This window comes from Xenopus tropicalis, chromosome 7, assembly GCF_000004195.4.
Source record: "Xenopus tropicalis strain Nigerian chromosome 7, UCB_Xtro_10.0, whole genome shotgun sequence".
Lineage (NCBI taxonomy): Eukaryota > Metazoa > Chordata > Amphibia > Anura > Pipidae > Xenopus > Xenopus tropicalis.
Genome location: NC_030683.2, coordinates 39,841,830 through 39,904,555, shown reverse-complemented (window position 1 = coordinate 39,904,555; position 62,726 = coordinate 39,841,830). Strand labels below are relative to the sequence as shown.

The window sequence follows — 62,726 nt, the reverse complement described above, 5'->3', positions numbered from 1 at the left end:
AACTTTAAAATCAGTTTTCTGGCCAGAAATGGCTTTTCTAGGTTTTAAAGTTCGCCTTCCCATTGAAGTCTATGGGGTTCGCAAAGTTCGCGAATAATCGCGAGTTTTGGCGAAAGTCCGTGAACGGGTTCGCGGACATTTTCGGCAATGTTCGCTACATCACTAGACTTAAGGTATGAAGGTTCAAATTACGGAAAGACCTCTTAACCGGAATACCCTTGGTCCCGAGCATTCTGGACAATGTGTCCTATACCTGTATTTAAGTCAAATTTTGACAAATAACTTATTATCAAATAGTTCAAATAGAATTACATAGTTACATAGGGTTGAAAAAAGACCAGAAGAGTCCATCAAGTTCAACCCATCCAAGTGAACCCAGCACACACAAACCCATGCTGACCTATCTATACACTCACATACAGACCCATACTGACCTATCTATACACTCACATACAGACCCATACTGACCTATCTATCCACTCACATACAGACCCATACTGACCTATCTATACACTCACAAACAGACCCATACTGACCTATCTATACACTCACATACAGACCCATACTGACCTACCTATACACTCACATACAGACCCATACTGACCTATCTATACACTCACATACAGACCCATACTGACCTATCTATCCACTCACATACAGACCCATACTGACCTACCTATACACTCACATACAGACCCATACTGACCTATCAATACACTCACATACAGACCCATACTGACCTATCTATACACTCACATACAGACCCATACTGACCTATCTATCCACTCACATACAGACCCATACTGACCTATCTATCCACTCACATACAGACCCATACTGATCTATCTATACACTCACATACAGACCCATACTGACCTATCTATCCACTCACATACAGACCCATACTGACCTATCTATACACTCACATACAGACCCATACTGACATATCTATACACTCACATACAGACCCATACTGACCTATCTATCCACTCACATACAGACCCATACTGACCTATCTATACACTCACATACAGACCCATACTGACCTATCTATACACTCACATACAGACCCATACTGACCTATCTATCCACTCACATACAGACCCATACTGACCTATCTATACACTCACATACAGACCATACAGACCCATACCGACCTATCTATCCACTCACATACAGACCCATACTGACCTATCTATACACTCACATACAGACCCATACTGACCTATCTATACACTCACATACAGACCCATACTGACCTATCTATACACTCACATACAGACCCATACTGACCTATCTATCCACTCACATACAGACCCATACTGACCTATCTATACACTCACATACAGACCATACAGACCCATACCGACCTATCTATCCACTCACATACAGACCCATACTGACCTATCTATACACTCACATACAGACCCATACTGACCTATCTATACACTCACATACAGACCCATACTGACCTATCTATACACTCACATACAGACCCATACTGACCTATCTATACACTCACATACAGACCCATACTGACCTATCTATACACTCACATACAGACCCATACTGACCTATCTATCCACTCACATACAGACCCATACTGACCTATCTATACACTCACATACAGACCTATACTGACCTATCTATACGCTCTCATACAGACCCATACTGACCTATCTATACACTCACATACAGACCCACACTGACCTATCTATCCACTCACATACAGACCCATACTGACCTATCTATACACTCACATACAGACCCATACTGACCTATCTATCCACTCACATACAGACCCATACTGACCTATCTATACACTCACATACAGACCATACAGACCCATACCGACCTATCTATCCACTCACATACAGACCCATACTGACCTATCTATACACTCACATACAGACCCCTACTGACCTATCTATCCACTCACATACAGACCCATACTGACCCATCTATACACTCACATACAGACCCATACTGACCTATCTATACACTCACATACAGACCCATACTGACCTATCTATACACTCACATACAGACCCATACTGACCTATCTATACACTCACATACAGACCCATACTGACCTATCTATACACTCACATACAGACCCATACTGACCCATCTATACACTCACATACAGACCCATACTGACCTATCTATACACTCACATACAGACCCATACTGACCTATCTATCCACTCACATACAGACCCATACTGACCTATCTATACACTCACATACAGACCCATACTGACCTATCTATCCACTCACATACAGACCCATACTGACCTATCTATACACTCACATACAGACCCATACTGACCTACTGTATCTATACACTCACATACAGACCCATACTGACCTATCTATACACTCACATACAGACCATACAGACCCATACCGACCTATCTATCCACTCACATACAGACCCATACTGACCTATCTATACACTCACATACAGACCCATACTGACCTATCTATACACTCACATACAGACCCATACTGACCTATCTATACACTCACATACAGACCCATACTGACCTATCTATACACTCACATACAGACCCATACTGACCTATCTATACACTCACATACAGACCCATACTGACCTATCTATACACTCACATACAGACCCATACTGACCTATCTATACACTCACATACAGACCCATACTGACCTATCTATACACTCACATACAGACCCATACTGACCTATCTATACGCTCTCATACAGACCCATACTGACCTATCTATACACTCACATACAGACCCACACTGACCTATCTATCCACTCACATACAGACCCAGTATAGTATGAGTGTATCTATCCACTCACATACAGACCCATACTGACCTATCTATACACTCACATACAGACCCACACTGACCTATCTATCCACTCACATACAGACCCATACTGACCTATCTATACACTCACATACAGACCATACAGACCCATACCGACCTATCTATCCACTCACATACAGACCCATACTGACCTATCTATACACTCACATACAGACCCATACTGACCTATCTATACACTCACATACAGACCCATACTGACCTATCTATCCACTCACATACAGACCCATACTGACCTATCTATACACTCACATACAGACCCATACTGACCTATCTATACACTCACATACAGACCCATACTGACCTATCTATACACTCACATACAGACCCATACTGACCTATCTATACACTCACATACAGACCCATACTGACCTATCTATACACTCACATACAGACCCATACTGACCTATCTATCCACTCACATACAGAACCATACTGACCTATCTATCCACTCACATACAGACCCATACCGACCTATCTATACACTCACATACAGACCCATACTGACCTATCTATCCACTCACATACAGACCCATACTGACCTATCTATACACTCACATACAGACCCATACTGACCTATCTATACACTCACATACAGACCCATACTGACCTATCTATACACTCACATACAGACCCATACTGACTTATCTATACACTCACATACAGACCATACAGACCCATACCGACCTATCTATCCACTCACATACAGACCCATACTGACCTATCTATACACTCACATACAGACCCATACTGACCTATCTATACACTCACATACAGACCCATACTGACCTATCTATCCACTCACATACAGACCCATACTGACCTATCTATACACTCACAAACAGACCCATACTGACCTATCTATACACTCACATACAGACCCATACTGACCTATCTATACACTCACATACAGACCCATACTGACCTATCTATCCACTCACATACAGACCCATACTGACCTATCTATCCACTCACAAACAGACCCATACTGACCTATCTATACACTCACATACAGACCCCTACTGACCTATCTATCCACTCACATACAGACCCATACTGACCCATCTATACACTCACATACAGACCCATACTGACCTATCTATACACTCACATACAGACCCATACTGACCTATCTATCCACTCACATACAGACCCATACTGACCTATCTATACACTCACATACAGACCCATACTGACCTATCTATACACTCACATACAGACCCATACTGACCTATCTATACACTCACATACAGACCCATACTGACCTATCTATACACTCACATACAGACCCATACTGACCTATCTATACACTCACATACAGACCCATACTGACCTATCTATACACTCACATACAGACCCATACTGACCTATCTATACACTCACATACAGACCCATACTGACCTATCTATACACTCACATACAGACCCATACTGACCTATCTATCCACTCACATACAGACCCATACTGACCTATCTATACACTCACATACAGACCCATACTGACCTATCTATCCACTCACATACAGACCCATACTGACCTATCTATACACTCACATACAGACCCATACTGACCTATCTATACACTCACATACAGACCCATACTGACCTATCTATACCACTCACCATACAGACCCATACAGACCCATACTGACCTATCTATACACTCACATACAGACCCATACTGACCTATCTATACACTCACATACAGACCCATACTGACCTATCTATACACTCACATACAGACCCATACTGACCTATCTATACACTCACATACAGACCCATACTGACCTATCTATACACTCACATACAGACCCATACTGACCTATCTATACACTCACATACAGACCCATACTGACCTATCTATACACTCACATACAGACCCATACTGACCTATCTATACACTCACATACAGACCCATACTGACCTATCTATACACTCACATACAGACCCATACTGACCTATCTATACGCTCTCATACAGACCCATACTGACCTATCTATACACTCACATACAGACCCACACTGACCTATCTATCCACTCACATACAGACCCAGTATAGTATGAGTGTATCTATCCACTCACATACAGACCCATACTGACCTATCTATACACTCACATACAGACCCACACTGACCTATCTATCCACTCACATACAGACCCATACTGACCTATCTATACACTCACATACAGACCATACAGACCCATACCGACCTATCTATCCACTCACATACAGACCCATACTGACCTATCTATACACTCACATACAGACCCATACTGACCTATCTATACACTCACATACAGACCCATACTGACCTATCTATCCACTCACATACAGACCCATACTGACCTATCTATACACTCACATACAGACCCATACTGACCTATCTATACACTCACATACAGACCCATACTGACCTATCTATCCACTCACATACAGACCCATACTGACCTATCTATACACTCACATACAGACCCATACTGACCTATCTATACACTCACATACAGACCCATACTGACCTATCTATCCACTCACATACAGACCCATACTGACCTATCTATCCACTCACATACAGACCCATACCGACCTATCTATACACTCACATACAGACCCATACTGACCTATCTATACACTCACATACAGACCCATACTGACCTATCTATCCACTCACATACAGACCCATACTGACCTATCTATACACTCACATACAGACCCATACTGACCTATCTATCCACTCACATACAGACCCATACTGACCTATCTATACACTCACATACAGACCCATACTGACCTATCTATACACTCACATACAGACCATACAGACCCATACCGACCTATCTATCCACTCACATACAGACCCATACTGACCTATCTATACACTCACATACAGACCCATACTGACCTATCTATACACTCACATACAGACCCATACTGACCTATCTATACACTCACATACAGACCCATACTGACCTATCTATACACTCACATACAGACCCATACTGACCTATCTATACACTCACATACAGACCCATACTGACCTATCTATCCACTCACATACAGACCCATACTGACCTATCTATCCACTCACATACAGACCCATACTGACCTATCTATACACTCACATACAGACCCATACTGACCTATCTATCCACTCACATACAGACCCATACTGACCTATCTATACACTCACATACAGACCCATACTGACCTATCTATACACTCACATACAGACCCATACTGACCTATCTATACACTCACATACAGACCCATACTGACCTATCTATACACTCACATACAGACCATACAGACCCATACCGACCTATCTATCCACTCACATACAGACCCATACTGACCTATCTATACACTCACATACAGACCCATACTGACCTATCTATACACTCACATACAGACCCATACTGACCTATCTATCCACTCACATACAGACCCATACTGACCTATCTATACACTCACATACAGACCCATACTGACCTATCTATACACTCACATACAGACCCATACTGACCTATCTATACACTCACATACAGACCCATACTGACCTATCTATCCACTCACATACAGACCCATACTGACCTATCTATCCACTCACATACAGACCCATACTGACCTATCTATACACTCACATACAGACCCACACTGACCTATCTATACACTCACATACAGACCCACACTGACCTATCTATCCACTCACATACAGACCCATACTGACCTATCTATACACTCACATACAGACCCATACTGACCTATCTATACACTCACATACAGACCCATACTGACCTATCTATACACTCACATACAGACCCATACTGACCTATCTATACACTCACATACAGACCCATACTGACCTATCTATACACTCACATACAGACCATACAGACCCATACCGACCTATCTATCCACTCACATACAGACCCATACTGACCTATCTATACACTCACATACAGACCCATACTGACCTATCTATACACTCACATACAGACCCATACTGACCTATCTATACACTCACATACAGACCCATACTGACCTATCTATACACTCACATACAGACCCATACTGACCTATCTATACACTCACATACAGACCCATACTGACCTATCTATACACTCACATACAGACCCATACTGACCTATCTATACACTCACATACAGACCCATACTGACCTATCTATACACTCACATACAGACCCATACTGACCTATCTATACGCTCTCATACAGACCCATACTGACCTATCTATACACTCACATACAGACCCACACTGACCTATCTATCCACTCACATACAGACCCAGTATAGTATGAGTGTATCTATCCACTCACATACAGACCCATACTGACCTATCTATACACTCACATACAGACCCACACTGACCTATCTATCCACTCACATACAGACCCATACTGACCTATCTATACACTCACATACAGACCATACAGACCCATACCGACCTATCTATCCACTCACATACAGACCCATACTGACCTATCTATACACTCACATACAGACCCATACTGACCTATCTATACACTCACATACAGACCCATACTGACCTATCTATCCACTCACATACAGACCCATACTGATCTATCTATACACTCACATACAGACCCATACTGACCTATCTATACACTCACATACAGACCCATACTGACCTATCTATCCACTCACATACAGACCCATACTGACTTATCTATCCACTCACATACAGACCCATACTGACCTATCTATACACTCACATACAGACCCATACTGACCTATCTATACACTCACATACAGACCCATACTGACCTATCTATCCACTCACATACAGACCCATACTGACCTATCTATACACTCACATACAGACCCATACTGACCTATCTATACACTCACATACAGACCCATACTGACCTATCTATACACTCACATACAGACCCATACTGACCTATCTATACACTCACATACAGACCATACAGACCCATACCGACCTATCTATCCACTCACATACAGACCCATACTGACCTATCTATACACTCACATACAGACCCATACTGACCTATCTATACACTCACATACAGACCCATACTGACCTATCTATACACTCACATACAGACCCATACTGACCTATCTATACACTCACATACAGACCCATACTGACCTATCTATACACTCACATACAGACCCATACTGACCTATCTATACACTCACATACAGACCCATACTGACCTATCTATCCACTCACATACAGACCCATACTGACCTATCTATCCACTCACATACAGACCCATACTGACCTATCTATCCACTCACATACAGACCCATACTGACCTATCTATACACTCACATACAGACCCATACTGACCTATCTATCCACTCACATACAGACCCATACTGACCTATCTATACACTCACATACAGACCCATACTGACCTATCTATACACTCACATACAGACCCATACTGACCTATCTATACACTCACATACAGACCCATACTGACCTATCTATACACTCACATACAGACCATACAGACCCATACCGACCTATCTATCCACTCACATACAGACCCATACTGACCTATCTATACACTCACATACAGACCCATACTGACCTATCTATACACTCACATACAGACCCATACTGACCTATCTATCCACTCACATACAGACCCATACTGACCTATCTATACACTCACATACAGACCCATACTGACCTATCTATACACTCACATACAGACCCATATTGACCTATCTATACACTCACATACAGACCCATACTGACCTATCTATCCACTCACATACAGACCCATACTGACCTATCTATCCACTCACATACAGACCCATACTGACCTATCTATACACTCACATACAGACCCACACTGACCTATCTATACACTCACATACAGACCCATACTGACCTATCTATCCACTCACATACAGACCCATACTGACCTATCTATACACTCACATACAGACCCATACCGACCTATCTATCCACTCACATACAGACCCATACTGACCTATCTATCCACTCACATACAGACCCATACTGACCTATCTATACACTCACATACAGACCCATACTGACCTATCTATCCACTCACATACAGACCCATACTGACCTATCTATACACTCACATACAGACCCATACTGACCTATCTATACACTCACATACAGACCATACAGACCCATACCGACCTATCTATCCACTCACATACAGACCCATACTGACCTATCTATACACTCACATACAGACCCATACTGACCTATCTATACACTCACATACAGACCCACACTGACCTATCTATCCACTCACATACAGACCCATACTGACCTATCTATACACTCACATACAGACCCATACTGACCTATCTATCCACTCACATACAGACCCATACTGACCTATCTATACACTCACATACAGACCCACACTGACCTATCTATACACTCACATACAGACCCATACTGACCTATCTATACACTCACATACAGACCCATACTGACCTATCTATACTAAGATACTGTTACTGTGAAGAGTCAGGTACATATCTTAACCTGGGCACAGGTTAGAAGAGTCAGGTACATATCTCTAGAGTCATGGAGACAACCATCCATCTCTTATCTCCTTTATCCATATAAAGGATTACTGTTTCTATATTTCACACATTATATTCTCAATGATTGTTCTTAAATTGTGACAAATCTGTCTCTAGTTTTCACATAAAACACTCTGATTCTCTTGCCCGAATAAAGATTATTTTTGGTCAATTTCATATGTCCCCAAATTTTAAAAAAACTGCCCCTTAGTTGTAACGTAGAGTCTGTATTTATAATATGCATCTCCTACGCAGATGTTTTTAGTCACATTTGGCAGGGGGAGGTTTTCGGGTTAGTAGGGTTGCGGGACCACTGATACTCCTGATACAGACAGTAGGACAAATGAATAAGGCTGGATATGTTGTAAATGCAACTGCAGTTCACAGTCATGGTGCTGTCTGGGTGTGCTATTTTTAATAACACAAAGGATATGTTTTCCTCTGAACTGAGTGGACAAGGTTTTGTAAGCAAAATTACATATCTTTATGCAGAGTATGATTAGCTGTTTTGTTCTTTATGACAGCTAATTTGAAACCAGGACACCAGGACATCTAGAATGAATCCTGGCGCAGGTCTAAAGCCAATGTTTGGTCCTATCTTGGATCTATGTATTGGAAATAGTATGATATAGGCAGAAAGAGTGGAAAATAATATCACATTTCTGTATCCCTATATTTCCCCTATATACATCTCCCAGTCTGTTACACAGACCTTTGCTTGCTTTGGTTGAAGACAGCAGCACATTGGATTAGAATACCACTGTTTATATCATGCTACAAGCTGGTGGCCATTGCTCATTGTAGTTTGTGGGAAGTGCCAAACCTTTAGTGAATGCCACATGAAACCCCCGATATCCACATCCTATTGTTTCTATTTTCTTGTGTGCCATAGAGACAGCTTTGTGCAGCTGGTATCAATAGCTTTCTGGATAATGGGTTTCTAGTTAACGGATCCCATAACTGTACATTAAATCACTAAATGGATTTAATGTTTTTCATTAGTAAAATAAATTATTTAAAAATCAAACACAAATATATAGTGCAAATCTACATTATGTATATTTAACATCAGTATTATGAGTATCATAGTTTGCCTTTATTAAAGGCATTCACTTTTCAAGGGGAAGTATGTAACTGCTTTCCCAATTGCTCAATTATTATACCACAAGAAATTAAGGTTTCAAATTCTTATTTCGAATTTGTATTTACTGGTACTGCAAGGGCCAATCGATTTCAGTACTGGCCTGTGTAGCTTCATTATGGCTCTGCTAATTACAAATGTAAATTCTATCTCTCAGATTATTTTGTGGTGAAAGTACTTGTTACTGTGTTGTGAATTGGAGAAGAATATATTTGCGAGGAGCTTTGTTTCTGCTCTCTACAAGCAAATTCACTTCTGTATATTCATAACTGTTATTATACAGAGTTTATACACCCAAAAGGACACTTGTCATAATTAAGAAGCGATGTTCTTGGCAACGACATATTTTCAAGCAACGTGCTGCGTAATATGTTGTGCGCTGCGTAATATATTGCTTGAAAATATGTCGTCGCAAGATAAATAACGCCAAGAACATCGCTTCTTAATTATGACAAGTGTCCTTTTAGTGAATCAAGCGAAAAATAAGAAGTGATAAGATTTTAACGCATGCTATAAATAGCACTCCTTATTTCGGACTTTAGTGAATCGGGCCCATGGTGTGGATATTCCAACGCTATGCATGCTCACTGAGCTAGGGGCAAGCGGCTAGTGAGCATTGCTGGCACTTGGAAGGGCAGACTGGCAGAGGGCTTACCAAGGGCTACTAACTGTTATCAATTGTTGTCAATTATTACCAACCGTTACAAAGTTTTTGTACGATGTTTATCAATGATACTAACAAACAATGTTTATGAATGGTTTTTCTATGTAAACAATAAAGGTTTTCTACATGACTGTTGTACAAATAAAGCTGTGGCCATAACATCCAACAAAGGTGATGTCACGCGTGGTTATTTAGAACAGAGCAAGGGAGAAGTGAGTAATGGGCCATGCCCCTAGTCATGTACTTCCATAGCACCAGGAATGTTGGCTGTTACACTGTGCGCTGATAACAAGACAATGTGGTATCAATAAAGTCCAAAAAGAATCTTGGATTTTTTTCAGACCCCAGGATAGATTTCTACTTCACCTTAGTCCATCTTAAGTGAGCTTGTGCCCAGAGAGGTCAACAGTGGTTTTGGATCATGTTTATATTGGTTTCTTCTTTGCATGGTAGGGTTGTAACTTGCATTTGTAGTTAAAGAAACGAACTGTGTTCACAGACAATGTTTTCAGAAGTATTCCTGAACCCATGCAGTGATTTCTACTACAGAATCATGTCTGGTTTTAATTCAGTGCTGTCTGAGGGCCCAAAGAACACAGCCATTCAATTTTGGTATGCAAGGGACAGCCTTCAGCCAATATTGGATGGACAAATCATATTAGGACATCATGAAGTGTCACACTGAAAACTCTAAACAGTGATATATGTGGCACTGATACTTGATATGTAAGAATAGAAAAAAATGTACATCATTTTATTTATTAGAGAAAAGATGTATAATGTATTTGATTCAAACTACAGTTCCTATTGTAGTTACTGGAATTGCCGATCAGTGTCAAATACCTTGAAGCCCTAGTAATACAGCGTATATAAAGGGGAGCTGTCAATATGGGATTATACATATTAATATCTTAAGAATAAATATAGAAGTTGCTCAGAAGAATATTTTTAAATACTTATAGTTTAAAGGGGACCAGGCATCCTAAGAAATTATTCCAATTATTCCGCTAGTGTAAACTTTACCTATACTATACAAGTTATTTTAATATTGATTTTCTTCAGTCTTGGAATTCACAATCACAGCAACCAGGTGCCATTTTGTGGGCATTGTTATTAAGACAAGCTTTGCATCACCCCAAAATCTTGTTTATGGCCATGCACAGGCTATGCAATAATAGACTGTAAGGAGGGAGGGGGAATATGAGGAGTGCGGTAACATCTAGGAAGTGCTGAATGGAAAGTGCCAGTAACTGAGTGCCCCACCTCTACAGTATGTCTGAGGCACAGAGGCGGGACGGGCAACATATGACTGACAGCTCAGATTTTTAAACACATTTATAACAGGTTTGGATGTCTTAATTAAAAAAATGAATATGGGTTTCATATTTAATTTGGACTGTTTAAAAAGGACTGTTTTCCCAAAAGCTTTGTAAGGGGCCATTACCCCCTGTCCAGGCAATACAAATGTCTATACTTAAAGCAAATCTCACCACTAAAAAAAAAACACTAAAAACAAAATTTTTCAAATATCAATGTACATAAAAAGTCACGTATTGGTCACACTGAATGTTTCTCGCTGACAGGGCTGCTTTTGTAAGTAATTGTTACTTGAAGTTCCCAAACCTGACTATTTTGCCAACCTGACTGGAGTCAGGAAGGAATTTTTTCCCCTCTGCGGCAAATTAGAGAGGCTTCAGATGGGGTTTTTTCCCTTCCTCTGGATCAACTAGTAGTTAGGCAGGTTATATATAGGCATTATGGTTGAACTTGATGGACGTATGTCTTTTTTCAACCCAACTTACTATGTTACTATGTTACTATGTTCTCAGCCTATCAGTTATAGCTTCTAATGCTAACGGACAAATATGGCCGCCCCCTCATAGAGTAACATGGGGGATCAGATAGGTAATGTAAAAGCATCGGGCAAAATTCATGTTATTATACATGTAAAAAAGGTTTCATTTCTGGTGTCAGTATCTCTTTAAAAGAGATAAACTTTATTCATATTCTATTAAGATTTTAAATAATAACCAACTGCAAAAAATTTAAGAAACAGTTTAAAGACTTAATTTAGCATTCATTATGTGCAATGCAAAATATTCTAAAGTTCTCTAAAATGTATATAGTGTTTTAAAAAGAGAATAAAACAATAAACCATTTGAAAATAACACTTTTTTTTACAATTACAGTATCTATTACAGTATGTCAGGCCTGAAACCACCTCAATATTGACACTATTTATATTGCCATACTGCAGAATATATTTAATCACAGTATCTGAAAATACCATAGGCATAGATAAAAAATACAAATGTTTACTTTAACCAAAATCTATAAAACTATAGTATGTAGGAATGATATAGATACAAAGGGGCAAACGTTGAATCCCGATACTGCATGAGTTGTGTTGTGCCAGTCAGTCTGTTTTACTATTGTAGCTACTACTGTAGCAGGACCAAGCTGCCATATTCTTCTTTTTCTTACTGAATCCTCTCTATGGACCAGTCCAGGTGCATAGAACAGTAAAAAAAAACAAAACTTAAACACAAAAAGATGGCTTTTTATTCTACTGCCCATGTGCAACCTGCCTGGGGCCGCAATGGAGATCTAAGGAGTGGAAGAAGTTTGCAATGTGGCCCCCCCACAGAAGTACCCCAGACTGCTGTAGTTGTCAGTGAACAGAATCTGGTCTCAGGTACGCAATTATAATTATTGGGGGTGCCTAACTTTGGCACCCCCCTGTCATTACACATTTTCTCCTCATTTAATGTCATTAATGGTGTTTGAACTATAAGACAGAAAATACAATGTAAAATATATTTTGAATCTTGTATAATAAAAAACATTGCTGACTTTTTTATACTTTGCACGTTTGTTCAGTTTATATTTAATGTCCTTTCATACAGAGGCTCATCTGGTGCCGTTTCATAGGGGTCAAAAGAAATGTTAACATAATCATTTGGTTTTCTAACCCGTGGCATGACAGTTTCATATTGATTCTCTGTAGTAGGTATCTCTTCCGTCTTGGTGTTGTGTGGAGACTGGAAGAGAATTACTGAATATGTAATATTTATGCATTCTTGTACCAAAATAAAATTACTTGTAAAATGATCATAATTCCTATTAAATATATTTCTTATTGGAGATAAAATACAAAGCAATTCCATTAAAAGAGAACTAAACCAATACTTTATTTATAGGGCCCTGCACTGGTCCCTTGAGCCAAACAAGTTTTAAACAGGTTGTCCAGTTCAGAATTGACTGTTCAATTCTGTGTTTTGAAACCCAGACAAAACATTGCCAATTTAAACCCAAAATACACCAATCCCTGGCAGTTATGTTATTGCCCCACCTACTGTTGTCATCAGTCCAGCCGTAAACATTATAACACCTAAATAAACGTAATCATTGTTTTTACCTCATTCCTGTGCCAGTGTGCATGGGATTTATTTACTGTAAATCACAATCTGTGGGGCACATTTACTAACCCACGAATCCGAATTGGAAAAATTCCGATTGGAAAACGAACATTTTGCGACTTTTTCGTATTTTTTGCGATTTTTTCGGCGCCTTTACGACTTTTCGGAAATTGTTGCGACTTTTTCGTTACCAATACGATTTGCGCGAAAAAACTTGAGTTTTTCGTTACCAATACGATTTGCGCGAAAAAACGCGAGTTTTTCGTAGCAATTACGATGCACTCGTATCTCGTCGCGACTTTTTCGTATTGAGCGCTCGTAAGCGGCGGGCGAAACTTTCAGACTTAGCAAGATTTTGGAAGCCTCCCATAGGACTCAATGGCACTCTGCAGCTCCAATCCGGCCCAAGGAAAGTCTCTCATAGGGCTCAATGGCACTCTGCAGCTCCAACCTGGCCCAAGGAAAGTCTCCCATAGGGCTCAATGGCACTCTGCAGCTCCAACCTGGCCCAAGGAAAGTCTCCCATAGGGCTCAATGGCACTCTGCAGCTCCAACCTGGCCCAAGGAAAGTCTCCCATAGGGCTCAATGGCACTCTGCAGCTCCAACCCGGCCCAAGGAAAGTCTCCCATAGGGCTCAATGGCACTCTGCAGCTCCAACCCGGCCCAAGGAAAGTCTCCCATAGGGCTCAATGGCACTCTGCAGCTCCAACCCGGCCCAAGGAAAGTCTCCCATAGGACTCAATGGCACTCTGCAGCTCCAACCCGGCCCAAGGAAAGTCTCCCATAGGACTCAATGGCACTCTGCAGCTCCAACCCGGCCCAAGGAAAGTCTCCCATAGGGCTCAATGGCACTCTGCAGCTCCAACCCGGCCCAAGGAAAGTCTCCCATAGGACTCAATGGCACTCTGCAGCTCCAACCCGGCCCAAGGAAAGTCTCCCATAGGGCTCAATGGCACTCTGCAGCTCCAACCCGGCCCAAGGAAAGTCTCCCATAGGGCTCAATGGCACTCTGCAGCTCCAACCTGGCCCAAGGAAAGTCTCCCATAGGACTCAATGGCACTCTGCAGCTCCAACCTGGCCCAAGGAAAGTCTCCCATAGGGCTCAATGGCACTCTGCAGCTCCAACCCGGCCCAAGGAAAGTCTCCCATAGGACTCAATGGCACCCTGCAGCTCCAACCTGGCCCAAGAAAAGTCACCATACTGAAGCTTGAATGAATCCGAATCTTTCGTACTCAGCGCGAAGGCTACGAAAAAGTCGCAACTTTTTGCGCAAGTTTTAACGCTACGAAAAAATCGCAACATTTTGCGCAACATTTGGAATGGCTACGAAAAAGGCGCGACTTTTCGCGCAAGTTTTAACGCTACGAAAATATCGCCAGATTTTGCTCAACTTTAGGAATGGCTACGGAAAAGTCACGACAATTTTCCGAAAAATCGCAAAATACCGATCATTACGAAAAAACCGCAATCTGACGCATTTGGCCCGTTCGTGAGTAAGTAAATGTGCCCCTGTGTGTCCTTACTGGAAAAATGTCTTAGCATTTTCACCCTAACCTATTATGTGACTAGATATGTGATGTTTAAGGTAGGGTTGGGTAGGAGGTGGTAGGGTACAGCATTGACTAACGCAGTCAGTGCCATATTAGTGACGGGAGCCACATTGCTCCACACAGTTTATAAAGTGCAAAAAAATGGCCTATTGCAGGTTTTTTTTTTGCACTTTGCACACTGCGTGGTGCATTGTAATTGAGCCCTCATTTCTCTAGAGCAGGGATCTCCAACCTTTTTATTTGTAAGCCACAGTCAGATGTAAAAAGTATTGGTGTACCACACAAGCACAAGTTCCTTGGGGATGCCAAATATGGGCTGTGATTGGCTATTTGGTAGCCCCATGTGGGCTACTAGTCTGCAGGAGGCTCTGCTTGGGGTATAACTGTATCTCTGTGCTTTCAAAACTTGCCTCCAAGGCAAAAATGTAAAAATGGGCAATCACTTTGAGTTTACGGGGAGCAACGTCAAAGGGGGTGGGGAGCAACATGTTTCACACAAACCACTCATTGGGGATCACTGATATATTTTACTTTTGCAGTTAAAGTTTTGTTATAGCCGATGATTAGTAACATACAGGTTAGTTATTTTAAAGTAGAAGGAAAGGTATAATTACTGGTGGTGCAAAACGTCAGGCACTGCCAGTGATTATGATTGTTTAGCCAGGGCCGGTGCTCTTGTTTATAAATCTTCACTCCTTTCTGACCCAGGTATGCATGTGAGGTAGAGTGAAAAGACAAACTTAAAAGAGGAACATTGTTATTGTGATGTGATGCTCCTACGGAAGTACCCCGGGCAGATTCAGCAAACAGGAGCACCAGGCCAGGGTCTCAGGTAAGTGATTATAATCACTGCGGTGCCTAATGGAGGTGGCTTTGACAACATGAATAAAAATGTTACATTTCAAAAGGATATAAACTTGTATTTAAATATTACCATAGGTTTTTTATGCTTTATGAGAAAGTAGATCAAAAAAGCAATGGCGACAAGGAGCAACACTCCACAGGGTATCCCAACACCAAGACCAATTGCTAATGCCTAAAGGGGAGAACAGAAAGAGTTAAAAATGTAATATAATAAAAATATATAAAAAAAAAATGTAATATAATAAAAATTCAGTCCATAATTAGTTTCTAAATTTAAAGCAATGAATTTTCTCTCCAGACCCATTCCACCCTGCCCTTATTTCCAGAATCTCCAACAAACTGTTTGTAATTAACATCCAATTACATAACTCCCCTATAGTTTAAAACCAGATTTAGAATAACTTTGTATCTTAGACCACAATGATGATTAAACTTGATCTAGGAGGACTGGGGGATCAGCAAGAGCCCAAAACTACAGATGTGCTCCTCAATGAGCCTTATTAGGTTTGTTTTATTCAGATAACCATAATCTATATAAAATAAGGAGGAACAAGAAAATACATCACATTAGATTACATTAACAATCTAACCTTTCTGTAATAATAAAGAATGAAAACTTACATTATTATGTGGTGTTGAAGCGGTCTGAAAATATGCAAAGAAAAAGTTTACTAAATATTTGCACCTCAACTTACACTTAACTGTCATTAAAATGTTGTCAAAGACCCTTGCTGTACTAAACTCAGATAAATACAAAATGCAGGACTGGGTGAAGTGGTGAGATTATGCTTTACCCTCTAGTGATCTGCGAGCAAAAATACGTTTTGAACAAACCACAAAAATATTAGGGCAATATTTCTGCAGATGTCAGGGAAATAACTAAAGGTTAGGCCCTTCTCTGTTATCAGAGCCATATGGACAAGGGCATGCGGTGAGATTTCAGGTGTTTTGCTGTCCAATTATTTAATGGCTCTGTGGGCAGTAATAAAGTGTTTGGAATCACTGCCTATTTATTTTAGAGGCAGTCCTTAGACCCAAATGCATTCAGTGCCACTGCCACTGCTCAAAATGCAAAACCTGTGGAATAAAGCCATGTGTCATTGCCATAAGAGTCTATGAAAGACCTGTGGAATAAAGCCATGTGTCACTGCCATAAGAGTCTATGAAAGACTGAGTTGCTACAGACCACACACACTTTCCTACTGTCTAGACTTTTGGTAACTTCACTGTGATTACCAGTTTCCAGCACCTAAGGTTCTTATTTAAGCTGCCATATAACAACAATTCAGACTTAACAAAACTGCATACAGGGAGATCTGATAATTGGCAAACCATATTGTACTATAGACAAAAAGGTTAACACAAAAAGGGAAAGTTGTGCTCAACCACTAAATTGTAAACCATTAAGCGGGGGTGCAATGAGGCTGTGACCATAAAATACATATAAACAACCGCAAAAAATCCTCTGCACTCATTGCTAATCAGTACTAATCTTAAATTACTTACATAGGTCAGTTAGGGTAGGACTGGCCAGAAGGGATGACTTTGACGTAGTTGGCCAGCTTGAAGTATATTGCAATGTACGGACAAACAATCCCTCTTTTTGAGGTGGGGAGGGAAGGCATTTCTTAGTAGCGAAATGCCCTAGTGTCCAATTTCTACATATTGATAATGGGTGAGTGCAGAGGATTTTTTGCGGTTGTTTATATGTATTTTATGGTCACAGCCTCATTGCACCCCCGCCTAATGGTTTACAATTTAGTGGTTGAGCACAACTTTCCCTTTTTGTGTTATTGTTTATACAGGAGCAGTGGCCAGCTCCATGTTGTAGCCCCCACTATTCCCAGCTACAGTCAGGTGATCCCAATGGAGCTAATAAAAGGGCAACCATATGGGAGTTTTAACCTTATACGCAAGCATGTTGCAGGTAAAACTTAGTCCCTTTGCTCAGTACTAATCTTAAATTACTTATATAGGTCAGTTAGGGTAGGACTGGCCAGAAGGGATGACTTTGACGTAGTTGGCCAGCTTGAAGTATATTGCAATGTACGGACAAACAATCCCTCTTTTTGAGGTGGGGAGGGAAGGCATTTCTTAGTAGCGAAATGCCCTAGTGTCCAATTTCTACATATTGATAATGGGTGAGTGCAGAGGATTTTTTGCGGTTGTTTATAGACAAAAAGGCACAGGCAACAGCAAGTGCTTATAAATTCATAGTAAATTGAAACTTCAGACATTTAAGGCATTCTGGGAACTAATCCCAAAGAGCTCCAAGAAAATCTCATTAATATGGATTTATTCTACAGGCTAAAGCTTACCTACTGGGTTTCTTGGAGCTCTTTGGGATTGGTTCCCAGAATTCCTTGTGTTTATTTACATTCAATACCAACTTTACATTTATGTTGGTCAGATCTGAGGTTATGCTATTATATTTGTTAAAAATACATTTGTGCAGGTCACCAGAGCTATTCCACCCTATCCCTGGTTTGCTTTTTATTTCTCCCACTCTTCCATCCTTCAACATGCCTAGTCAGGTATAGGTTAGCTTTCTCATGTGATCAATGACTGTTGTGTCTGATCAATAACTATTTGCTTTGCACAAGACTAAGTCCCACCCCCTATACTGTATATACTGTAAAGCAAAGAGAACAGACTAGAGTAGGCACAATGTAATAATGTAGCAGGTCTGTAGTAAGTTACATACTGATTTTTTCAGTAGTAGTTTTAGGTTATGAAGCCAGTGGTTCCATTACCCTTTTAGATTGGAGAATGCCCTTCCTAGGGATGTGGTAATGGCAGATTCTGTTAATGCCTTTAAGAGGGGCCTGGATGAGTTCTTGAACAAGCAGAATATCCAAGGCTATTGTGATACTAATATCTACAGTTAGTATTAATGTTTTATATATGGGTTATGTATGTGAGTGTATAGATAGGTCAGTATGGGTCTGTATGTGAGTGGATAGATAGGTCAGTATGGGTCTGTATGTGAGTGGATAGATAGGTCAGTATGGGTCTGTATGTGAGTGGATAGATAGGTCAGTATGGGTCTGTATGTGAGTGGATAGATAGGTCAGTATGGGTCTGTATGCGAGTGGATAGATAGGTCAGTATGGGTCTGTATGTGAGTGGATAGATAGGTCAGTATGGGTCTGTATGTGAGTGGATAGATAGGTCAGTATGGGTCTGTATGTGAGTGGATAGATAGGTCAGTATGGGTCTGTATGTGAGTGGATAGATAGGTCAGTATGGGTCTGTATGTGAGTGTATAGATAGGTCAGTATGGGTCTGTATGTGAGTGGATAGATAGGTCAGTATGGGTCTGTATGTGAGTGGATAGATAGGTCAGTATGGGTCTGTATGTGAGTGTATAGATAGGTTAGTTACATAGATAAGTTAGGTTAGTACAACCTAACTTATCTATGTAACTATGTCTATGTTTTTGCATCATTCTGGATATTTAAAAAGTGCATTTCTGCATAGTAACACTTGTTCTAATGTGTTTTAGAATGCTTCTTTAAAATGAATAAATCTTATTTATAGCTTGTTGTTACCTAATTATATATGTACATTTCCATTAAAGAATATGTAAACTGTACATTTTCCTACCATTTATATAAGTTGGGCACATCTCCCCCACCCAAATGGCATCCTTTGTACTACATATGTCCCCTCCAATTGCCAGCGCCATCACCTTTTCCTAAACAAAAAGCAGCTTTCACCCGTGGCCATTTTCCCTCTGGCACATCATCAGTGACATTTATACAGTATCTACAAAGCACATTTGTACAGTAAAGTTTATGAAATAAAAAATGCAGGCTTACACAGGCAGATCTTACTTTCATAAAAAGCCCTGAACACTGTAATAGTTAGGCTGAGCTTAGAAGAGGAGGTTAGAAGCAAAAAATAGGAGCAGACAGCTAGAGCAGAGTTTCTATGGGAACCAGCAATGCCATCTATTCATTGGCTGCTAGACTGGAGGGGGGTAGCAATCTGAGGCTAGAAGAACTGAGCATGCTCAGTAGCCAACAGCCAAAGTAAATTCCCAAGGGAGGGGCCGAGTGGGCTAGAAGAGGAAAAAGAATCTTAAGTGATTAAGGGGATGCTGCAGCCTTACTGTTAACCTTTGAACCACTAATCAGGCAGGTATTTAAAGATTCCAGAATGACAGTTTCATAAACAAATATAATTGTCTTACTAGATTTGCGGGTAAGCTGCTTGTTGTCTGAAAAACAAAAATATATTTTTATGTCAACATTCATATTTTCAGAGATAAGTAATTTGAATGACACTTCATTTTTATAATAAAGTCTGTGTATCAAAATCCTACAATTTATGCTGATTGTAATAGCACTTGTAGGACTTAACCCTACTTGGTAAATGGTTGGCATATATTGCAATCAGGTCATTTACATATAGAAACACTACATTTAGTGCAGAATGTGGATTATTGCAGAAATAATATAGAATTTTTAACCAACTATATATTTTATATGTGTAAAATTAACCTTATATTGAACTTTTCATTTTGCTGTAAAATTGCTCTAATTGCAATTGCAACAACAAATAATATACTATGCAAACAGTGGAAGTTTAAGCAAATTTTACTGCACAATATTCCATTTGTTAAACATATATCTCTTACTAGAGTTGTGGCTGAGCTGTTTGGTATCTTTAAATGTAGTACAAAAACACCAACACATCTGAATATTGAATGAAAGTCAAGTTAATGTAATACCTGTTTTTATTTTTTTTATTTTATTATAATATGTGTGTGAGAATAATGCCATTGTGGTTGATTATAAGGGCACTGTTAATATTGTAAGAATAAAAGTTACAAAAATAAAAAAGAAATGCTGAAAATACTTTCTAGTGTGTCTGTGGGGGGGTGTATCTGTCCACTGGAATTATCTACCCCTCAAGAATCAGCAAGTAACTTCAATTTCCCCATTTGTTCTGTTTAGCTCAAGAAAGTAAACCCTGGGTTACAAATTAGAAATAACAACTTTATTATGAGGCACTCTGTCCCAGACACCCACCATTGTACATCATTGCACAGCGGTTCCCTAGATGTAGTTGTAAATTATTTAATACTTATTTTGCTACTTATGATTGTATAAAATACTTACTACAGGAAAAGTAGTATTTGTTGTAAGTAAAGTCTGGAAAGAAAACAGTAATCGTAAAAGGTTATTACAAAGTAAAATAGAATATAAGGACTAAAAAACACAAGGTTTTTTTTTTTTTTTTACCAACAATAGGCACATGAGGGCCTGAGCATAGGGTGGCAGCTTTACGGGGGCAGCCCAAGAAGGGGGTGTGAGGGGGTACTTGGTTGATCCTCACAGACAGAAGTGATGTAATACTTGCATGCATGATGTCACTTCCACACATGCACAGTACACCATTTTGTACTTCCATGCATGCCCAGATGGGGTGCCTAGAGCACCCCTAAACCAGATTACAGCGCTGCCCACAATGCAATGTTTTCCCAATAATCATCATTGCGATAGTTTGGGAGTTGAAGCAATTATGGATTATGTGTTCAAACTTGAGGCAGTAAATTGGATTGAGCTTTACTTTTTCTGCGTGTAATAAGTAATATGTAATTATGCATATATTTTCTACTGCTACTCTTGTAGTCTAAATTTAATTTGCCCTTTGGCCTATAAGAACAAGGGTTGATATAAGGGATACAGAGAAAAATCATTTGCAAACAGAAATAAAAGAAAGAAGCAGCACATTTACATCTATGATCAAATAGAAGAAAATATTTACCGTGCTTATTTCAGGGTACCCTCCTGTAGTAATCTACAAAATAAACACATGGGATCTGACGTTATGTGTGTGTTAATAGAGACATCATACAGGCATGCACAGCAGTAATATAGGAACTGTGAACAAAGGGTCTTTTCTTTGTAATCACCAATGTTGTATTATTATTACAGAAAGTATACAAATCTTCTAGATTTTGCCCTCTCTGTGACTGTGAAGTTGTTTGTGTATAGATATATAACAGACAGATTGTACTCCACATTTAAAGCCAGATGCCGAACTGGAAGTAATGTCCATTATTTCATCGGGATTATTTCTAAACTTGTCAATGAAATGTTGTTTTGTTACAGAAATAACCATAGCAGCAAGCCTTACCTATAGGAATAACAGATGTATAACTATATATACATCTATACATATATATATATAGTACATTATGCTATATGTTTCATCTTTATTTAAACATATCAAGAAAATATATGCATACATTTAAATATTCTCAACATCAAGGCTAATGGCAAGAGGGCATTTTGACCATTACTGTTATCGTGTGGAAATAAGCAGCAAAAATGTAACCCATGTCCTCTGGGCGCCTTGAGGGTTTCCACCCTTCTTTATGGTTAATACTAGGGATGCACCAAATCCAGGGTTAGGTTCGGGATTTGGGCAAGATCCGGCATTTTTCGGCAGGAACCGAATCCGAATCCTAAAAATCTCATGATTTTTTTGTCACGTAAACACAAGTTAAACATTTTTCATGTAAGGGCTCTGGCACACGGGGGAGATTAGTCGCCCGCGATAAAACTCCCTGTTCGCGGGCGACTAATCTCCCCGAGTTGCCTACCCCTGCCATCCCACCGGCGAACATGTAAGTCGCCGGCGGGATGGCAGACGCGGCGGGGCGATTTCCGGAAATCGCCGAAAAAGACTCGCAAGTCTTTTTCGGCGATTTGCGCGAAATCGCGCCGCGTCTGCCATCCCGCCGGCGACTTACATGTTCGCCGGTGGGATGGCAGGGGTAGGCAACTCGGGGAGATTAGTCGCCCGCGAACAGGGAGTTAATCGCGGGCGACTAATCTCCCCCGTGTGCCAGAGCCCTAACCCTTCTGAAGCCTAATTAGCATATGCTATTTAGGATTCGGTTTTAAAATTTAAAAAGTTGATCAAAGCAACAAAAATGCAGACAACACAAAAGTGAGACAACTATATTTGTTTGGGCAAAGGGGACAGATAAGAGAGAGTGAAAGATATAGTGAATGGGAAGCACAGTGTTTAAATGAAATGAGTGAAAAAGTGAGGTAATAAGTACAAGAAACAAGGAAAAAAGCAGAATAAAGTAAAGCCATGAGGAGAATCCATTCACCACTGAGGAGACTCAGAGCTCTCATTAATAACTATACTCTACAATAGTTATTAATGATTGCTAAGATAATAAGACTGTAACATTGCAAACTAAGTATTATCAGTACAGTACAGGATCTATTATCTAGAATACTTGGGGCCTGGGTTTTTTTTTATAATGTGGCACACCATGTCTAAAGCTACTAAAAAATAGACAATGTCAGTATTATAGTGAGTGTGTGCTATGCTTGCTAAGAAAATAACCCCATGTATAATGTGCTACAATAATTTTATCATCTATTATGGGTATATTTATTAAGGAGTTTAAAAACAGATTTATCTAATGAAAAATGCACTTCTTCCATTCACCACTGAGGAGACTCAGAGCTCTCATTAATAACTCTACCCTCAGTATTTCACACCAGTGTATTTTCATTTTCATGCAATAAATATTTTGTTGCAATAGTTATTGTAGATTGCTAAGATAATAAGACTGTAACATTGCAAACTAAGTAAAAAGTCCTTGCCATGTTTCAATGTCCATAGCCCTCTCTTAGAGCCAGCTCCTGCCCATAATAGCTTACAGTTTGTATTTGTAATTGGATAGAGAACTGGCTGAAGGATAGAGTACAAAGAGTGGTGGTAAATGGAACATTTTCTAATTGGGCCAGTGTGGTTAGTGGAGTACCACAGGGGTCAGTCCTTGGTCCTTTGCTTTTTAACTTGTTTATTAATGACCTGGAGGTCGGCATAGACAGTACTGTTTCTATTTTTGCTGATGACACTAAATTGTGCAAAACTATAAGTTCCATGCAGGATGCTGCCGCTTTGCAGAGCGATTTGACAAAATTGGAAAACTGGGCAGCAAACTGGAAAATAAGGTTCAATGTTGACAAGTGCAAAGTTATGCATTTTGGTAGAAATAATATAAACGCAAACTATCTACTGAATGGTAGTGTGTTGGGGGTTTCCTTAATGGAGAAGGATCTAGGGGTTTTTGTAGATCGCAAGTTGTCTAATTCCAGGCAGTGTCATTCTGTGGCTACTAAAGCAAATAAAGTGCTGTCTTGTATAAAAAAGGGCATTGACTCAAGGGATGAGAACATAATTTTGCCCCTTTATAGGTCCCTGGTAAGGCCTCAACTTGAGTATGCAGTGCAGTTTTGGGCTCCAGTCCTTAAGAAGGATATTAATGAGCTGGAGAGAGTGCAGAGACGTGCAACTAAACTGGTAAAGGGGATGGAAGATTTAAGCTATGAGGTGAGACTGTCGAGGTTGGGGTTGTTTTCTCTGGAAAAGAGGCGCTTGCGAGGGGACATGATTACTCTGTACAAGTACATTAGAGGGGATTATAGGCAGATGGGGGATGTTCTTTTTTCCCATAAAAACAATCAGCGCACCAGAGGCCACCCCTATAGATTAGAGGAACAGAGCTTCCATTTGAAGCAGCGTAGGTGGTTTTTCACGGTGAGGGCAGTGAGGCTGTGGAATACCCTTCCTAGTGATGTGGTAATGGCAGACTCTGTTAATGCCTTTAAGAGGGGGCTGGATGAGTTTTTGAACAAGCAGAATATCCAAGGCTATTGTGATACTAATATCTACAGTTAGTATTAGTGGTTGTATTTATAGTTTATGTATGTGAGTGTATAGATTGGTTAGTATAGGTTGTGTGCTGGGTTTACTCGGATGGGTTGAACTTGATGGACAATGGTCTTTTTTCAACCCTATGTAACTATGTAACTATGTAACTAAGTTTAGCTGAATAAATGTGATGCCCAAGGCCACTGGGAGTTGAAAGAAATCATTATCAGTACAGTACAGGAAAATGTCAGTATTATAGTGAGTGTGTGCTATGCTTACTAAGAAAATAACCTTGTGTATAATGTGCAAAAATAATTTTACCATCTATTATGGGTATATTTTATTAAGGTGTTTAAAAACAGATTTATCTAATAATAGTGCAATTGCAATGGCACATGTAGAGACATTCCAAAGGGCTCATCAGTGAGCAATGTGAAATCTCCATTTTTTCCCCACAATGCAGTGTTTTTCCCCAGAAGTACAGCATCATTGCAGTTGCAACAGGGAGATGTGCTTGGTCCAATTGTGCTGTACCTACTGCAATTGCAACAATTTTGGCAAAATTAACTTAACTGCATGCTCATTTGGTTGCAAATTGGACGCCTTTGCATGGAAGTCCATCTGGTGTCATTTCAGGTGTTGGCCGTACGATTGATGTCTGAGCCCAGTTCTTCAGGCACAAGTGTGCTGCGCCTAATGATGCTGGGCGTAAAGAGATGTTGGTATATATAGTTTATGATTGTGAGTGTATAGCTAAGTCAGTATGGGTCTATGTGTGTGCAGGAAGGGTGTGTTTTCCATGGAAGGGTTGAACTTGATAGACTTTTGTCTTTTTTCAACCTTACTTTACTATGCAGCTATGTCTATGTTTATGCATCATTCTAGATATTTCTGCAGAGTCACACTTTTACTAATGTCTTTTACAATGCTTCTTTAGAATGAATAAATCTTAATAACCTTGTTGTTACCTGATTATATATATGTACATTTCCATTAAAGGATATGTAAACATTTTTCTACCATGTATATAAATTGGGCACATCTCCCCCACCCAAATGGCATCCTTTGTACTACATATGTCCCCTCCCATTGCCAGCGCCATCACCATTTCCTAAAACAAAAATCAGCTTTCACCCAGTCGGCCATTTTGCCTCTGACACACAATTGGAGCAGACAGCTAGAGCCAGGCCTGGATTTGTGGTGAGGCCACAAAGGCCCGGGCCTAGGGCGGCAAAAATTTAGGGGCGGCATGCCGCCCCGCTGCAACAAAATTTTGATATTTTGCTTCCATACGGAGCAATGGGGACTTCTCCCCACTGCTCCATATGGGAGTTTAAATGCCCGCGCATGCGCACTTGCGTCGGCGTGACACGGGGGAGGTGGGTTTGGTTGCGCATGCACGGGGGGGGGCGCGAATAGGGGCTGGCCTAGGGGCGCCCGAAATTGAAATCCGGCGCTGGCTAGAGCAGAGTTTCTATGGGAAACAGCAATGCCATCTCTTCATTGGCTGCTAGACTGGAAGGCGTGTTTAGTAATCTGAGCCAAGAAGTACTGAGTATGCTCAGGAGCCAAAAGCCAAAGTTAATTCCTGAGAGTAGGGGCCGAGTGGGTTAGAAGAAATAAAGGCAATCTTCAGTGATTAAGGGGATGCTGCAGCCTTACTGTTAACCTTTGAACAACCAAACTGGCAGGTATTTAAAGATTTCAAAAATCCATTTTCATAAACAAATATAATTTTCTTACTAGATTTGTAGTTGCGCTGCTTGTCTGAAAAAAAAAAAAAATTATGTCAACATATTTTCCGAGATAAGTAATTTGAATGACACTTCATTTGTATAATAAAGTCTGTGTATCAAAATCGTACAATTTATGCTGATGGTAATAGCACTTGTAAGAATAAATATCACAAAAAAACATGGCCCTGACCCTAATGGTAAATGGTTGTCATTTTTTGAGTGGATTCCCACATCTACAGAAGCTTATCTTTACCACAATATAGTCTAAAAGATGGCTATTAGTGATGGGTGAAATGTTTCGCCAGGCATGGATTCGCGGCGAATTTCCGCTTTCGCCATTGGCGGATGAAAAAATTTGCAGCAGTAAATTTTGCCGCACGTCCAAAAAATTTTCGCCGGCGTCAAAAAAGAATAGTCGTGGGCGTCAAAAGAATAGGCGCGCGTCAAAAGAATAGGCGCGCGACGAAATAATAGCCGTGCGACGAAATAATAGCCGCGGGCGACAAAATAATAGCCGCAGGCGGCGAAACAATAGCCGTGCCACAAAAAAATAGCCGTGGGCGACGAAATAATAGCCGCGCGACAAAATAATAGCCGCGGACGACAAAATAAGAGCCGTGCAACAAAATAATAGCCGCTGGCGACGAAACAATAGCCGAGCGACAAAATAATAGCCGCGGGCGACAATTTTTTTTTGTCGCACAACATTTTCGCCGTTTCGCAGATCTTTTGAAAGATTTGCGAATTTTTCGGCGAAGCAAAACGGAACAGATTCGCTCATCACTAATGGCTATTAAAGGAGAAGGAAAGCTACTGAGGCATTTTATTGCCAATAGATTAGTCACAATACTACAAACTACAAAGCTATATTTATTCTGTAGAATGCTTTACCATACCTAAATAAATAGCCCAAGAAGCTCTCTTTGTTCATTTAAGAAGGCAGCTGCAATTTTAACTCTGTCTGATGTCACTTCCTTCTCCTGCCTGAGTCTTTCACAAACTGCTGGCTGGTAGCTGTGAGCTTAGATTATAGCAGGGAGGGGAGGGGGAATGAAGGAAAAGGAAGGGGGAGAAAAGAGAGAAGCAAACTGCGCAGGCTAAGAGAAGGAAGTTGGATACAGAGACCCATGTTTACACAAAAGAAGGAAAGAAATGCTGTCTTTCTTTTGACAGAGGACTCTGAGTGTTTATTAGTATATTTACATAGACCTTTCTGATAAAGCTTACTTAGTTTTTACCTTTCATGTAATTTCATTTAATATATGTATTATAATTATACATATATTTTCTACTGCTACTCTTGTAGTCTAAATTTGATTTGTCCCTTGGCCTATAAGAACAAGGGTCAATGTAAGGAATACAGAGAAAAATCATTTGCAAACAGAAATAAAAGAAAGAAGCAGCACATTTACATCTATGATCAAATAGAAGACAATATTTACCGTGCTTATTTCAGGGTACCCTCCTGTAGTAATCTGCAAAATAAACACATGGGATCTGACGTTATGTGTGTGTTAATAGAGACATCATACAGGCATGCACAGCAGTAATATAGGAACTGTGAACAAAGGGTCTTTTCTTTGTAATCACCAATGTTGTATTATTATTACTACAAAAAGTATACAAATCTTCTAGATTTTGCCCTCTCTGTGAAGTTGTTTGTGTATAGATATATAACAGACAGATTGTACTCCACACTTAAAGCAAGATGCCGAACTGGACGTCCCTTATATCATCGGGATTATTTCTAAACTTGTCAATGAAATGTTGTTTTGTTACACAATAACCATAGCAGCAAGCCTTACCTATTGGAATAACAGATGTAAAGTTATATTATGCTATAAGTTTCATCTTTATTTAAACATATCAAGAAAATATATGTGTAGGGATCTCCAAAATTGGGCCCCTAGGATGGGTTCTCCTTTGACAGGCACTAGAGGGTGGCCTTAGGGAATTGGACACCTAAAGGTGGTCCTAGTTGTTTTTGTGTTAAGAAAGGGAGTATCCCTGCAGTTCAGGGTTATGGCCACAGGGTGGTGCACACAGTATATAAGGCTGTGCAGCCATGTGCAGCCAGGTCTTCCTGCCTGGGACCCCTCTGGCTGGAGGATAGTGACAGGCTGGGTTTAGAGAGGAAGATATCAGTCATAGGCCGCTCTAGGAGTGGCAGACAGGGTATTTAGCTGGGCAGCTTGGCCCCACCAGGAGACATACCGAGATTAAGATCTCCCAGCATTAATAGCTGGAGTCAGGGACTAAAGTGATAGGAATAGGAGTTTGCCTAATCCGGGGGGATAGCCGGGTGATATTTCCGGAGTGAGGTCTCCAGGGGGTGTCCGCTTGGCGGGAGTACCGGGAAGTGCCCTAGAGAGGGGCTTCTGGCGAGAAGTACCGGAGGGAACCCCAAAGGGATGGTCATTTGGCTGGAGTGTTACCGGTATCCCAGGAGAGAGGGACTCCTGAGGGAAAGAGAAGGTATCCTGACATATCCTGTGTATCCTGTATGCAAAAGCTGTCTGCCACTCCATAAATAAATACATCACTTGGTTCAGCATACTTCAGAGTGTGTGTGTATTACTACTGGAGGATCTACACCGCCTGGTAAGAATCTACCCCAGGGAGGGGGCAAGGTACCAGGGGTGCTGGGATCCCCTGAATAGGAGCATATTATCAAGGTCTCAGGAGGGGAGTTATAGTTCATTCTATCCCTATCCTGGGTGGAACCACGCCAAAGTACAAAGTAATAGCTGTTCCCCATAGTAAGCGGGGCTCAGGACTCCTGAAAGCGCCAAGTATAGTGATATATCAGCAGGTAGTGCCACATCTGATTAAAAAGTGGGCTACATATGCATATGTTTAAATATTCTCAACATCAAGGCTAATGGCAAGAGGGCATTTTGACCATTACTGTTATCATGTGGAAATGCAGCAAAAATGTAACCCATGTCCTCTGTGCGCCTCGAGGGTTGCCACCCTTCTTTATGGTTAATACTAGGGATGCACCGAATCCAGGGTTAGGTTCGGGATTCGGCCAAGGTTCTGCCTTTTTCTGCAGGATTTGGATTTGGCCAAATCCATGGTCCTGGCCGATCCGAATCCTAAAAATCACATGATGTTTTGTCACGTAAACACGGAAGTTAAACATTTTTCACATAAGAAAGACAGATAAGAGCGAGTGAAAGACATAGTGAATGGGAAATGAGTGAAAAAGTGAGGAGACAGTAATAAGTACAAGAAACAAGGAAAAAAGCAGAATAAAGTAAAGCCATGAGGAGAATCCATTCACCACTGAGGAGACTCAGAGCTCTCATTAATAACTCTACTCTACAGTAGTTATTGTTCACCCCAGTGTATTTTCATTTTCATGCTATAAATATTTTGTTGCAATAGTTATTGTAGATTGCTAAGATAATAAGACTGTAACATTGCAAAATAAGTATAAAGTCCTTGCCATGTTTCAATGTCCATAGCCCTCTCTTAGAGCCAGCTCCTGCCCATAATAGCTTACAGTTTAGCCGAATAAATGTGATGCCCAAGGCCACTGGGAGTTGAAAGTACAGTACAGGAAAATGTCAGTATTATAGTGAGTGTGTGCTATGCTTGCTAAGAAAATAACCTTGTGTATAATGTGCAAAAATAATTTTACCATCTATTATGGGTATATTTATTAAGGTGTTTAAAAACAGATTTATCTAATGAAAAATGCACTTCTTTAGCGCAATGGCACATGTAGAGACATTCCAAAGGGCTCATTTACATCAGTCAGCAATGTGGAATCTCCATTTTTTTCCTCACAATGCAGTGATTTTCCCCAGAAGTACAGCATCATTGCAGTAGCAACAGGGAGATGTGCTTGGTCCAGTTGTACTGTACCTACTGCAATTGCAACAAATTTGGCAAAATTAACTTAACTGCATGCTCATTTGGTTGCAAATTGGACGCCTTTGCATGGAAGTCCATCTGGTGTCATTTCAGGTGTTGGCCGTACGATTGATGTCTGAGCCCAGTTCTTCAGGCACAAGTGTGCTGCGCCTAATGATGCTGGGCGTAAAGAGAACCCTGGACCTACCATCTGCTTAGGAGTTGGCAGTAGCTCCAGGGTTCCCCTGCTTTAATAATTGCAGCAGCACTCCATTCGTAATAGAGGTGGGAATCACTGAGCGGCAACTATAAGGAATTGCAAGGAGCAACTTGATGAAGTACCTTTAAAAAAGTTTTACTGGTAACTATGGGGAAATTGAGAGGACCTCAAGTGCACTGAATGGGCACTCAAGTGTTTTTGATGCCCAGTATAGAGGGGTGACACATTGCAGGCCAGGCAGTTGTAGCTTACTGCAAAGCTTCCATGCAACGTATACATGCATATGACATGCAAGTGCCCCTGTGATTGTATTGTCTTTGAAATGAATAGGGAGCAATTCCGAGCATTGTATCACCCATTCAATTGGTATCCCTGTGGCTATTACTCAAATGGGTGATAAAATGACCAGAATGTCTATATACAGTATGTCATCCTTTGAAATATGCTGATTATCTCTTTGTAATGAATTATTTCTGTGATCACAAGGCATTGTGTAGATTTATGTGTAGGGACAACAATGTAGCTTTATACATTCCATTAAAGGAAAAAGTGTATCTCTTTGCACATTATTGCACATTATAGAGCCATAATTCACTATTAATGATCTTCTTCATTGGAATGTGTCTTAACTGAAAATGCAAAGACCTAAAAGGTGATGATACATAAAAAAGATTAGACACTAAGTAGCCGACTTTATCGTTTTATTGAAAGGTAGAGATGACTATATTGCATACTATATTGCTATATTACATACTATTGTTGTTAGCTTAAGTCATATAAGAGAGTTTTTCAGCGCTGTTGCTCTCTAGCATGGGGTGAATCTAAGTAACAGGTGCAAAGTTTGCCCCAGGTAAATGTAGTTACCAAGAAAACAAACTCTGTATTAGTTGGTGATGAAGGTGATACTGGAGTGAAGTTATACCCCTCCATAAATATCTCAGTTATTCTCTGATCGGCACAGTTTTATTCTTTCTGACACAATATATTCATCGATAAAAAAGAAACTTTTAATGAAGACACATGACCAAGGTACCACCCACGGCAACCTTGCTCTACCCTAGTTACTCAATAAAAATTGCGTGACAATATCATATTGGATGACAATGGCCACAGCTTTATTGAAATATTCCAAACAATACAAACCATCACATAATATTATATTAACATACAATACACAAATGTATATATTTTACAATTTCGAATAACAATAACAGGCACTGAACATGAGTACATAACTAATGCCCCTGTCTGCCCTTCCATACTTGTACCACTATCCTCCAGCCACCCAATGTCCTATCTTGGAGGATACTACTACCAATTAGGATCAACAAGCTACTTAACCTCAAGCCCACCATCATTTTACTCAAGTTTAACCAAGATTCTGTCAACACATAATGTCATCCACCTTAGGGGTTAAACCATCCCACCAAAATTTTCTAACAGAACTGATTTCCCCGGCAGGCTGACAAGGGCCCACCCACTAGCTGTGACAATTACCCCACTTGGGTAAGGGTCCTTTTACTTTACTTGACCCCCCCTCCATCTGGCTAATGGTGGCTCACAGCTCCTAACCTCAGCCAAATAGCTATAGCCCACACATTGAATCATACATCTAATGGGCTCCCTTTTTGGGTTGGACCTGGGTCATGCTACTCCTCCTTCAATCTGTTCCTGCTACTATTTGTGGCTTACATTACTAATGAAATGAAAGTCATTTAATATGAGAACAATCAAACTATGTAGCCATTTTTTACAAACTGATATGATTATAACAAAAGTATAGAATGCAAAATAAAGGTTTTTGTTGTATATTATATGTAATGTTTTAAACACTTACCATTGGAAGTCTGAGACCCAGCAATGGCCACTCTGCTTGCACGGCAGGTGAAACTCTTGTGAATGGCAGTATTCCCCATCTTCCTATCTCTTACTCACACTATCACTTCCTTATGACGAGGGACTTTTCATTCCTTTTCATTTGCATTTCTCACAGATAACTTAAGTACCTTATTATGAGGCTCCTGAAGCTTGTCCAAATATTTGCTCTAGCAGCCCAGCCTTTTGCCCTTATCTACAGAAAATTATTTGCTCATAAAATAGCTTAAAGTTTTCTTTGGTAAAATAAAAAGCAAGAGATTACTGAAACGAATTGAAGGTCAGCTCAGGAAGCATTCCAATCCCAGCCATACAACCTGTTGTAATGGAAACCACAGGGCTCAGTTACAACTGCAGTTCCAATTGCAGCCATACAAAAATGGATGCAGTCCTTGCACATATTGACTCACCAGGTACTTCCGACTAAACATGTTCGTATTTTCACAAAGTGCCTTTGTGCAACTGAAGAATGGCACCCAAGTGCGCCCGCTGATGCAGGGGAACCCTGGGGATACCCACACCAGGAAGGATACATCAAAATACACAAAAACAGTTACGTGCATTTTAACACATTAGATACAGTAAAATTGCACTAAGAGCAAATCTGCACAAGGCTGTAATTACAATAGAATTGTGGGTGAATTTTGGAAGAGTGAACAAAAGAGCATTTGCAAACGAGCCCTCACATGGCAGATTCTTAAAAAATGAAATCCTGTATTCAAATAAAGTTGTGTATATTCTATATCTATCATTATGCTTACTACTCTATTGAGTAAGGATATTACATTATTATGAAGATTTAATAAAAATGCATTTCATTATGTTCCTATTTAAATACAAGATTTGCTGTGTTTGAATCATTGCAGTATATTCCCTTTGCTATATCAATATAAAAATGTGATTTGGTTGTATTGTTACATTGAAGCTTGTCCATTAATTTAGTTTAAATATAAAGTTTACTTTTACTGTGGTGCTACTCTGAAAAAGCATGGCATTTTTATTTGAAGATACCTGTCACTTACAATGGGGCTTTTGGGGCAACTCATGATTTTGCATTATCAAGTTCCATTGAAAATAATAAGCCAGGGGTTCCCAAACTGTAGAGAGGGGCAAGGGCATTGAATGGGGTCCCTCATTCTGAAGTTCAACTCTGGGAAAAGCCTGTTTTCTCTACTACATATTCCTGAAAGCTTAAAGGAACAGAACACCAAAAAATTAAAGTGTATACAAGTAGTTACAGTATAATGTACTGTTGCTCTGCACTGGTGCAATGCTTGTTTGCCTCAGAAAGACTTAGACTATAGTTTATATAAATAAGCTGCTGTGTAGCCATGGGAGCAGCGATTCAAAGTAGAAAAGGCACAGGTTACTTAGCAGATAACAGATAAACCCCCATTATATTCTACAGAGCTTATCTGTTATCTGCTATGTAACCTGTGCCTTTTTTCCAGCTTGAATGGCTGCCCACATGACTACACAGCAGCTTATATATAAAAACTATATTAGAGTTTCTGTAGCAAACACATCAGTTGTACCAGTGCACAGCAACAGAAAGTTGTATTTTAATTAATTTCATTTTGGGTACTAGTGTTCCTTTAATACGATGGCCAAATAGATAACGATATGGAATATACCCTTATTTGCTATCCTGTATATTGATATAGATTATCTATGGCTAAATGACTACAGTGTTTTTATACATCTGTAACCTTGTTATGTGCTAAGGGAGGCCCTTACCAAGGGTTCAGTGACCAAAGGGTGCTTCAACAGTTAGACAACCACTGCAAAAGAAAGTGTGGGGCTGTAAAAAAATGTCTGAACACAGCAGAGCTGATAAGAAACCTGCCGCAATAAAATACATCACAGAAAACCTTCTTCTTCTAGAAATACAAATTACTGTCTGCCAGGTCAAATGAAAATGCTTATTTTTGTTTTTGGTGTTTAATGCCATACATGTGATTAGATGCCAAACATACCTATCGAACAATCACAATGCCACCATCTCCTAGACCAACTGCAACTGGTATAAGAGATGTATTGCTAACTTAATGTAGAATCCCATCCTTTAGTCTGGTGCCAACTCGTGGGCCATACAGTAGGGAAACCTGGAAACCTGTGATTTTTATAACACTACATCCGATGACTTTTTCTTTAACACATAGTAAGCCCACATGTCAGGTGTTCTGTGGGTATATATGTGGGAATCCAGCACAATGCAGGAATCCAGCTTCAGATCTACCTGTCATGATGTGCAACTGCACTAACAAGTTTTTATTCTATGTTTCCCTGTGCAATTCCTAGTATAGGTAGTAGCAGCACAATCATGTAGCTCCGATTCCACCTCAGGAGTAGCTGCACTGATAAGGGCTGTGATTGAGACTGTAATGTTCAGTATATTTTCAATGTGGAAAAAATGGACTATTAGGCACTACAATCTTGGAGAGTACACATGGTGAGAGATTATTGAAGATATTTTAACTTTTTGCCATTGCAACCTTTAAACTCTTGGCAAAGAATTCAGGAAACAGAAAGGTATGAGATGATTTACATTTTGTAAAATGAAGTAGAAATGCAAAGTAGGTTTTCCACCCCTCCCCTTAAACAAACGCATGAAATAGCCAGCATTGCAATATAAAAGGTGCAGCCAGGGCTGTGGTCACAACAATGTCAAGGTAAGTTTAGCTGTCGAAATGCTTCAAGAAACAGTGACTCAATCTCTGAGAGTTTAAGCTTAATGGGTTATTGTACTTTCATGCAGAATGCACCTACTGTCTGGAAACTGACAGGACAGTACCAACAAGCAAGCACCAGAAAGGCCTGGATCTGCTTACAATGGCCAAGTCTTTGGGCAGTTTATACAACTTAGAAGGTCCAACACACATTTATAATTTATAAATTGTAAACTGATGCAATTCATAATTTTGGCCTGAGCACTCACAGTCTATAGCTTTTTATTGTGTGTGAGTGTCATCTGAATGCTGAAATTTAAAATCAGTCCTTCTGAATCAAATTGCATGTAGTTTAATGTACACAACGCAAACTTCTGCACAGAAAAATTACAAACCCTTGATACCTAACTGAAAGCTATAGGGGGTCCTTAACTTAGTGCAGCAGATGGAGAACAGTATAAAAAATGGGCACAACCATGTTTTCTACACTTTGCTCCATGTCCTGTGCCGAGGGTGTCTGCACTCAATAGAGTGGCAGCTTCATAATGGGCCAAGAGACAAATAGGCATCTTCTCTCAAGCCCGGCATCATTCAGACATGCAAGTTCAGGATTCCTGCCGTCCCATACCGACACAAGGTGCAGAGGGCAGTCAGATCGTGGACACATGTAAAAGCAGCACTAAAGGTGGCCATATATTATAAGATTCATTCTTTTTGGCAGGTTTATCAAACGAGCCCACATAAGGTGGGTAATATCAGGCTAATTCGATCTTTGGCCCTAGAGACAAATGATCGAATTGCAAAGATGGAAGTGGTCTGAGCTAGAATCACATCAGTGGCCTCTGATCCAATTAAAAAAATTGAACCTGCCCGATCGACACCTGGATGATTTTTGGGCAGATATTGGTCGGGTAGGGCCTTTGGGGGTCCCCTTTCAAATGCAGACAAGCTGCAAAATCAGTCTAAAGGACTCAAAACGGCAGCTTAAATCTGGCACTCTTTGGGCTGTTTAGTGCTCTTGTACTTGTTTAAAGGCTAAAATAAACAGACCCCAATGAATAAGAATCGTATAAAACCAAGAACTGAACGTACACTGAGTTCCATTTACAATCCATTTACTTACATGCCCATACCTCAAAACACACACAAATACACTGAATAAACTTAAGGTGTTGCACAGGGTGCACTGACGCAAGAAAACCTGAATTAACATCTGCCTTGAGTATGTGCTATTTGAAGGCAGTTCTGGGCCAAGTTCCAAAGGTAGCAAAAAAGAAAAAAAAAAAGGACAACCCAAAGTTCAAAAGGCACTGAAGTGAAGCCTCCCCCGATCATGCCCCTCTGTGAGGTGACAAGTGTGGGGGAAGGCGAAAAGGCGGAAAGTAAGTGCAGCCTCTTTTCCCTGGGAGGCTGCATATACCTGTCAGAACCGAACGTTGCCTGTGTCTCTGTCCCTGTCTGGTTTCATGTTTACTTCCAGCTCATTATTACACCCTGGCAAGGCCTAAAATAGGCAGGCACAAGTGGTACATACCTAGCATCCCCCACCATTGCACTCTAGGCACAGGATTCTTCAGCCTACTCCTACTCTCAACCCTGCTTCCAGGGTTTCTGTTACATAATGTACAGATACAACAGATGTTCACATAAAAAAAAAACATTTTTGAGGGGGGCCACCGGCCCCCAAAGTTACATCCCTGGTCCATTCATTGGCTGATGTAACTTAGTATGTTTGTGTGGCCTTGGTTTGTGTGTAAGCACAGTACCTCACATGAGCCAAAGGGTGGAGCTTAAAGTGACACTAAAAATTACTCTTCAAAATATTAATGTACATTAAAAGTTACCTATAGACCGTGTATTTTTATGAAATTATTTTATTTATATGAAACAGTGTTTTACATATGGACAGTTTTATGGGACCTGTAAAGAGTGTAGTTTTCTTTTAAAGATTTTCTTTTTGGCCACTTAGCTTGGCCTGTAAAGCTCACTTGTCACTGGTTGGGGATCGCTGCTCTAGAGATTACTAATGCTGTTTATTGCTTTTTTTATAGTAGGCTGATTTAAAGAAGTTTGTAGTAGTAAAAATAGTTAATCCAAAATGTTTATTATTCCTATCCAAATGGTTTAGATATCATAAGAGGTCATGAAGTCTCTCATGTATTACTTACATTCCTCCCTTCACTTTATATTTGTCTAAATGAAAAGGAGAGGGAACAGGTTTATCAAGGAAAAGATTACAGAAAATACGTAGGAAACTGCTGCAGGCTATTGTTTATGTAACCAACCATACATATTATTTAGTTCTCTCTTACTCAGGGCATAGTTTACCTTTTGGAGAAAGAATGGAAATTTGATGCTATAGTTACTGTGCTTTTGTACAGGGCATAGCATACAGATGTGGGGTCGGCAGTTAGTTGGCCATACATACCAAGATTCGCTTGTTTGACAAGGTTGTCAAATGAGCAAATCTTTCCCGCTACATGCCCACCTTGGAGGGCCAATATAGTGCTAATGTCCAGTTTGTTCCAGTGTGGTGAAGAAAAAAATGAAGGAACTGAATGATGACTTGCCTGTGTAGCTAGCTTTAGAGGGGTATTGATAAAAAACACAAAAGGACAGATTATGTCATGGTCATATAGTTTTTTAAAACTGATATTTACTTTTTGCCTATCTTCTATCTTGCCTATATTTTTCAATTTACAGCTAACCCTATTGTGTACGTGAGTTTCAAGAGAATACCCAGAGCCTGGGTGTAGAATGTGATATTAGTTTTTTTTATTCTACAAAAACAGAGAAGGAAAGAGCATGCCACACAAGGGACTAAATAATTATATTTCAATGCCACCCCCACCCCCCACCATATTAACAAATTTATCAGTCAATTTACACTATAATTAATATGCTCCATATGCTTGAATTAAAGGCACTAAGTTTGCCTGGGTGCAGTAACCAATAGCAATCAGTCAGCAGGTACCATTTACTTGTCACATGTTTCAAATAAAACATCTTATTGGAAGATCAATCCTATTCTAGAAAATCATGACTGGTTGCTACTTTGCCTATGTTACATAACCACAACACTGGGACTGGGTGGGGGAGAAGAGTGGTGGGGATGGGCAGTGTTGGGAGCATATTTTGGCTTTCCTAGGGAGCTTGTTACATATTTGTTACATATGTCACATATTATTTTTCTATAATGAAGAAGAAATAAGACTTTAAAGAAATCCAACAATTAGTAAAGTATAACACTGGGTGGTAATAAAAATAAAACTGTTGCAAAAAAATTTTGTGCTAGCTACAGTTTTCTGGAAAGAAAAACAGATGACTTAGCTTTCTCAGATCATGTCTCCAAGACACGTCTGTGTTTGGTAAATGTTGGTTATCGTGATAGCACTAAAATCTATATTCCACCAAAATTCTATTCTCCACAGAGGGTCACCACTCCAATAATCATTACTACCTGCAGGCTCATACATCTCACTGACCATTTTTCAGCGCCACACCAATCTAGCAATCCCTACACTGGCTTTCACTGCAATTCAGAAAACATTTATACTAACACTAAACTACAACTTTAGTACTTAGATTAGATGACTTAAATCATGCACCTAATAAATGTTTATTATCTTGTTGCTATTATTTGAATTTTTCAGTTTTTTGTCTATGGGTATACAGATTATTGCAGATTTTTTGATATGAATACTTTTAAACAGAGCTGAAATCAAACGTGGCAAGAAAAAAAGGGCAGTGAAATCCAGTAACCTATAAAACTAGTATAATATTACCCCTTACTATTCTAACATCAAATCAGTACAAGAAATATTTATTGGTTAAGAAATGTATATTTTGGAAAATTAGTGAAAACTATAAGAAAAAAAATAAAATAAAGTACAGAATACACTTGTTTTATTTACCACATTAAACTTCTCCATTGACTGAGGGTCACCCTGTGCTAATTGTCATTGTGGATAATTAGGATGTTCCTTAAGATTGGCTGAAGATCAACGCTTATTGTGATGCTAGTTTAATTAGATTTGTGAAAGGTTCAAAGTTTTTTCTAGCTTTAGCTACCCACTAGGAACCCATAATATATTTGCTTGCAAACAGTAGACCAATGATACTTGCTGATTGGCTGCAATGTTTACTAAAACTGTAAGGGTGAAGACACACAGGGCTGCTAGTAGCAGCTAGTTGTCACGGCTACTAAAATAGATAATGCTGATCACTTATTGTACTGTCTACGGCAGGGTATTTTCTGGCATTTAGTAGCCGTGACAAGTAGCTGCTACTAAGTAGCTCTGTGTGTCTTCACCCTAAGGGCTCTGGCACACGGGGGAGATTAGTCGCCCGCGATTAACTTCCTGTTCGCGGGCGACTAATCTCCCCCGTGTGCCAGAGCCCTAAAAAGTAAATATTTCATGGTTTTTACATTGGACCAATACATTTTTCCCTTTGTTATCGATTGTAGATTATATAAAATTGTGAACAATAAAACATATAAAAATAAGGAAAAAGGATAAGAAGTCATTTCAATAGATAAAAAAGGGGACTTCCATTCTAGGATTTTTATTATAACATGGCTCTTTACAACTTACTGTTAACATGCCATTAGTGGTTGATGAACTGGTCTAGAAGAAAGAATATTTCAGATTAGGTGATCATGTACAAAATGATATACAGGTATATGATCCCTTATCCGGAAACCATCCAAAAAGTTACGAATTACAGAAAGGCCATCTCCCATAGACTCCATTATAAGTAAATAATTCTAATTTTTCAAAATTATTTCCTTTTTCTCTGTAATTAGAAGTCATTACCTTATACGTGAACCCAACTAAGATATATATAATTCTCATTGGATGCAAAGCCATCCTATTGGGTTCATTCAATATTTAAATGATTTTAGCAGACTTAAGTTACGGAGATTCAAATTACAGAAAGATCCCTTATCCGGAAAACCCCCGGGTCCCATACCTGTATATATATATTTTGTTCTGGGTGACTACATATTAAACAGATTTTAATATGGGACCAATTTACAAAAGATTAATATTATTTGCAGAGATAACAATGGTTTCTACCTAGGATCAAATAACCTATAATTTCAGATTTAACTTGCAGTTGAATTATTAACAGTTTGGACGGTTTTTATAGTTTAGGAGTGCTCTAACATCATACTAAACAAAATCTTGTGGACTGCTCAAAGCAATGGAATACATTCTGATCAACACATTGATCTGCATTTTATAAATCAAGAGAAAAAGAACAAGCAATATGGTCTGTCAGTGTTAGTATTTTTATTATCAATATATATTTCTTATAACTTACTGTTAATAAGCCATTACCGCTTGGCTTGTGGAAAAACACTTGTTAAATTGAGTTAAGTGACTAAAATCATTTTTCAAAGAAGGAATCAAAGGATAAAAAGACATCACAATGGCCAGACAAAGGGCCTTCAACACAAGTATTTTATTAGATGTGCTTCTTTATAACTTACTGTTGATATGTCAGTCGTGATTGGTGAAGTGGCCTGGAAACAAAAATGTAAATACAAACTGTGCGCTTGAAATTATGTACTAAGTATATATTTATTTTCATTTTGCTGATTTGTTCTGGGTGGTAACGGATTACACAGATTATACTATTGGACCAATTTACAAAAGATGCATATTTTTTTACCAAGAGATAACAATGGTTTCCAGTGATTCTAGATTTAATTGGATTATTTGGAGGACAGTTTGGATGATTTTAAAAGTTTAGCTGTGCTCTAACACCCCATTAAACAAAGTCTGGTGAACTGCTCAAAGCAGTGGAACACACTGATCTGTGTTGTTAATATGTCAATATGTTAAACATTTTCTGTTGAGTTTTCTTTTTTGTTGTTTTTATTGATTTTGGAATATGTTTTATCAAGAATAATAAAAACATTTTCTAAAAAGAACTCAAGAAAAAGCATAAAATGGACAATGGACAAAAAACACCCCTCAGTGCTAGTAGTTTTTCAGAACATGAGTCTATCACTTACTGTTATTATATCAGCAGTGCTCGGTGAAATGGTCTGTAATGAAAGCATATAAATACAGATTACCTGGCTCTGCACCCAACAAATGCTCAGTATAGTTCTGCTCTCCTTTTGTAAATCCACTTACTAAAATCCAATTTTTTGGGGATTAAAACACGATATGGTAAAAATTCTGAGTAGCCAAGATAATTTCTGAAGTTCTAAAATGTCACAAAAATGCTTTTAACATTCGTACGAAAATATTGCAATCGCGTTCTAAAAGTCACAATATTTTTGTGCCAAAAAGTTCATTATGCCACAGAAAACTTTCTGGCTTTAATGCCTTCCATGTCTGGCTTTGGAAGCCTTCCATAGGACTCAATGGTACTCGACAGATCAAACCTGGGAAAAGATAGTCCCGAGGAAAGTGTAATCAAAGTGTTAGCGAACTCCAAAAAGTTCGTATTCTTTGAGTAAAGTACATTTTTTTTGTGGAAAAGTAACGAAAACCACAAAAAACTTGTGGAATTTTAACAAACAAGTTTTTTATAAGTTAAAAAAAAGTTAGAAAAAATACGAAATTATCTCAAAATTGTTTAGTAAATAGGCCCCTAGGTGTTACAACCACATTTAAAAGTCATTTTTCAACATCAATATGGACATAAAGCAGACTGAAAATTCAAAACAAAGCATTTTCCACCCAAAATATCTTTGTTTACATATAATATGTTTGGTCAGTTTTAGTGGGTAAGCTTATAACCCATAGCAATTGGCAACCGATATTTGATTTCTAAAGCGACCAAATGATACCTGCTGATTGCCTGCTATGGTTACTGCCTGTAGAACCAAAGTTAACCTTATATGTTATTACATTCAAAAAAAAAAATTATTATTGATTGAAGTTTATGCAGAAAAGAGGAAAAAAAATCAAAACATTGGATGGAATAGGGTCTGCCAGTGCACAAAGGACCTGCAACACAAGTATTTTATTAGAAGATGTGCTTCTTTATAACTTACTGTTGATATGTCAGTCGTGATTGGTGAAGTGGCCTGAAACAATAATGTAAATACAAACTGGGTGATGTAATCATGTACTAAGTAAATACTTATCTTTTTGCTGATTTGTTCTTGGTGGTAAGAGATTACGCAGATTAAACTATGGGACCAATTTACTAAAAATGAATATTTATTTACCAAGAGATAACAATGGTTTCCAGTGATTCTAGATTTAATGGGATTGTTAACAGTTTGGATAATTTTAAGAGTTTAGAGCCCCTCAATGCTAGTAGGCAGTGAGACATGGGGAGATTAGTCGCCCATGATAAATCTTCACTACAGCGGGCAACTAACCCTCCCGACATGCCACCCCACCAGCAAGAATGTAAATTGCCGGTGGGATGGCATACGCATCGCTTCAATCGGCCAAAGTTGCCTCGCAAGGTAATTTCAAGCGGGAAACCAAAGCTATGCATATGCCATCCCACTGATTTACATTCTTGCCGGTGGGAGGCATGTTGGGGAGATTAGTCGCCCGTAGTAGTTAAGATTTATCATGGGTGACTAATCTCCCCGTGTGTCACTGCCCTAAGGGCCTTCAACACAAGTATTTTATTAGAAGATGTGCTTCTTTATAACTTACTGTTGATATGTCAGAAGTGATTGGTGAAGTGGCCTAAAAATAAAAATGTAAATACAGCTTATGTGACTGAAATTATGTATTAAGTATATACTAAATATCTTTTTGCTATTTTGTTAATACTATGGAATGAATTTACAAAAGATAAATGCTTATTTACTAAGATATAACATTGGTTTCTATTTGGTAAAAAATAACCAATCATTCCAGATTAAACTTGCAGTGGAATTATTAACAATTTGGATAATTTTTCGAGTTAAAAATATGCTCTAACACCCCATTAAACAAAATCTTTTGAACTGCTCAATTCAGACAAACATTGATCTTTGTTGCTGATATGTCAGTGTTAGTGGCTCTGCTTTATATCTCAATAATTTAGTTATTTGGATGTTTGGTCAGCAACATTTTAGTGAATAAGCCTATAACCCACAGCAAGCAGCGAATGATACCTGCTAATTCACTGCTATGGTTACTAGAACCAGAGTAAAGCTTTCATGTTATTACATTCACCAAAACAAAAACAAAATTATTGATTATTAAGTTTATGTACTGAAATCACTTTGCAAAGAAGAAAAATACAGATTACCTGGCTTAAAAGCTATACCCAACATTGGTAAAAAAAAATAAAGCAATTGGAAACTTAAAAAAAAGTATTTTCCAACCAAAACATATTGTGTAGCAATTGCCTATTAAGGGCTTAAAAACAATAATTGCTTCAGTGGTTCTGATTTAGTTCTCTATATTTTGGTTATAAGGCAACATTTTAGTAGGTAAGCCTATAAAACTTTACTCCTACTTCCAAAAAATCAGTATTTATAATCAAAACTTACATTAAATAAGGAATTTAAAAAAACTCCTTGTCATAGGTTACTGAACAAATATAAACTTTGCCTGTGTTACCGTACTCCCTCCATAGCAACATGATAAAAGGCACAATATTTCCTACTTATTTAAAAATCCCTTAGCAACCAATCAAGTATTTGATTTCACACAACAGACCAACGACTAGTGCCTGCTGCTTGGCTGCTATGGTTGCTAGAACCAGAGTAAACCTTTCATCTTTTTACATTAATCAAATACAAAAAAAATCCATCCTTGTTTAAATTAAGTTTATGTACAATCATAAACAAAACATTGTTTTAGAAAATCCAGAGGAAAAGGACAAGAATTGAAAACACTGGAAGGAATAGGGTTGGCCAATGCTAGAATATTTATTATTAATATGTACTTACTGTTAATAGGCCATCAGTGCTTGGCGTCTGGAAAAACAATGATTAAATTGCATTAGGTGACTGAAATCATTTTCAGAGAAAAACAAAGGATAAGAAGACATCACACTGGATGGATAAAGGGCCCTTTAGCACAAAGTATTTTATTAGAGGACTTGCTGTTGCTGTTACTTACTGCTGATATGGCAGAAGTGGGTAGTAAAGTGGACTGGAATAAAAAAAATGAAAATAAAAATTAGGCGACTGAAATCACGTTTCACCTGGTAAAATATAACCAATAATTCCATATTTAACTTGCAGTCGGATTAACAATTTGGATAATTTTTAAAGTTTAGTTGTACCCTAACCCCCCCCTAAACAGAATCTGTTGGTAGCCGTGACAAAGTAGCTGCTACTAAGTAGCTCCATGGGTCTTCACCCTTAAGGGAAGTGGCACACAGGGAGATTAGTCGCCCACAATAAATCTTCACTATCGCGAGCAACTAATCTCCCCAACATGCCATCCCAATTTGGATAATTTTTAAAGTTTAGTTGTACCCTAACCACCCCCCTAAACAGAATCTGTTGGTTTAAAGTGGAGCATATCCTGACAAATCAACACAATGATTTTTGGTTAATGTGTCAATATTGTTTAAAATAATGTACATTAATATTAATTATGTCATAAGTATATCCTTATTATCTTTTGCTGCTTTTGCAACTTTTTTGTCGCCGTCGCGAAAAAAATGGATTGGTTTTTCCGCCGTTTACAATCGCTCAATACGAAAAAATTCTGCGCAAAAATAGTTGCGCAAAATACGATAAAGTCGCGATGGCGGCAAAAAAGACGCGACAAATACGAAAAATAGCAACGGCGATAAAAAAGCCGCAAAATTTTCTTTTCCAATATGATTTTTTCCCTTTCGGGATTCGGATTCGTGGATTAGTAAATCTGCCCCTATGGGTTTATGTAATAAAAGGCACTAAATTTGCCCAAAAGCAATAACCAATAGCAACCAATCAGCATGTAGAATGTAATGGTCATCTGTTTAAGATCAAACAATTTATTGATTACTCTGGGTTAGTGCTAATGGGCAAACTTAGTGTCATTTATTTTATATAGGGGTAAGATCCCCAAAAAGAATTTGTTAACCTGTTCAAAAGTCTGTCAGTGCTACGGGATCTGTTATCTGGTGAACTCTTATAGACTCCATTATAAGCAAATACAGTAATTCTATTTTTTTTATGATTTCCTTTTGTAGTATTAAAAACAGTGCCTTGTACTTGATCCTAATGAACATATAATTAATCCTTATTGGAAGCAAAACAATCCTTTTGGGTTGAATTCTTTTTTTATGATTTTTTAGTAGACTTAAGGTACGGTGATCCCGAACATTCTGCATAATTTAGTTTAGATCAGTGCTGTCCAACTTCTGTTGTACCGAGGGCCGGAATTTTTCCGACCTACGTGGTGGAGGGCCGATAATGGAAGCCAGTTTTGACCACTCCCCTTTTTGAAACCGCACCCACTTGAAACCACACCCATGTTATCACATGACCATACCCATATTAATGGTTGTAGTACAGCAAAAACCTGCCATACTCTGCCTGCCCTACCCTGGCCGTGTGTGCCATACTCTGCCTTCCCTACCCTGCCTGTGTGTGCCATACTCTGCCTTCCCTACCCTGCCTGTGTGCCATACTTGGCTGGTTTGTGCAATACTTGGCCTGTGTGTGCCATACTCTGCCTGCCTTACCCTGCCTGTGTGTGCCATACTCTGCCTTCCCTACCCTGCCTGTGTGTGCCATACTCTGCCTTCCCTACCCTGCCTGTGTGTGCCATACTCTGCCTTCCCTACCCTGCCTGTGTGCCATACTTGGCTGGTTTGTGCAATACTTGGCCTGTGTGTGCCATACTCTGCCTTCCCCTACCCTGTGTGTGCCATACTCTGCCTTCCCTGTGTTTGCCATTCTTGGCTGGTTTGTGCCATACTTGGCCTGTGTGTGCCATACTCTGCCTGTGTTTGCCATACTCTGCCTTCCCTACCCTGCCTGTGTGTGCCATACTCTGCTTGCCCTATGATGTATGGCACACACAGGCAGCCTACAGTGACACAATGCTGGCACTGCTCCTACAGTCTGCACAATAACTATATATTAAAAAACTTTTTAATTGCAGTACCACCTCAGTATATGTTCTTTTTGTAGTGTGCAGGGATTATTTGTGGGTTTCTACTGCTCCTGAGGTGTGAACAGTGGGAACAATGGGGGTGATTACAGCCTGAGACTGAGGTGTGAACACTGCAGGGGGTGTTCAATGCAGAGATTAAAAGGTGTGAACAACACAGGGAATTACATATTTAAACAATACAGCCTGATTACAGCCTGAATCTGAGGTGAGAACCATGCAGGGGGGGGCAGTTAATCTCAGTACTGATACCATTTAAAGCTTACACAAGAGTAAGCCATCAAAGCAGCCAGACAGGTGGGGGGCCACACAGAGGGGGGGCCCGCGGGCCGCCAGTTGGACAGCACTGGTTTAGATCATTAAAAACTAAATGCAAGGTGGTTCCTATGGTTTGTACAAACAGTAAACAAATGATTGGCAGTGGTTATACTGTAGTTACTAGAGCTGGAGTAAACATTTCACATTATTATATTCATCCAATAAATACTGTCCTTTTTTATTGTTGGCGGTTGATGATCTATAATCATGAGGGTTACATGAGCAATAAAACCATTTGCAAAGATGAAATTATGCAACAAGGATAATAAGAGACCCTTTAAAGGAAAAAGGGTCTTCAAATACATTATTATTAACTTCTTAACTTCTTCATAGCTTACTGTAAGTAAGTTGCATTTAGGGAAGTATTATGGAAACAGAAATGTAAGTGCCAAAGAAAATGATCATTATTTTTTTTGCTATTGTCATTTTTTGTCTGGGTGTGCACATTACTGAATTAGATGTCTGAAGTCATTTACCCCAAATTTCTCTGCATGGTCAGAGATTAAACAGGATATATCATGTTAAAAATGGTATGGTTTAATGAGGGTAAAAATGTATTATGGATTCCCTACCCCCCATCAAATGTGATGTGGCAGAAAGTACATAGTTTGCTCCAAGTTCAGTAACCCAGTAGCTGCCAAGTTTACATTTAAACTGTAGCACAACCAGAGGCATAACTAGATGTTACAGTGCCCCCAGCAAATTCAATTAAGAGTCCCAAATCATTAGTAAGTTGACCTATACTACTAATTTCTGCTACAATTACTATATTACCACTAAAACTACTATATTGAAATGTATAAATAATTAGGGCCTTATTGGGCCCACTAAACTCCTGGGCTCCCCTGCAGCTGCAGGGTCTGCTTCTCTGTAGCTAGTCGTTGCGCCTCTGAGAGCCTAGAATGACACCCACTGATTAGTTGCTGTTGTTCATGAAAACAGATCAAGTTATTACATTCAACAAATTATTGTTTAGCTGCAAATTTTCCAACTTGAGTCACTAACACACCTCAGAGTTTGTCAGGTGTACATATATATGAATAGAATGTGGTATGCCAATAAACCTACTAGTCATACTGGGAGTGCTAGCATTTTATGAGGCTTATTGTAGCTATTATGGAAATAATATGTTAGATCTATTATACTTGAGTTTGCCTTATTACATATTAACACAATTACAGTAACTTTCAGGAGAATACAGGCGCATATGAATGTCTAGAGAGCTGTTGTCCAACTTGCACTTTTATAAAATATGGTAAAGATATTTTCTTTCATTATTACTTAGAATGCCAACCTTCATATAATATATAAACTGTAGATTGTAACCATCTGTGTTATTTTTTCCCTATACCATGTAGGGTTTCCACCTGGTTGGTATTTGACTGGCCCAGCCAGTAAATCACAAGCTAGGGTTAGAATTACAAATTTACCAGCAATGTATAGGCCTACCTTCCCTGACCCTCTCCGCTGCTGGATTCCCCTGCCTATGCCCTACCTTCCCTGACCCTCTCCGCTGCTGGATTCCCCTGCCTATGCCCTGCCCATTTCCCTGACCCTCCCCGCTGCTGGATTCCCCTGCCTATGCCCTGCCCATTTCCCTGACCCTCCCCGCTGCTGGATTCCCCTGCCTATGCCCTACCTTCCCTGACCAGCAATGTATAGGCCTACCTTCCCTGACCCTCTCCGCTGCTGAATTCCCCTGCCTATGCCCTACCTTCCCTGACCTTCTCCGCTGCTGGATTCCCCTGCCTATGCCCTACCTTCCCTTACCCTCTCCGCTGTGTACAGAAGGATAAGGGTTTTATACATTTAAAGCATTTTATCACCCACACAAAATGCTCAAATTTGCCCCCCTTTAAAGGGACAGTAACACCAAAAAATTAAAGTGTATAAAAGTAATAACAATATAATGTACTGTTGCCCTGCACTGGTACAACTGGTGTGTTTGCCTTAGAAAGACTACTATAGTTTATATAAGTAAGCTGCTGTGTAGCCATGGGGGCAGCCATTTACAGGAGAAAAGGCACAGGTTACTTAGCAGATAACAGATAAAACCCCATTATATTCTACAAAGCTTATCTGTTATCTACTATGTGCCTGTGCCTTTTCTCCTTTTTCCCAGCTTCAATGGCTGCCAATGTGTTGACATAGCAGCTCATTTATATAAACTATAGTAGCGTTTCTGTTGCAAACTTACCAGTTTTACCAGTGCAGGGCAACAGTACATTATATTTTAATTACTTTAAAACACTTTCATTTTTTGGTGTTACTGTTCCTTTAAGGTGAATGGGAATCTTCTGCAAATGACTGGTCTCATCTAGTGACAGGCACATATTCTGTAATGTTTGGAGCAATTGTAATACTCACTGTAATGGTAACATCTGACGTTGCCATTGAAGTCTAGAAAAGAAAACTTTCATTAAATAGATGCATATGGTTAATATACTGTATATGCAATTAATGTAAAAACTTATAATATCATCACTACATCTAAAAGGGGTGCTAGCCCAACCTTAAGCACGAGTTCTTTAATAGGTTAAAAAGGAGGCAAACACATATTTTAATATATTCTAAAGCAATATGAATCACATTTCTATCTGTTATTGCATTGTGACATTTATACAGTGATTTAAAAATGAATTAACATCCATACAAACATAAAAGTATATATTTGGCAGAATGATAGCATATAAATAATATTGATTTCATTGTTGTTTACTTTTGCAGTACCTTTAACTTGTGCAAGATACTTGCACCATTTATGTCATAGATCCAAAAAGCTATACTCAAAACCTAGCCAGCCTGAAGATTAGTTTGTGTGTAACAGAAGTCAGCTGATTGTGTGTGAGGTGAGGGTTAAGGATTTGCCATTCTTTATTTCTTGTAGTTCCTTGGGTTTTGGCCAGCTAAGAGCCAGTCCTGATTTACAGTTGGGCAGGGGAGAGGTTAAAGTATTTTCCGGGAAAAATGCTCCTATGAACAAACTCCAACCTGTCACATGTGAAACAATTAGTTGATTTCCATTACTGGCCACAGTTAGGCATTAGGCACCTGGATGACTAACTGGTCGAGGACTGTCTTGCATCACTGGAGGGGCAGTTTTAGGAATTTTTGGGAGAATGTATAAAAGTAAGTAATAGAAAAATATTCTCAATGTGAAAATGTATGCGGACAAATTTGTTCCAACGGTAGAAGAAAGGGTGTGCATTTTATAGTTTGCACCAATGTGCAGTGTATGTAATGAAACTTCTTACTAAAAAAGTTTGCTCCAAAAGATTACACCACCTTCAAGCATGTCTTAAAAGTGCACAATGCACAATTAACATTTGCAGTGCAACAGGAGTCTAAGCAACAATATTACATTTTAAAATCCAAATTTGTATTCTTATTTGTGCACTTTTTTATGCTTATAACGTATTACATTTCCCCTTTAGTCTTTTCTCTCTAAAGCAACTCCTAATTATCAGGCCCAGATTAAAACAGCAGGAACCACTAGACTTGCACCACTTGTTGTCCCCCTGAACAAGAGCACCCACATAATAATTGAGTGAAAGAGAGAGACAGAGATTATAAATGTAGACCTACCAATATATGTGCCAATTGCTTCTGGCAAAACAGCCACACAAAGACATTTCTCAAACCAAGCATGAGACAGAATCCAGGTGTCATAAAGTACAATAGGTAACACATAAAACAAAGGGGTATTGGCAAATAAACTGGGATTGGTCTGTATGTGATATCTTGGCATTGGCCCTGTGGTCATTAATGAGAAGAAGCATAATGTTGCTGTTGGTGGGATTTTTCCATTTACAGGCTGATGCAATATGGAGCTGATTCCAAGATTTGTTTTGTATTTTGTATTGTTATTTATTGCTCCAAAACCTAAAAGTGGAAGCTGAAAATGCTGTCCCTAACTTCCCTGAAGGGTTTAGTACTAAACATTAACTGATTTCTAAATCTTATGTATTGAACTGGTATATTACACAAATCCTCAATCTCAGTAATACATTCACTGTCAGTAAGAACTTCATAGAAACATTATTATAATCCAAAACCTGCCCTCTATTAATACCTATACTAATTCTAATCCTAATCCTACTTCTTGATATTTGGGGCAATAGATTCAGTAAATTCCAAAACAATCTGACATAAGGTTTATTACCATAAAACAGTAGTGTAACTACTCTGAGCCGGGCCCCCCTACCAAATAAATATTTGGAGGGGGCTGGTACACAAAGCAACCACAAACCTCCGTACCTTCCCACCTGCCCGCTTGTGCCCATCGCTCCCTGCCAACTCACACCCCCCTGCTCACTTTTTAGGTAGGATAGCAGCTGCGGAGGGGGGATTTATACAAATATAGAGGAAAAGAACCCACGGCTCGGATCCCTCTGTTCCCTATTCATGAGAACAGTGTCTGTTCCCTCTATAGTTACACCACTACCATAAAATTAAGTTACAGTTAAAAAGTGCAGTAAATAAGAAAATAAGTTTTGTTGTAGTCCATGCATTTACTAAACACATTAAAACCACACTAAATAAAATATCAATGCAAGTAAAAATAAATACATTTTTGTAAACAATTACAAACAATTTCCAGATTTACAAAATTTAACCCACAAATGCAAGAGTAAAAATTAACAACCCACTACAAGACCTGAAATAATTGGAAAACCAATACAGACCAACAGCTGACCAAGATGATAACATACGCTTATACAGTGTAACAACAATCAGACTAGGATTGGAGAACTCATTTGGGGATCTAAGCAGCACCAGTGTTGGGCAGGGCAGAGTTCAGCGCCAAGTACATCACTATATACAGTATACATACAATTTAAGAAATGGTAAGACTGAGGGTTTCACAACAAAAGTACAAAATAGTTAATAGAGTATCTAAATGCCTACGGGTTTCTTTGTCCTGCCAAATGAAGAGGTAAGCAAGTATGGTCTTTCTACATACATTTTGTCATTACATAATATATTGTGTAATATATATCTGCATAGGTTTGCTCTATTCACTTACATGGAATGTCTAGTGGAATATTTATCAAAGGGTGAACCTTCAACTCTTCATCAAACACTCCCCAGACCATACAAACCCCACCCACTCCCTGGAAATTCCTGATCATTTTGGTTGCAAACAGTTTGGCACTGGGAACTGCCACCTGAGGGGACTCCCACCAATACTCTTTGATGGGGTATGGTGTCCTTAAAATGAAAATACACTGATTTAGCTACTGGTATTATACAAAAGATTCCAGTTAACCAGTTTCACCTTGAAGTTATCTTTTAGTATGTTATAGAATGGCCAGTTCTTAGCAACCTTTCAAGTGGTCTTCATTATTAATTTTTTTTATAGTTCTTTAATTGTTTGCCATTCCCTTGTTATTTTTCTGTTCAGGTCCTCTCCTATTCATGTATCAGTCTCTCATTTAAACCACTCCCTGGCTGCTAAGGTAATTTGGACCCTAGCAACCAGACAGCTGCCAAAACTCCAAACCAGAGAGCTGCTGATCAAAAATGGAAACAATTAGAAAAACTACAAATAATAAAAAATGAAGACCAATTGCAAGTGGTTCTAGTCTGATGTTAATCACAAGCTTCTGTTACAGAAATAATTTTTTTGTATTTCTCCTTCCTGAACGAGGGGAACATGTACTGTCACAAGCATTTATTTAACTAGTGACTTTTTTTTTTTTACAAGTACATTTTTAGAATTTTTCTGTTGAGTGACCTGTTTGTTGTGAGGTTTTATTTTGAACACAGCTTGCTATTACCAGAAACATTTCTGTATTTTCTTTTTCCTGAATTACTTTTTCCTTAATGCAGTCCTTCTGCATACAATCTTTGTTTATAATTATATTTTGGGCACTCTGAATCCTGAACCAAATGTAAGTATACAAATACATATTAGGATATGGAAGGGTTAAAAATAATCGAAACTTCCTTATTCGCCAAACATCAAGTGATTTTAAGGGCTCAGATTACGTTGCTCTGGGCAAGTGGATTCGGCTGAAACCTGCTAACAAAGTCTCAGAATCAGTCAAGTACAGGACAGAATACAGAATAATACAATTTATTTCATGCAAAGTTTATACATTAATAAGGATTAGTCAGTTTCTTTTATCTTATGAAGGTATAGGGTTTATTATCAAGAATGCTTGGGACCTGGAGGTTTCCGGATATGGGGTCTTTCTGTTACTATTGCCATATTCTATGGCCTATTTACTAATCCACGAACAGATCGAAAGTGTCCGAATGCATTTTTTTTATAATGATCGGTATTTTGCGTTTTTTTGTTGCCGTCGCGGAAAAATCGGAAAGGTTTGCCCGTCATTTACTAGCGCTCAATACGAAAAAGTCGCGACAATTTGCACAAGTCGTAACGGCTACGAAAAAGTTGCGACAATTTGCGCAAGTCGTAACGGCTACGAAAAGTCACGACAATTCACGCAAAAAAAAAATCGCGAAAAAGTCGCAAAATGTTTGTTTCCAATCCGATTTTTTCCCATTCAGGATTCGGATTCGTGGATTAGTAAATCAGCCCCTAAGTCTGCTAAAATTAATCTAAACATTATAGAAACCCTATATGATTGTTTTGTCACCAATATGAATTAATACAGTGCAGTTTTCATCAAGTACAAGCTGTACAAGCTGTACAAGCTACTTTTTTTATTATTACAGAGAAAAATAGACTAAAGGGCTAATCAATTCAGAAGATAATTTTCTCAACAGTCAGGAAAGTGTTAAAGAACCGACACATTTATGAAAACTGCTACATGCGCCAATGGGTCTAAATGTGCAAGACCACTCTGTACAGTCAAATACATTGATTTTTAATTGGCGTCTGAATACAGTGAACAGTTTATGTTCAAGAATCACATGTTCTTATTAATTAACCTGAAAACCCATGCCTAATGAGCTTTTAGCTCTACAATAAAACCAGCTCTGTATATTATTTGGTTTTGAGAGAAAATTTCTTCACTGCTGCTAATGGAAAGCTGGGTAAGTTATGAATGTATGTGTGACTCAGGATAGATTCAGGAGAATCCTTCATAAAAAAGATTCAGAATTCCTCCGAATCCCAAAATTAAGGATTTGGTGCATCCCTAATAACTATAATTATGAAGTCTGTTAAAGTAGACATATTGGATAAATGGGGAAAAACGCTAATTTTGTAGGCAATAATGAATAATATACGGTGCTGGTTTCCCTTTGGGCTAAACATTAACCCTCTCTGTAACAATGGCCTCTTTATTGGAGCTCCCTATAGATCCTCTCACTTCTCTGTCCAGTGTGAAATGAAGAGTGGGCGTGTCATAACAGTCCCTGCCAGAAGCACAGTAGGAGGGGGAGAGCCAATCACAGCCCTGCACTCACACAAGCACAGACAGGCTTCAGTTCCCTATCAGGTCAGCCTAGCTGCTGATTGGTTCCTATCCTACAGTGCAGTGTACGGCGGGCCGCCGGCTCCCCAGTTCATCCAGAGAATTCAGCCAGCAGGAAGTGGAACAGATGGGCGGGGCTAGTTGGGTTTTGGTGGAATTTTCAATAAATCAGTCTGAAACACAACTTTTTTAAGCACATTCCTTCTATATCTAGAGGAGTATAATTCACTGGTACAATCATAATTGTTATAGGATATGTCTCCTTTAAAGAACTGGTATGATCATTGGAGTGTGGGTTCCCTCCAGCAAAGTAAATTGCTCAGTAAAACTGGGTTGTGGTTGGGCCACAGACGATAAGATAAATTGCAAAACCATACTGACCAGTAACCTGACCTGCCGCATGTATGGGGGGCATCAGGGAACCCAAAAATGCACAGGCCCACCCTCACATGTAGCATTCCCATTAATCGGCTTCATAGTCATATCAGTACAACATGGCTATCAGCATGTGCTGCCAAATAGTACAAATATTTCAGCTAAAGGGTCAAATGCTTTCAAGTATTTGCCTCTATGTGGCCAACATTACTCAAGAGATTTATGCAAATAGTGGTTAACTTCAGCCTCATGTTTGTCCACTATGATTACCCATAATGCAGATATGGGATCTCTTATCTGGAAACCCAGAAAGTTTTCCCATAAAGTCCATTTTAACCAAATGTATGTATAACTTTATTTATAAAGCGCTACTTATGTACGCAGTGCTGTACAGTAGAATACATTAATACAAACAGGGGTATTAAAATAGATAAATACAAAGTATTACAATAAGCACAAATAAATACAAGATACAATTGTAATAAGATAAGGAGGATGGAAGTCCCTGCCCCGTAGAGCTTACAATCTATATTGACCAAATGACATTTTTTCAATAATTTTCTTTTTTTAATAATTTTTCTAAATTGGTGAAAAGCATTCCTATTGAGTTTATTTACTGTTTATATGTTATTCAGTACACAAAGTATGGTGCTCCAAATTATGGGAAAAAAACCCCAGCTCTAAATATTATATCCTAGACCCATACAAACACAACATACAATTAAAGAATAACTCAAAGATCTGACAGGTTTGTTAGTGTAAAATTAGAGCTCACCACGGAATATTCCCCCACTCTGTATTCAATCCTAGAAGTGTATTTATCAATGGGTGAAAGTGAGAGTTCACTATTTCATAAAAATAAACCTCTATAAATCCCATTGGAATGAATAGAAAGTGGTGGAATTTTACTGTGGTGAGCTCTAATCTCACACTTTGACAAATCTGCCCATTATAGGACTATCCCTAATTACTAAGATACGGTACAGATAAAAACGACATACTGTAGAAAATACAATATCCAGCAGAATACACAATTTGCAATTGATTTAGCACTTACAGTTCAGTATGTAGAATAGCTGTGGATCTGGGTAGAAGGAAGTGTCCTGCACGGTGGATTCTCTCAGTCTGGCTGTGTGTATGAAAGGAATCTGCTAATATGCACTTTAGATTCTTTAGAAGAAAAAGGAAATACTGTATGCAAGAAAGGAGCCTGCCTTCTCAAATTCAGTCATTTTCACCTAATCCTTGTGGCTTGTCAGTGTATCTTTCTTACCAGCTCTAATACTGACAGAAAGCAGAATACAGGTACGGCAACTTGTAACTGGAAAGCTATTATCTAGAGAACTCTGAATATCTCCCCTAGATATAATAATAAATGAAATCATTCACATTTTTAAAAATGATTTCCTATTTCCAATAATAAAAGTGTTATTTACTTGATCCCAACCAAGATATAATTACTGTTGAATTAATGTTTAAATCATTTTTAGTAGACAGGGGGCAGATTTATCAAAAAATTGAGTTTAGTGTTTAACACATAAAAAGTCATCCACGTTCTATTCATTTCTATGAGATCTGTGTATGATGAAGTGTATTTATCAAATGGTGAACTCTAACTTTCACCCATTGATAAATCCCTAAATAAAATGTGGGTGAGTTTTTATGTATTAAGCTCTAAACTCACATTTAGTTTACTCTCTGGGTACCTAGAAGTTTACCTAGAGGTGTTTGCCGCTCTGAGGGGCATACATTATTATAACCTATGGCAAAGTATTAGTACGTGTTTCCTAACAATATTCAGCTATGTCTAAGGCTACACATGGCAAAGTCCATGCTTGGTGGAAGAAATTGCAGTTTAAAAAAATGAGAATGTGTAAAATCTTGTGACTTCCTTTATGTATGGTTTCTGACAGCTCCCGTGCAGTTTCAGATCAGTAGCTATGATTATTTAACAAAGGCTATACCTCCGATGTCAAGCATGCTAAATAGTGATACGCTAAATCCCAGTCTTTTTAGCATTAGAATTTGGATTCAGCCAACTCCAGAGTGCCTGGCCAAATACAATCCAAACCCTTTAAAGAGGTCCAGCATCCAACAACATTTGCATAATGAAACAAAATTGAATTCTAAGCAAGTTCCCAGTATCCATTAAAGGACAAGGCAACTCAAAATATAATTTTTTGCCTAATAAAAGAAAACAAAATTCTAAGCAGCTTTGCAATATACATTTATTACAAGTTTGTAATGGTTTTTGAGTTATTTGTATTTATAATTGCTATTAGAAGCAGTGTTTGTCTGTGCTTTCTATTCTCTGCCCTGGGGGCTCAGACTGCTGAAACAATGTAACCCAAGGCCCCAGACTGACAGACCTGTATTGCTGGAGAAGCAAGACCTTTGCAACATTGTTTAAAGGAACAGTAACAAAAAAACTGGTGTTTTTGCTACAGAAAAGCTACTATATAAATAAGCTGCTGTGTAGCCACGGGGGCAGCCATTCAAGCTGGAAAAAAGGAGAAAAGGCTCAGGTTACATAGCAGATAACTAGTAGATAAGCCTCATATAATGGGGGTTTATCTGTTATCTGCTAAGTAACCTGTGCCTTTTCTCCTTTGAATGGCTGCCCCCATGGCTACACAGCAGCTTATTTATATAAACTACAGTAGTCTTTCTGAGGCAAACACACCAGTTGTACCAGTGCAGGGCAACAGTAAATTATATTGTAATTACTTTTATACACTTTCATTTTTTGGTGTTACTGTTCTTTTAAAATGTAACAACCAGGAGTTCAGCAAATGCAGCTTTCTATAGCAATTATATTTACAAATAACGTTTAAAGCGCTACAAATTTTTAATTATTTCATATTGGAAAGTTGCTTAGAATTATGTTTTCTAATTAAAACTTTTCAGTTATTTTATGGGTTATTTGTTACGATAATTCCTATTGAAAAACAGTATTTATAAGATTGTTTACATTCTCTGCACTCCTGGCTCGGACTCAAGAAACAAGCCACTTGATTACGACATCTGGAGCCGACTCCTGTTACATTGTTTTAAAGGAGAAGGAAAGGCTAAGTCACTTGGGGGTGCCAAAATGTTAGGCACCCCCAAGTGACTTTAATCGCTTACCTTGTACCCCGGGCTGGTGCCCCTGTTAGGAGAAAACCGAACCAGTCTGGGGTAGCAGCGATCGCTTCCTCCTTCCGGCTTTGTTTCGCTAAGACTTACACAATAAGCGCATGCGCAGTAGAGTGAAAAGCCGACTTCTCTGTTAAAGTTCCGCTATTCACTCTACTGCGCATGCGCCTATTGTGTTAGTCTTAGCCAGTGGTTCTCAACCTTCCTAATGCCACGACCCTTTAATACATTTCCTCATGTTGTGGTGACCCCCAACATACCTCCCAACATTTGAAAAATGAAAAGAGGGACACATTTTTTGACCATGCCCACTTTGTGGCCACGCCCCGAGTGCCCCAAGCCCATTTTTAAAATAGTGCCCACGATGGCCCAATAGACAGCACCCCCATACAGTGCCCCCCATACACAGTGCCTCATTTGCCCCCATAAACAGAACCCCACCATAGACAGTGCCCCCAATTGACCATGCCCTCAATTGCCCCACAGACAGTAGCCCCCATACAGTGCCCCCATAGAAAGTACCCTCCATACACAATGCCCCCATACACAGTAGCCCTCCTTACACAGTGCCCCATCATACACAGTGCCCCCCCATACACAGAGCCCCCCCATACACAGAGCCCCCCCATACACAGTAGCCCTCCTTACACAGTGCCCCACCATACACAGTACCCCCCCATACACAGTAGCCCTCCTTACACAGTGCCCCACCATACACAGTACCCCCCCATACACAGTAGCCCTCCTTACACAGTGCCCCCCCCATACACAGTACCCCCATACACAGTACCCCCATACACAGTAGCCCCCCCATACACAGTGCCCCACCATACACAGTACCCCCCATACACAGAGCCCCACCATACACAGTACCCCCCATACACAGTAGCCCTCCTTACAGTGTCCCCCCATACAGTGCTCCCCATACACAGAGCCCCCCAATTGCCCCCATAGAGAGCACCTCCAGCGTCCCGCTGGCTGCAGTCCACCGCTCTGGCACCGTCTCTTTTTGCGGCTCCTCGTACGGCGGCGACAGTTCCTTTTATAAGGTTGCGCCCGCGCGTGTGACGTCACACGTACGCGCGGGCGCAACCTTATAAAAGGAACTGTCGCCGCAGTACGAGGAGCCGCAAGAAGAGACGGTGCCTGAGCGGTGGCCTGCGGTACGGGGACAGTTGGGAGGTATGCTAAGACCATCGGAAATAAGTGTTTTCCGATGGTCTTAGGCGACCCCTCTGAAAGGGTCATTCGACCCCCAGGTTGAGGACCGCTGGTCTTAGCGAAACGAAGCAGGAAGGAGGAAGTGCTCGCTGCAGGTACCCCAGGCTGGTGCTGTTCTCTCCTAACAAGGGCACCCACCCAGTGTACAAGGTAAGTGATTAAAGTCACTTGGGGGTGCCTAACATTTTGGCACCCCCAAGTGACTTTGCCTTTCCTTCTCCTTTAAGAGCAAGTGAACAGAAAGGGATAAACAAACACTACTTCCAACTGCAGTTGCATTAACAAATAATTTATATACCATTGGAAAGGTTTCATTAATATGTACCAAAATAGTTGGATAGAATGATATTTTATTTCATTATGCAAAAATCCATTTTTGGGTGCAGGGCCGCATTAATATCATGTGACTATAGACGTGTGGGTAACTGTTATACTATGCTGAAATTTTGGGGTGGTTTTGTCATTTTATTATGCAAATTGAGAATGTAGCTGAATCTTGTGTCATGATTCTGCCTTTGGCTCAATCCTTACACTGCGGGTTTGGTTAATCTCTTCTGTGACAGTATCGAGCATAAACAATACTAATAAGGATGAAACATGTAAAAATAACCGTGATGCAGGGAGCGATAAATAAAAAGGTTAAATGCAAGTATCTACAGCAGGGGTCCTCAAACTTTTTAAAAATGGGGCCAGTTCATGGTCCCTCTCAGACTGTTGGGGGGTCAGACTGTAGTCCTTAAACTAGGCCCACTCCCTTCTGCGCCCTTCAGCTCCCTGTTCCCCACTGCATCGTCCCTCTCCCTGCTGCGCCCTTCAGCTCCCTGTTCCCCACTGCATCGTCCCTCTCCCTGCTGCGCCCTTCAGCTCCCTGTTCCCCACTGCATCGTCCCTCTCCCTGCTGCGCCCTTCAGCTCCCTGTTCCCCACTGCATCGTCCCTCTCCCTGCTGCGCCCTTCAGCTCCCTGTTCCCCACTGCATTGTCCCACTCCCTTCTGCGCCCTTCAGCTCCCTGTTCCCCACTGCATTGTCCCACTCCCTTCTGCGCCCTTCAGCTCCCTGTTCCCCACTGCATTGTCCCACTCCCTTCTGCGCCCTTCAGCTCCCTGTTCCCCACTGCATTGTCCCGCTCCCTTCAGCTCCCTGTTCCCCACTGAATCGTCCCTCTCCCTGCTGCGCCCTTCAGCTCCCTGTTCCCCACTGCATCGTCCCTCTCCCTGCTGCTCCCTTCAGCTCCCTGTTCCCCATTGCATCATCCCTCTCCCTGCTGCGCCCTTCAGCTCCCTGTTCCCCACTGCATCGTCCCTCTCCCTGCTGTGCCCTTCAGCTCCCCACTGCATCGTCCCACTCCCTGCTGTGCCTTTCAGCTCCCCACTGCATCGTCCCTCTCCCTGCTGTGCCCTTCAGCTCCCCACTGCATCGTCCCACTCCCTGCTGTGCCCTTCAGCTCCCTGTTCCCCACTGCATCGTCCCTCTCCCTGCTGTGCCCTTCAGCTCCCCACTGCATTGTCCCTCTCCCTGCTGCGCCCTTCAGCTCCCTGTTCCCCACTGCATCGTCCCTCTCCCTGCTGTGCCCTTCAGCTCCCCACTGCATCGTCCCTCTCCCTGCTGCGCCCTTCAGCTCCCTGTTCCCCACTGCATCGTCCCTCTCCCTGCTGCGCCCTTCAGCTCCCTGTTCCCCACTGCATTGTCCCTCTCCCTGCTGCGCCCTTCAGCTCCCTGTTCCCCACTGCATTGTCCCACTCCCTTCTGCGCCCTTCAGCTCCCTGTTCCCCACTGCATTGTCCCACTCCCTTCTGCGCCCTTCAGCTCCCTGTTCCCCACTGCATTGTCCCGCTCCCTTCAGCTCCCTGTTCCCCACTGAATCGTCCCTCTCCCTGCTGCGCCATTCAGCTCCCTGTTCCCCACTGCATCGTCCCTCTCCCTGCTGCGCCCTTCAGCTCCCTGTTCCCCATTGCATCGTCCCTCTCCCTGCTGCGCCCTTCAGCTCCCTGTTCCCCACTGCATCGTCCCTCTCCCTGCTGTGCCCTTCAGCTCCCCACTGCATCGTCCCACTCCCTGCTGTGCCCTTCAGCTCCCTGTTCCCCACTGCATCGTCCCTCTCCCTGCTGTGCCCTTCAGCTCCCCACTGCATTGTCCCTCTCCCTGCTGCGCCCTTCAGCTCCGTTCCCCACTGCATCGTCCCTCTCCCTGCTGTGCCCTTCAGCTCCCCACTGCATCGTCCCACTCCCTGCTGTGCCTTTCAGCTCCCCACTGCATCGTCCTGCTCCCTGCTGTGCCTTTCAGCTCCCCACTGCATCGTCCCACTCCCTGCTGTGCCTTTCAGCTCCCCACTGCATCGTCCCACTCCCTGCTGTGCCTTTCAGCTCCCCACTGCATCGTCCCACTCCCTGCTGTGCCTTTCAGCTCCCCACTGCATCGTCCCACTCCCTGCTGTGCCTTTCAGCTCCCCACTGCATCGTCCTGCTCCCTGCTGCGTCTTTCAGCTCCCTGTTCCCCACTGCATCGTCCCCGTTCCAGAGGGTCATCTTGGATGCATTTAAAAAAATATAATACTTGCCAAACTTCAGGTTACCTACAATTCCGGCAGACTCCCCCGCATCTCCAGCTTCACTTGCTTATTGATTTCCTACACTTTGACCAACTGAAGCAGACATTGCAGTGAACCTGTAAGCTGAAATTTTGTCTACATAATATTTTATCTCCCAAAGGACATGTCCGACACATTTCCAACGTGCTATTAAAGGTGCAACCAGCACACAAGGTGTAGAGTGCAGCTTATCTGCATAGGGCCCAGCATTATGTTTACTGTACCCTAACTGGTGCAATTGTGGCTCAATAAGTGTGCATAATACTTGCACCAGATAATAAATAGCTCCTTATGTGTTTAAAAACACCCTGAGATCACAGTTTTGTGCCCATACTGATGTGCGATGATTCTCCCTTCTAAATCAGACACAAAAAACAATCAGTTTAACCAATGAAATAATTTTATTATCATTCAGTTAACAAAGTGGTATTGCTCTACAGAAATAAAGTAGTAAAAATGTAATTAAAACGTCCTTAAAGACAAAAAAAAGTAGCATTTAGGTCTAGCTACAT

At 40.1% G+C, this 62,726-nt stretch overlaps 1 protein-coding gene across 17 annotated transcripts; it reads right to left on the bottom strand.

Moving 5' to 3' along the window:
• Positions 1-13,696: 13,696 nt before the first annotated feature.
• LOC101734194 (cell wall protein DAN4) lies at positions 13,697-56,435 on the bottom strand. Of its 17 annotated transcripts, XM_031906058.1 has the most exons (17): positions 56,329-56,433; positions 49,873-49,905; positions 45,196-45,228; positions 45,024-45,050; positions 43,795-43,827; positions 43,173-43,205; positions 42,180-42,212; positions 41,652-41,684; positions 40,750-40,782; positions 28,972-29,004; positions 27,537-27,560; positions 22,875-22,907; positions 22,226-22,258; positions 21,295-21,321; positions 17,721-17,744; positions 17,170-17,271; positions 13,697-14,305 (listed from the first exon to the last, which is right to left on the bottom strand). In XM_031906058.1, the coding sequence occupies exons 2-17, from the start codon at positions 49,897-49,899 to the stop codon at positions 14,141-14,143; spliced, it is 693 nt and encodes a 230-aa protein (XP_031761918.1). In that variant the 5' UTR covers positions 49,900-49,905; positions 56,329-56,433; the 3' UTR covers positions 13,697-14,140. The 17 variants fall into 17 exon arrangements, with proteins under 17 accessions (XP_031761918.1, XP_031761919.1, XP_031761922.1 ...); XM_031906059.1 differs by lacking the exon at positions 27,537-27,560 and having other exon boundaries at positions 56,329-56,434; XM_031906062.1 differs by lacking the exon at positions 41,652-41,684 and having other exon boundaries at positions 56,329-56,434.
• Positions 56,436-62,726: the final 6,291 nt, after the last annotated feature.

Coding starts and splice junctions, on each gene's coding strand:
- LOC101734194 (XM_031906058.1), bottom strand. CDS start 49,899: ATGGCAACGTCAGATGTTACCATTACA. Junction 45,051..45,195: donor CCACTTCTGCCATATCAGCA/GTAAGTAACAGC, acceptor TTGTTTTTCCAG/ACGCCAAGCACTGATGGCCT. Junction 43,206..43,794: donor TCACTTCTGACATATCAACA/GTAAGTTATAAA, acceptor TTATTGTTTCAG/GCCACTTCACCAATCACGAC.